Below are 70,552 nucleotides of genomic sequence, written 5' to 3'. Positions count from 1 at the left end.
TCATTGCTAACAGAAACAAAACTTTCTTGCACAGGGACATAATATGACTGTTGTTGAAGCAGATGGGCACTATGTTGAACCATTCGTCGTACAAAACCTGTTCATATACTCTGGCGAGACGTACTCTGTTTTAGTAAAAACAGACCAAAATCCTTCAAGAAATTATTGGATGACAACAAATGTTGTTAGTAGAGAACCCAAAACTCCACTAGGCCTAGGCATCTTCAACTACTACCCAAACCATCCTCGTCGATCTCCAGCAACAACTCCGCCGCCCGGCCCAGTGTGGAACGACACTGAGCCAAGATTCGAGCAAAGTGTAGCCATCAAAGCTCATAAAGATCACATTCACACCCCTCCCAGAATGCCACATAGAACAATCGTAATGTTAAACACACAAAATCTCGTAAATGAGTATTATAGATGGTCAGTAAACAATGTTTCGTTTAACCTGCCGCACACTCCTTACCTTATAGCACTTAAGAAAAACTTAACCCACGTATTTAGCCAGGTTTCGCCTCCTACCGGATATAATTATAGCAGTTATGATATTTATACTGTTCCAGAAAACACAAATGCGACAATTAGTGATGCCGTTTATAGGCTGCAGTTCAACACAACAGTTGATATTATCCTACAAAACGCTATATCTATGAACAACAAGACCAGCGAGACCCATCCATGGCATCTTCATGGACATGATTTTTGGGTTCTAGGGTATGGAAAAGGCAAATTTGACATGTACAATGATCAGAAGAATTTTAATTTGGAAAACCCAATTATGAAAAATACTGTGGCTGTGCATCCTTATGGCTGGACTGCTTTGAGATTTGTCGCGGATAATCCAGGCGCATGGTTATTTCATTGCCATATTGAATCTCATTTTTTCATGGGAATGGGAGTTGTTTTTGAAGAAGGGATTGAAAGAGTTGGGAAATTGCCATCCTCTATTATGGGTTGTGGAGAGACTAAAGGTTTCCATAAGCCATAGATAGTAACTTTGAAATGTATAAATGGGATCTTTTTTTTTTTTTTTTTTTTTTTCTTTTTCTTTGAATAGAATGATTCTTTTTCTTTTAGTTTGATGTACACATGATTCATTTGTATTATATTTGTATCAAATTGAAATAATTGAATTCACTTTCACTCATAATCCCTTTTTTCTTTTTCTTTTTTGCTTTTTTCTTTTAAAAATAAAAAAGAAGAAGAAGAAGACTTAGAAAATCAAAGGTAGAAAAACACCTCAAATTAAGTTTTTGGCACATGCAATGTTTTCTTGCAAGAATTTTGATACAAAATTATCATATTATAGACCTCACATTTGATTTGATTTGATTTGAGTATTTTCATAATTTTATTTTGTTTGGATACTGTACAAATTGTCTTATAAATTTGATTCGAATAAGCTTCAAAACTAAATCAAACTGAATAATAAATCTATCTATAATATACTTAATTATGTACAAAATTTAAAATTTATTAATTTTGGTTGTTTATATTCTTTTTAATTAGATTTAAAGCTTGATTTGCAAAATGATTTTATAAGTTTTTTAGAATTTATTTTAAATATAAATTATAAAATTAAAAGAAATGTACACTAAATGAAGTTTTATATGTGATATAAATTGATAAATTGCATGAAGTTACTTATATATGGGAAAGTTCTAGGTGGAAAACTTTAAAACAATCACATGTGCTTGACTAATTCCTTCATTAGGTGTCTGTTCAACCTCGTTTTTCAAAGTCAACCTTTATTGGTCTAAAATTTTTCATTATGATATATAGGCAAATACTAAATTGTCTGAAATTACACATTTATGATAATCTAAATGATACTCTCTCTTTTTTTTTAAACAGAAACTTTTTTTTTTTTTAGTGTTCTTTTTGTACAAACTTTTTTTATTTCGCAACGGTGGAAAAAAAGTCAATATGAAAATCTCGTATTACCCTTATTTTATTCGTTGTGAAAGTCTTATTATAGGAGAAATGGCAAATAAAAGTATAAATCTGCATTAAATGTAAAGGAAATTTGGTGATAGAATTGTTATTCTTTAAATTTACGTTAGAAAAATAAATATGGTTAATGAAGAAAATTGTGCGCTGATTGAGATGGAATTTGAGTATTAAAATTGCACAAAATTTAGAAATGGAGCATAGTTAAGAGCTGTGATTCTACACTTTGGGCCATTTTTTGTGAAGCTACTCCATATTTAAATTCTTTGACAGTTACTCAAGTCTGTTGGAAGATTATTTGAGCACGAAATAGTGCTTTTTCTAATGCAACTTATACAAAGACAGACTAATAGTAAGTTTCCCTTAAAGGCCAGAGCATAACTAGTTTTTCTTTTTTTTACACTCGTTTGATTTTCGATCTAATTTATGATTTAAATCGAACATTTCATAGGACATACTGTTGTATTTGTCTAAATTTGTGAGCAGTAAGTGTATAAATTGGGTCCAATTTTTTTAAAGCCAATATATTTACCAAAATTTCAACTAAGGATGCAGAGTTGAGTTTCAAAAGTTTAAATTTTTATTCCCTAATTAAATATCTTAATTTTTTTTTTTTGGGAAGACAATGTATTTATTGCATTATTCAACTAAGAAACATTATTAAATTAAAAGCAATTTTACGTTTTAGATGAGGAGTTAATGTGATACTAGGGGTATATTAAAAAAAAGATAAGGAAAAATAGTTAGTTAAACTGATTTCTTAATATTTGTGAAAATATGGTTATACCTATATAAAAAGAACGGAGGGAAAACTATATTATGTTTATTGGAGCAAGGTATTTTCAATAGCTCTTTGGAAAGTATTTTATACGGTACTACTTCTGTTTCATAGTACTTGACACATTTGAAATTTCACATTTTTTAAGAAAATGATTAAATTTTTCTAAGTTATAATAAATTATTGAGTAAATTCACTATATTACCCTTAATGTAATACTGATTCTCTAAAAAAACCATTAAATTGAATTAATAATTATTGGTCATATGCAAAGGGCAACACATGGAAAAAAATATTTATTACTTGTTGAAATCACAAATATGACAAGTATTTTGGAACAAGCTATTTTCTCAAATATGACAAATATTATAAAATAGAGGTTGTATAAAATATGAGACTGAGTACATGTCTACGAATTGCCGCTCCAAGAACAAATGTTTAATTTGTAAATAAAATACTTACACAGACAAATAATTTTAAATTCTGAGAGAAGCAATTATGAATTTTGAAATGAGACGAGATTAGTCTCATCTGCAATGGAGATATTGGTTAAAGAATCCAAAAGATGAGAGCAAAGAAGAGATGAACGATGCCTAAATAAACTATTCTTGCAGTATCTTTATTAATAAAAGATTCAATTCCAGCAGAAAAAGCATCTTCTTCACCTGAAAAACAGGAAAGCATTCAATGGACGTAGGATCAAGGAAATTTCAATCTAACGTGAGCATATTACCTAATATTGACGCAGGAAAGCAATTTGTTTGTCCTATTCATTTTTTCTAATCCTGCCATTGATCTTCTTTCTTTGACTGTCAAGGTAAGGGTTAAATTGCATAGAAAAGTTCAACCACTTTCACCAAATTAATTTATTATTATCACATGCATATATATTTTCGTCCGAGACTCCTTCATGGAATATCATTTCCTATTATATATTCCATTCTTGTTTATCATTTAAAGTTTACGCATTGTGATTAATGAAGTAATTAAATCGTTTAATTAAATTATAATACAATATTTTTTGATTTGATTAAATTATTTTTTTCCTGACCTAATTACTCCGATCTCAATAATTCTTTTCTATTAATTTACTATTAAAATTAAGAGAGAAAGAGAAAGAGATAAGATAATTAAGGAAGTGGGACATAATGAATTAATTTAGTTTATTTTATTGAATATAGACGACAAGGGTGTCTATTTTATATATTTTTTGTCCGTTTCTAATCCTAACATAGAGTTTAAATTGCACAAAGACGACATTGTTTGCTTAGCTAAGAAAGCTTTGCTTTAAATCTTTTATATGCTACCTGTAACCGTAAGCATATGTCTAAAGAAGTGGAGTGGAAGGAAGTTTCTTCTATCAATATAATATTATTGTATATCTGTTAAGCAATATTAGTTATTTTAGCAATTGTTACCTATTTCGTTTTATTAGTGTTTAGCTATTTTATTATTTATTTTAGCAATTGTTAACTGTTTTAGTAGTGTTTAGTTGTTAAATTTTTATTTTAAAGTTAAACATTATATGAATTAACTTTTTATAAAACGCTATTTTAATCTTTATGTAACGTTTAACTTTTAACTTTTTACAATGAAAAATATTTTTCTACAAATTATTTTATAAAAATAAATAAAATATAAAAAACAGTTAAAACACTACATCACTAAACACTGTAAAAGATAATGTTTAGCATTTGACCCGTTCAGATACTAAAAATTATTTAAAAAATTAGGGTGGAACACGGCCTATATTGGTTGGAGTAATTATGAGCATATGTGATGTGGATTCGAGTTCCACCCAACTTTTCAAAGTCAACTCATTCATCTTGTTTGACTGTTTGTAAGGTGCAAATTGCACACAATAAATTGATCAATTTTGACCAAATAGTTTTCTAGCAGTATGTTGTATATGTGTATTCGTTTATATACTTCTATAAAAATATTTGATTTTTTCTCAATCAGGTTTTTAATATAAAATATTTTAACAATATTAACCTTCATTACTAATTCTGTTTTATTCTATTTTTAAATGGAAAAAGTAAAAATAAAAATAAAATAATTTGAGAGTAAGCGTTCTTTGCACAAATTATGTCACCACATAATCGGTATGTTTATCACATCAAATAAACTAACAATACGAAGATAAGATGAATTGATTTTATTATTTGCAATTAAAAATTTACTTGAGAACACTCTGTTTATTTATTATAAAAAATAGATTTTTGTATGAATCGTGATTTTTTTTTTTTTGAATACGTGCTTTGAAAAATTTATACATTATAATTTTTAATAGATTCTATGATTAAATTATGATAATAATTTATATATTGTTTTCATAACAAAGAAGATATAGACTATAATCAAGATAGTAACATATTAACTAATAAAATTGAAATTAATCATGTTTAAATTGAATTTTATTTGACCGAGTTTTTTTCTAATTAAAATTTATTATTTTTTATTTTTCGATCTTTCAAGTTATTTCATATTGTTATTTATAAAATTGTTATGGTTTTGTGAAGGAGTGTTTCTTATCTAACTAGTGTATGTGCATAATGTATTTTCTATTTAATTAATAAAAGTTTTTTCTTACTTTCAAAAAATATATAAAAAAATTTCTTTGCTGAAAAAACAAAAATAAATATGTAATTTATGATTTTGGCAAAACAATTGTCATTAAACTGTGGATAAAATAGATTTGGGTTTGACCCATATTTTAATATGAGTGGAGTTGATCCAAAAGAAGAAACGAAAAATTTTATCTAAACTAGGTCTACGGCTCCACTCATGAATCAAACCAATGAGAACGATGTTTTTTTATTGAAATGAGAATATTTTTTATTATACATAGGGAAAAAAAAGAATAAAGTCAAAAAACTTTTAAAAAATTCTTATTGTTATTGGTTTAGTACATAAAGTATAGCTATGGATCAGATCTAGATAAGTAATTTCCGATATAGAATACAATATTTTGACCCTCATTTTACATCCCTTGAGCAACAGTCACACCTAAATACAAGTGGGCATTGTTTAGCCCAACTACTTGAGGTAACACCGCTCCGTCGCATCTGTGCCCTAACCTTAGAAGGACAGAAAGTCGAGTAGGCCGGTTACTAAAACAGTAGTTACACGGGCTTATTCCACAGCTAAAGCTCATATCTACACCTCCAAAGCTGTCATCTAATGGTCGTAAAATATTATATCACATCCCAATCCAATCCTGGGCTTTTTTTTTTTTTTTTTCCTTTTCTTTTTTCCCTTTCAATTTCCTGAATTATTTTTTTTTCAAAATTTTAAGAATCGACTGTTTTCAGTAAAGTTATCAAAATCAAATGATCCTATATAATATACCTAGGGAAAAAAATAATAGAAGTAGCAAAATAATTGAAAGTATTAAAATGCATTTATATTATCTTGGAAAATTAAAAAATAAAAGCGAAATGATCCTATGAGAATGAAAACGATTACCATTATTATTGTATTGAAAATTCAAAACAGATGGAAATTTTTGTAGCATGCACAGTACATGCGTCTTACTTGGATGACCTCTACAAATCTTGTACTGGCAACTTAAAACAAACTTTGACTCGACTCAGACTAACAGCAGCCTGAAACCGTTACTCAAGAATATTCACATGACACGTCATCACCAACAAAAGAAAATGAATGACACATCAGTCTTCACCTACAGGCCATTATGATCTTCAATCTCCGCCGTTGGGTTCACCTGAGGCATAGGGACCGCAACGCAACTTCCTCCGTCCTCCATACCAGCCGCACAGGCTTCTTCCTCGGCTGCATGATCTCCACTGTCCAATTCAGTTCCCATTATTCCATCAAAGCTGGCAGCAGCGAGATCAATCCTTGGGAACGGCAGGTGAAGGCTGTGCACAACAATCTTCAGATTACGTATCACGTCAGGCACTTTAAGTCTCACATAGTTAATCCTCATGGGATACGCCCCTGGACCACCTCCACCAGCAGTAGTAACCACCAGAGACTGGCCTCTTTCGAGCGAAGGGAGTGTGGCCCCCACCGGAAGCTTCTCCAGGTCAGCAGCAGTCAAAAAATGGTTAGGCACGATGTGAAATCTTATGATACTGATGTATGAGTGAGATCCACTGAAGATTGAAGCGTCGTCGAGAGCAAACACTGTCATGTTGCTTAAGCTCACAAGCTCAGCGTATTTCACTCTCATCGCAAGAGAAAGGATGCTAAAGCCATTGTTGCGGAGTCTGAGCATCGCGTCACGAAGCATCAACCGCATGATAGCAGGCTGCGCCAGTGGCTGGTGTTGTGTATGGCGAGAAGCACGATCTGGCGTGTATGGAATCATAAGAGAACTCAATCTCTCAACATCGCAAGAGAACTGCGAGAGAGGAGCAACATAGCCTTGGAGTCCATGAACTATAATGAGGCCATTATTGAACAGATCTGGATGCGTGATCTCCACGCCACCAATGAAAACTTTGACTGCGGAGGATGGTGCGGTGGTGCTTTTGAACGAAGTAGAGGTGACGGTGAGACAACGACCAGGACTTAGGGTTTCTATTTTAGTGCCGAAAACAAGTTTTCTGAGATAATCGATGGTGTAAAGACCAGGAATCATGTGTTCACGAAGGATATTTGGAATAGAGCAAGATAAGCAAGTATGGAGAGAGGAATCAGAGGGAGCAAAAAGTGTAGAGGGACCTGACCAAGCGGTGGCGGAAGAGTCGGAGGAGAGAGAAGGAGCCGCCATCGACAGCTCGTTGAAGCCGAGATGAGAAAGTATCGGAGCAAGGAGAGCTGTATGAGAGAAGAAGGCGTTTTCATGGATATCGTGAGAGATTGTAGGCGGAGCAGAAACCGGAGGCGAAGACAGTAGCGGCGGGGAGAATGTGCTAGCGGCGGCGGAGGTTGAGTTAAGAATTTCAGTGGCATTTGCTTGGGAGACGAGGAGATAGAGGATCAAGATCGCAAAAGGAAGCCAAAATGGCAGAGAAGTCGCCATTGGAGAACGAGAGAACTGTGAAATGTAATGAGAGAGAGACATTTTTCGGAAGTATTTATAGCCGAATCTGGGCTTGAGATGAACGTTTACACGTGGCTCACTATTAGCTATGGAGGTTTGATTGCGTGAGATAAGAAGGCGCGTGGCATCGGAAAATGAGAGTTGAGAAACCATGGCGGTTACTTGGGTTTGTTACAGACGGGGGAGCATGTTCTCTGTATATTAGTTTCTGTTAGTTTTGGCGGGAAAGTTGAAAAAAAATTGGGCCCTATTGGGTCTTCCTTTTGATCAGCGTCGGGTGGCAATCATATTATCCTATTTAGTATTGACGGTATCAAGTGCTGTGGATGGATTCAATTATTCAGATGGCAGTAGGTGTACAAGACTTGCTTGGACTCTAACTCACATTAACATTCTCTCTAATGGAAGATTAAAAATGTATATGGAGGGGCATAATCTAGAGATAATAATTTAACAATGTAACAATAAAAGAAGCTTGTGATCTACGGATTGTGGCTCAGTTGATAATGCAGATTAAGTATGTGAAAAGAACTTTCGTATTCAATCTTCATTAAACGCACCTATAAGGAGGGGCGAAGAGCCTTAATTATAACTAAACCCTGAATTGGATTAGGCGGTCCTGGTAATGGGTCCGGATACTGGTGATTTACACGATATATATATATATATATAATACAATTTCCATTGCATAAATGTATTATAAATATTTCAACCATACATGAATAGAAAATTTATAATTAGTTATTAATATTTTGAATAATTTATTTTTGAATTTTATAGTTGTAAAATTATTTATTGGAATACATAAAAAGTCACTTTTTCACAATACTTGCAGTTGTTACAGAATACAAGCTACCAAATCAGTTAAGTTGTAACTACATTTACTCGTAGCCTGTTATACAAAGTTTGTTGTTAAAAGATGACGAGTTACACTATTCTTGTAGCTAGACCTATTAAGTTGTAACCGGTAAACTTACTATACAAAAAGCCACTTGTTACACAATATTTATACGTCTATTACACCGTATAGGGAGAAAAACTTTTTAATATACATTTCAGAAAAAAAAAAATTAAGATGTAAATGGTCATCTTTTACACAATAAATAAAATTATTACACAAATTGCAACTAGAATTGTTAAAATGCAATTAGTCAATTTTTTTTAGGCAACTCTCATTTTATTAGGGACTTTAGTAAAGCTGGAAGTGGGTTTCTACTGATATATTAGGAATTTGATTATTCGTTTTTAAAGAATTGGAGGATATGTAGAAACAAGAATGGTTCGATGCATGATTCTAAAAGTGTCTGGCATGGCATTTCTGTCGGTGCTGACTCTGCACGGGACTCACTAATGGCACATCAGTAGAGACTTCTATTGGTTCTAAATAACTATAATTGCAGTAAAAAAAGATGGAATTGACTGCCTAAATGGCGTACATGGCCCCTCCCATAGAACACAAGTTCTCTCCCCGGAGACACCTTACCGGGTCGTAGAGCTCTTTCCTTTTTTCTCTTCGTTAGAGAATGGTATGACTAGCCCAAACCTAAAATTCGTGTGAGGGAGAAATTTAGTTTTATATATGTAGCTAGTCTGAGAATAAACCTAACTGCAATTAAATAAAAATTTACTTTTTTCCTTTGAAAAAAATAATTAATTAGAAATTCAACAAGTTCCAAATTATACAATAATAAATAGAGCTCTCCACAGTAATTGAAAAGGGGAAAAATCTCTGCAGCCCCTTCCCCTGTTCTTTCACAGTCAACTTGTATTGCTTTTTTTTTTTTTTCAGATAATTTACAGGCCATTAATTTCAGATTAGCAATAGCACTGAATCTTGACAAAAATTCTATAATTAACTATTAATTAAGCAAAGAAAGTAATTAAGGTCTTCAACAGTCATTATGTAAATGTCTTTCAACATCAAACTGCTGTAGCTTGCTTTCATAACTCTCATAGTTTGAATCTTCAACACTACAAGGCATTTGTGTGCAGTTTTGTGTGGTTTCTGCTGGCTGCTGTTGCAACATTGAAGTGAAGCTTGGACCTTCAATCTCATGCTGATAATAAAAAATTAATTTATTACTAGCACAAAACAGTATTAATTGCTTAATAGACTATAAAAATTGCTTAATCAAATAGAACAGGCGAAACACAAGAGGAGAACCTTCATCATAGAGAATGAACTAGGAGGCATAAAAGCAGCAAAAAACTCAGTTGAAGACAATGAAGAGAAAGCTTGATGCCAAGCTGTTATGTTCTGATCACTATTTGAGTTGTTCATTTGGTTTACTCCAATGTTGCAATTAGCAGCATCCACATTTACATTTGTTCCATGAGACGACATCGCATCAAACATTGCTGTTGAAGATTGTTTACTGAAAGTATATACAGATGCAATTAAATCCGTATATATGTGCATAATTTCTCTTTTTTTTTTTTTTTTTAGAAAAAAAAAATAATTCTATTAATTATAAATTTGGTCGATTTCTATACCTTGCAGGAATACAAGAAGACTCAGATTTTAGGGCTACAGAATTTGGGTTTTGTCCATTGTCTGCTGCTGGCAACCAATTTGCAATCTCATTTTGGAAACTTGGTAGCCCTTCTTGTGTATCTAAATACATCTGCAGTATCTAAATAACATAATAAGCACATTTTCTACTTTACTGGTATGTTTTATTTATTTTGGAGAGAGATTACGATTTCATTTAGTAAAATTAACTATTTTAATATTTGGTAGCTATTGTAATAGCCGTTAACAATTCACTTTCTCAAACTTTAGACACTAATATAAATCCTACACCACCGAACACTATAAATAAATAATAGAAACAGCGGTTTGATTAAAAAGCTATACATACATGCATATGCATATATATATATAGTTGATTACCTGTACGGTTGATGGGTCATAGGTAGATGCATGGTTACTCAAAAGATATTTCTGCAACAAAATATAATATAAGAGAAACATATAATTAGTTTGATTAATTTAAATTTTGAATTAATAAATGCTTATAATTAAATGTACATAAAGCAATATAGTGGAGAGCTATGTACCTTTCTATCTTCAAGACGTGCCATGATCTCCAAAAGGCTTTTTTCACAAGATTCAAGTTCTCCCATGGAATTGAATTTTAGAGGGTCAGGTTCATATATCCTTTTTAAATTAAGTTATCCAGAACACCAATATGTATAATGTTAGACAAATTGACCAAACCATCAAATTAAATCTCTTTCATTTCACGCAAAACAAATAAATAAAAATTGACCTTATTTGATTCTACGATAAAATTAAATCATAATTAAATCGGTAAAAATAAAAAACAAATCATAATCAATAATTTTTAGTACTAAATTGGAACTGAAACCGTGTGCCTTTGGTTGAATTTCAGTTCCTCATTTTCTCGAACCACGACTAACAGTTTACAATCAGTAATTTTAATTTGAGACTATAAAAAAAATATTATGAAATTAAGGACTATAAAAAATCTCAATTTATTTTTGTTTTATAATTTTTCAAATGTTTTATCGAACTCTTTTAGTCTTTTTCTATACTACTACTTATTTTTGTTGTTGTTGTTATTTATTTATTCATACTACAAAATAAAAGAAAAATTTTTTGGTATAAAAATAAATAAAAGAAATTTTAAAATTAAAAAGAAGAAAGTTGTCTAATTTCTATTTTAAATTAAAATTGAACTAAAATGGATGATTCGGAACTGCTTTAGAAACGGCCTAAGGGTGATTAGATTCCTTTCCACTTATAGAACCCAAACAACAATTTCAAAATCATTATTGTACGTACCTTAATTAATAATTTATTGTTAAAAATAATTTTCTAACCTTAACTGATCCTCGGCTCTCTGAACCTGGTGTTGTAAATTGCAAACTTCTTGCTGGAGTTCCTATATGAACAGATAATTAAAATAAATAAAATTCCAAATATAGAGAATATAGGACTAAAAATAAATTGCTAATTAGTTTCTAACATCTTTAAAAAGGTAGGGATGAGTCTGAGCTTGATTATGTTAAATTGAGCCTTGAAAGCAATTAATCAAGTTCATTACAATTTCATTTCAGTAATTTTAATAATTTTTTTACCTCTGCATTTGATCTTGCAGCCTCAGGGCTGTAGGAAAAAGGAGAAAATGCTATTAACAAACAAACATATAAATAAATAAAAAATAAAAGAAAGAGAGGGAAGTATATATATATATGTACTTGGCAGCTTGAAGGGCCATATCATTTTCAGACTTGAGTTTCTTAAGGGTGCTGTGCAGATACTGCAATGGATATGAGGATTATAAGAAGGCACATAACCTGAAAATTATGTCCTCTTATTTTCTTACAATGACATTAATAATATTGCTTGTGCTGTAAGGTATATATGAACGTTCATAAATATTTTATGTCATTACCTCTCGATTTTGAATGTCACTGCAAGACAATGCAAAAGTAAATTCCTATTCAAAATGAAATTAATTATAAAGAAAAAAAAATAAATTATTGAATATGTACCATCCTCGATCATGATCAGGCAAATTTATGTAACGCGCAATCACATCTTCGATCCTGCAATTTAAGAACTCAAAGAAATTATATTCAAATATAATGTATTTTGATCTATAATTACAAATTAAATGTGAAAGTCAGAATTTAAACGAAATTCACAAATGAGAAAAAAGGAGAAAAAAAAGAGATAGAGAGAGAGAGAGAGAGACGGAGAGAAATTATTACCTTCTCTTGCCGGAAAAGTGACTGACACGGCCGGAAGGAGAAAACATGATGAGTGCAATATCAATATCGCAAAGAACAGCAAGCTCATAAGCCTTTTTAATAAGTCCATTTCTGCGTTTAGAGAATGTAACTTGTCGATTTGTGGTGTTTTCTATTCTTTTAATCGGGAGTTTTACCCTACCCATTTATTTATTTTTATCAAATAAAATGCTCCCTTCTCTTTGGAAGCAAAGCCAATGTCTTTTCTTTTTTCTTTTTCTTTTTCTTTTTTTGTTCTCAGAAACAAGAAAACAAAAACAATTTTAGGCTAATAATCCACTATATTAGAGAGAGATGGAAAGAAAAAGTCATACTACCGACTTAATCTCACCTTAAAGAGTGGAAGAGTTTGTTTTAGAAAAAATGCCAATGGAGGAAATTGAATCTCTCGTAACATCTTACAATTTTACAACTATTATATATCTTTTTTTCTTTCCCCTTTTATTCATAAAAAAAGAAATAATTTCATGTTTTTTTAATTTAATTACTTTTATCTTCTCAACCATATAATATATAAGATTGCATATATTTATATCTATATCTATGTTTATATAGAGTCTACATATATTTCCTATTGAAAAAAAAAAATAAAGCAAAATTTTCTATCCGTCTATCTATTTTTATATCTATTTTATATATCTATACTATATAAAAAAATGGGAATAAGAGGAATAATGAAATTACTTAAATAATAATTTTAGTGAAATTTTAAAATTTTTAAAATATTCTTTTGAATAATTGATAATAATTTGAGTTTATTAAATAATTTGAGTTTTTAATAATTGATAAATTAGGATATTAAAAATAAAAGGGAGAAGCTGAAGGAGAGAAATAAGAAGAGTACAATTAGCACGAGATTATTTCTGTATGATTTCAAAAAGTGAACTCACTTTTCTTTGCAATTCCTTTACAATAAGAAGCCAATGGCTAATTATTATTTTAACACATTATCCTAATCAAATTTTTCAATGATTGATTAATTAGGATATTAATTTTTCAAAAAACAGATTATTATCCAAATTTTAAATAAACTTTAAAATAAAAGAAAATTAAAAAAACATCTAAAAAAAATATCATTTCAATATATATAAAAAGATGGTCTCTTAATGATTGAACATTTTTAATTTTTTAATATTTTTTTCTCTTATATCCTAAATTTGTTTGACTCGAAGGAAAATAGTATTTAGAAAATTAGGAAAAAAAATAGAATTATATATTTTTATTTTTAGTCCATTTTTTATGCTTCAAGGATCCGTACATTTAAATATGTTCATTTTTCTAATGTACTAAGTAAATAATACTGTCATTATAGCCAAAATGATTTCAACTATTGTTCTGGCTCATGTTATTTTTAAACAATTCAAATAAGTTCTTCATTTATTTTCTTTACCTTGCAGTAAGAAATATTTTTTATGTTCATTTTACTTTTTCATTATAAATATATATAGATATTGATTTAGGGTTAGGGAATAAGCGTTGAGGATTGAGTGATGACTTGATTCACTTTTTGAACACTTATTAGGGTTTCAAGAATCTGTATAAATTAAGAGCTGAATTTAGGTTTAGGATTTTGGTTTAACTTTATTTTGAGATCAGTTCATTATATAAAATAGAAATAGCATTATAAGTAGTTTTTAGGGCAAAGTATAATGTAAATAAATATTTTATTTATTTTAATCTAAATAAAAAGTTATGCTTTAATATCATGTAAATAAAAAAATTAAACGAGTATAAAGAACGAGTATAATAAACGTGCAACGTACATCATAAAAAAGACCAGTCTATATTAAAAGTGAAATAAAGAGAGTTTTAAAATTAGACCCTCTCTTTATTTTATAAAACTAGTTATGTACCCATGCGATGCGTAAAATTGTATATTTTTTTTAAATTAAATTGAATGTAAAATTTTCAAGAAAATTATTTTAATTTATATTTCGTTGCTTTAATTTAAATAATTTACTTATGTACTTTTAATTAAATGATTAAGGTAAAATTATAGGTTCTTTTTTAAATTCTTAAATATTAAACTGAAATATTAATTATCACAATTAATTATTGTAAGCAAATTATTGTTATTCATTGATATTATTATTTTTTTTTTCTCTTTGAAATTCTCATATATATTCAACTTAAACGAACTACAAGATATTTAATTTTAATGAAATAAATTTTAGTGAATTGAAATTGATATTTTAATTTTATTTGTTAATCTAATTATATTATTTAATTAATTTTTGACTCCATTAATTTTTTTTATAGAATAAAAACTATTTAATAAAAAAATTTATATTTATTATGTATTAATTATAATGAAATCTTATTAGTTTAATTGTAACTTCATTATGTAATAAAAAATATTTAATTTTTATTTAAATATAAAAGATATTAATTATAATGAAAAAATAAAATATCATGTCATCATTTTCATATTCTAACATATTACCACATAAGCATTAAGCCTTAGAAATTATATATTTATATAGATATAGATATATTGAGATTTTTGAAATTTTTCTTTTTATATATTATATTTTGATTGGAAAATTATATGAGCTAGACTAAGAGTCTGTTCAGCAATAGCGTTTCACGGAACTGTTAGTGTTTTGACTAGAGTCGACACACTAGCGTTTCATTAAACGTTAAATCTCTTAACATTTAGCGTTTTAAATTTTAAATTTTATTTTTTTACACTCTTATCCTTATCCATTTGCTTTTTTTTTTCCCCCTATTTGTGAGGTTTACAATTCTAATTCTTATAACACTCCTTTGAATTTGGTGCTCTTGTTATTTATTTAATTTTTTTTTCTCAAATGAATATATGTCATTTTAATTATTTAATTATTTTGTTTCTATTGTCTTAAAAAAGGATAAAATCATGCTGTCAAAATTAAATAAAAATTAAAAAAAAATTTCTCTTGTCTTTTCATTTTAATTTTATAAGAAATAATCTTTTGTTATAGAAAAAAATTTGAAATAAAAAATAAAAAATATGATAATAATTTACTAATTTAGAAAAGAAAAAAAAAAAGACACTTGTTATATATATATATTATTTTTTATCAATTAATCCATTTGAGTTCTATGACCATAATTTAAAATTTTAAGTCAACATTCTAATGTCCTTTTTTATCATTTTAATTTTAACAACTAATCCATCCTCTATTTTTGCCAAACATTTTTACTTCAAACCAATACATAAACCCCTAAAAGTTAATAATTAACAACTAACAATTAACATTTAACAAGTAATAGCTACTAAAACAGTTAAAAGCTATTAAAACAGTTACTTACTAGTATTGTTGACCATACCCTAACATTATAACTTGAATAAGCATGAGATTTTCAAAACTCATAGTAAACCTAACATGCAAAACATCCTCCAATGACATACAATGAGCAATAAAAAATATATGTATATATATAATCAAGTCCAATAATTAAAATTCACTTTCTTCTCAAATCTACTTTAATTGCAAAATCTAAAATATAAATAAAATATAGATAAGCAAAAATATTACATAAAATATATTTTGAGTATTTTAACGAGTAATAAATAATTTATTAATTTTATCATTATTTATATTAAATATAATAACTAACTTGATACTTAGTTTTGGGTCTAAGATAAAAGATAATATAATTTAATAAAAATATATTTTTTTAATGTCACTTTTATTTATATTAAATATAATAACTATCTTGATATTTAATTTTGATTTAAAAATAAAAAATAATTTAATCAAATTATCATTGATTTTATTATAATTTAAAAAAATTATTTATTCTTTAATTTCGGATAAAACTATTTATACTTTTATACGGACAGAATATATTATTACAAGTTTATTAACTTAAGGTTTATTACAGATATCGACGGCCTTGTATTTGCCAAAGTCCGCTAATGTATAAAAGCCTCTTAACGGAGGCCGTCCGCTTCCCAAAACCCAACAAGTCTTATCCGTATCCAACGATCAGAAATTCTCTGAAGGCGAGTCCCTCCATTAAATCCATCATCTTCCTTGTATATCCACTTTTAAAAACCACTTACTCTCTACTCTCCAGATAACAAAGCAAAGCTGGTACGACAATGGCACTTTCTGCTTCAGCCATCACATCCCCTAAAAATCGTTTCACCATTCATAAACCCCTTTTACCCTCTAGACGCATTTCTCATTTATCACCATTTTCTTGTTTTTCTTGTTTATCAAATAATAAAGAATTAAATTTCTCATCGAATTCAGTTTCCACAAGAAAGAAATGCATATTTGATATGGGTATTGGACTTCTAGCTGCTTCAATTCTTGCTTTTACTCCAATGGATGCCAATGCTACTCGTATTGAGTACTATGCTACTGTAGGAGACCCTTTATGTGACTTCAATTTTGTTCGCTCTGGTCTTGGTTATTGTGATATTTCTGTTGGGTCTGGTCAGGAAGCTCCATATGGTCAGCTTGTTAATGTGAGTGAAAAAACTTTAGCTATTGCATTCATTAATTTTAGTTTTTTTTAATACTCTAATATCTGTCTAGTCTCATTTCTCTCCCGTTTGGTTCAATCTGTAATTTTTCTTTTATGTTTTGTTTGGTTCACAAGTAATCCAAAATTTTCTTTTAACATTTTGATATTTAAAATTTTGAAAATCTATGTTGAAATGGTATCTTGTTAGTATAATTCTTAATAGGATAAGTTGCATGTAGACATTCATTTCTTCCTTTCTGATTTCAAGATGAATCAAACATGCCCTTAATTCATGTCTTTGAATCTTTTTCCCTCTGTTTTAATCCTGATGTCTGATTCCTCAATAGAGATATTGGTAGTTGCTAATGAGTACTTTTTATTTATTATGCTGCTTTGAAAATATAACCTGCGGTTTTCCTCTTTTCTTTTCTGTAATTAGGTTCATTATACCGCAAGATTTGCTGATGGGATAGTTTTTGACAGTAGTTACAAACGGGGTAGACCTCTCACCATGCGCATTGGTGTTGGTAAGGTATATGAATTATGAAACTCATTAGCTTACATTTTAGTTCAGTTCAATTATTTTCTCAATTACAAGAAGTGGCAAGGTAACCTGTTGATCTACTAGCATACAACAATCAATTATAAGAATTTTTTTTTTGTGTATGTTACCTCACTTAACTGTTAAAATCAATATAATAGTACTTATAACAAGTAAAAAAGTGTCTTAAGTATAAACGTACAAGCAACCAACTACAACAAGGAGCTTAATAGGCCATTTTTTTTTAAGTCCACTCCAGTAGGGTATTTGGATTTGTTGGCTAATGGAGATGTTTCAAATCATCTAAGAGCTGATTAAGACTGTGGCTACTTGGATTTTTTACCAATGGGAAATGTGATCTGACATACAAGCGCATTAGATATCTGATTGCAGGGTAAAATCTGAAATGCATTAGAGCCTTCCAACTTATCTTACCAATCTCAAGCTTATATTTCTGGACAACATTGGTTAGGCTCACTCAATCTAGTAGTGCTGCTGAAGTAACAAGTGGCCCAGAGTATGACATATTCACTTTTGTTTATGCTTGCTTTATCTCTTTGTTCTTACTCTTTAAGGACAACTAAGAAATGTAATCTTTCATGAGCAACCAATAGTTATGAGAAGCTAGCAACAGTATTAGTGATGATAATTGTAATGAAAAGGAATTGGAAGCTGAACTGAAACTTTTCAATATGAGTGCAATTACACCATGATTCCTCCCCTGCCCACCCACTGTGTAGTTCCTAATAAACAGGGAGAACAAGCATGGATAGAATGCAGTTCTTCCCATTCTTTACCTTGATTTATCTTTCAGTAATTATCTTTTACATGCTATCTAGGTCATTAAGGGGTTGGATCAGGGAATTCTTGGTGGTGAAGGAGTACCACCAATGCAGATAGGTATGGTTTTGAAGACAATAGATGGATTTCAGGTTTTTCCTGTTTTTTGTGAGTGGTCACCCATCCAATATTTTGCAGGTGGGAAACGTAAGCTCCAGATTCCTCCACACTTAGCATATGGGCCCGAACCTGCAGGATGCTTTTCAGGTGAACTTCCAATGTGACTGATATTCTGGAAGCTGATTATCTATATTCCAAATTTGAAAATTTCATAGTATTAAAATGCAACAGATTTAGCTTTGCAGTAAGCATTTGGGAAAATGCGTCCAAACTGGAAATTCTATCCTTTTATCTTTCTTTTTACCTCTATGCATGCTTTTTCTATCATGTGCACTATGGCTTTCCAGCCATTTTATTTAGTTTTTGAGTGCTGGCTTTTGCTGTCAAACAGCCATTATATCGGAGATTTTATCACTTTGCTCTTAGGTTTTACCAAGTTTCTATTGGATGAAATGGAATGTCTTAATTTTACTGCTACATGATGGAAAAATTCTAAGTTTGCTCTATTGTACTATGTGAATGAGAAAGAAGTAACATCACCCCTACATTCAATTGTTATTACAGAATGACTTTGTCTTAACATCTATGACATTGTTTATCCAGGTGACTGCAATATCCCTGGAAATGCAACTCTTGTGTATGATATCAATCTTCTTGGTATCTACTCCGGAAATAGAAAATGAAGTCCTTGTTCATATGGTGACAAATAGATGAAATTCTTGTGAATAATGAGTAAGTACCTTGATGTGTTGGAAATGATTTCATTGCACATCATTGGATAGAAGTTTGAACTTTAGATGGGAATCATAAAACTACTTTGTTGTGTGACTGGTTAAAAAGACTACATTAATTTTGATTTCAAGTATCTATAAACATTGAGATGTGGGATGGCGGTCAATTCTGAATGTAAAATAAGTGACTGATTTTTCTAATATTTCACAGAAAATGGAGGTTGATTACCGTTTCAACTTTTTATCAAAAACTTAAAAAGTTCTCTAAAATTTTAAAACAAGGTCAATGATGGTATCAGAAGGGCCATGGTGCTATAAAAAGGCAAGCTTTAGTCCTGTGGGCAGACTGAGGTCACTACTATTAGTAGCTCAGGTTAGATACACATTCAGACTCACTGGTTATGCTTTGAATGTGTCAACTATTTAGCTGAGCAATTATGCATTAATCTTACTTGAGAGTGAGAGGCCACCAAGTTTTTAATGTTATGTATATGATAAGCATGATTCATGAACTTTTTTCTTTCAATTCTCATGATAATTTTTTTCCACTTTACCTGCAAGCCTTGTTTTTCAAACAGTTCTGCAAATTATCTGATTAAAATGCTAGATAATGCAGCTTAAAACATTTTATAGGTACATGCTGCTTATCATAAAGATATCTGGGCTGCAGTGTAATCTTTTGCCGTCACTGTACTAATATGCTTCCTTTTCTTTTGTACTTCGAATTTTCTTGCAATGCTTCTGTTACACTTTGAATTTACTCGGAATTGGTTATTTCTCATAGTTTAGAGAAAATGGAAACTTCTTATTCGGCTCGGATCAAATTTTACTTCCAAGTTTGATGGTTCACATTATTTGCCCTTACTAAGAAGATGAGCATATCATACTGTTTCTCTCGCAGAGGTTGGAATTCTCTATCTTCCTTTGTACATAGTATGAGACATGAACTTTGTATCTAGCTATCTTTTAAATTTGAATTATTTAGTTGATTTTTCAAGCTTCCACTTTTTTTTTTCCTGAATTATGCAAGTGGTGAGCCTTTGTACCGTGCTAGAGAGCTTTATCTATTCATTTCACGGCCTGCAGTATGGAAAAAGACCAAAATATGCCGATACCTTAGTTTTAGAATTTGTAATCTGCCTTTAAAAGAGCCCATATGAATTCATTAAAATGCATGATTTTGTGCTATTAATGGAACATAGCAGAGTGGAAATGTACATAAGAAAAAATATATCCGTTTCCCCTTGCTTCTTTTTTCTGTTGTTAGAGTGGCATTGAGTGTAGATATGCTTTTTGGGTTCTGGGTTTGCAAATGAATGTCTTTACGCTTCCTATGGATCAGTGAAAAGGTTGAAGAAAAGAGAAAAGAAAGATTCTTTGTACATTTGGTTATTGTTGGCAAAAAGAAAGCTTTGCTTTTGTTGGGCATTTCTTTTCTTTACAGTTGCTCCTATATTGGAATCAAATGCATTTCAAATTCTATGACCTCAAATATTACTATTAGAACCAACACAGTATACAGTTTACCAACCATGAGAATAATAGGCATCTGGAGAGTTCAGTCAATTGCTAGCATAGGTCTTAGTTCTCTGATTCTAGTTAAGACCCAGAATCCGAGCATATACACTTGTTTAAGCACTGGATAAACTAATCAGCAGGTGAATAAGCAAGACTTAAAAGAGAAAATCATGTAAAAATTCTTTCAAATAAAATTTAGGGCTTAGTTTTTAATGAGTCCTCCACATTTTTCTCTTACATGAATGAACTTTTTAAATATTAAACATGGTATTATGTTACATCTTTATTACTTTTTTAATAATTGAATTGAGTTACATAAAAAAACTGTCGGTAATTCATAAATTTGCGGAAGGTGGCATCTTCAAATTTGCAGAGATCTATTATAACTTACACTTTCACATTTTAGTAATAATTATGTCCCTTGTCAAAATAAAATTTGAAAGCACAGAATAATGATTGAACTTTTGCAAAGTTATTTCACTTTGACCAGAAATATAGTTATCACTGTAATAAAAATATAGGTCATAATAAATCACGCGAAAACTTGAAAGTGTCACGAGACCCATAAACTTCAAGCGCAAATCTATGCATTTAGCCAAAAACTATCTCTAATACAAATTCCCACCCATAGTTTCATGTCTGTTAGTTTCACATTGCCATCAATTTTATATCTACCCATGAATAGCCACCTCATTAGAAATAGGGACATAGCTCTTATCACCTAAACTTGTAGCATATTGCTATTATATATATATATATATATGGGGATACAGCTGTTACCAAGCCAAACCCAGCTACAGAAGAGAAAAAAGTGACACAACAAAGACAATGAAACAAACTGAGCTGCTATATGTAGTTGCATCATAACAACCAACAGGTTTTAAATTTCCCTATCAAATTCCTAAACCTGTTCAAAAGTATCAGGACCACTGCAACCACTCCCCCACAAAATTACTGATTGGGACAATTTAAAGAGACTCAAATGGATAAAAAACAATGTGGAATAAAAAAAAGAAAATTTAACGATTTTGGCTAATCGTTTTTTATTTTATTAATTGATATTTTATATTTTATTTCACATAACAAGACATCTGTTAAATGGTTGGACATGTAAATTTACTTCTCAACTTTATTACTGTAATTTTATGGCATATTTAATTTTTTATTTTGACTCATCAAACACTTCAATTTATAAAATTACTCGTATTAAACATTTCAATTTGAAATCATTTTATTAAGCACTTCAACATATAAAATTAGTCTATTAAAGACTCATTAAATAATTGAAAAAAAGTGAAATTATTATTTAAAAAGTTATACTAACCATGTATCAAATAGCCCAATACATAATTAAACTCCTAAAATTTAACAAGAGAACCTTGTGGCACCACGAACTCCAAAATCAACCTTATAGCACCCGGAACTTCACTTTTTATTATAATCTAACACCTCCTTACAATAAAATTTTTAAGATTTTCAGTTTTTATATGCAAAATATTAATTTATTACGTGGTTATTACAACTTTTAAAAAAAATAATTTTTTACATTTTTTATTTATCCATTAAATGTTTAATCAATTAAATAGAGATGTTTAATATGTCAAATAAAGTATTTAACATGTTTAATTTTATAAGTTAAATTATTTAATGGATTAAAATAAAAGTTAAAGATGCCACCAAGTTTTTTAATAAAAATACAAAGGTAAATTTATGTATTAAGCCCGAATTAAATCAATATCTTATATATAAAAGCTAAAAATCGTAAAATTATTATTATTAGTATGAAAAATATTTAATGTTATCAAAATTTACAAATTTAAATATATGATACGTGATATGTAAAATTTAGAGTATCATGACAATAAATAAGTTGATGAGTATATTTATGTTATTGGATCATGATATATCAATAGTATGGTCCTCATAAATGATAGAAATATACTTCTCAGAGAAAAAAAATGATATAAATATAAAGTATTAATTGATAAAATTAAAATAGAAGTTGATGAAAGTAAATATTAATGAACTGATTTGGTAAAAAAGACAAAACTAAACAAAATAAAATAGGTCAGGAGAGCTAAGCAAGAAAATATCAATGAACTTATTCACCGTTTTCTACTCAAAAGTTGCAGTCACAACTCACACCTCATCACCTCATATATATATGATAAGAAAATTACAAAAGAAAATGTAAACAAAAAACCTAAATAGGAATTTTACAGTAGTGCCCTGGTAGAGTACAAAGAAGGGTAAGCAGGTAGATGGGATACAAAAGGGGTACTATTGTCTCCTTGGGTATATTACATTATAGAACAAGCATTTGGGTTGTCATCACTAAACATGGAGGTATAAGGGTCTTCATATCTGGTAATAGTGCCACTAGCTACAGAGCTTTCTACCTTCCTGACATAACCAGGAGGTGCTTTCTTGTCATAAGCTTGAGCAATGTAAGGCTGAGCCACTAAATTGTAAGGTACATAAGGCCAAATCTCAGCCTTCTTTCCTGTTGACTTGGCCTTCTTCAATACTTTGTTTGAATCAACATAACCTGTTACTGTCACCTTCTGCTGTTTTCTGTTTATCTCCACTTTTTTAACTCCTACAATAATTTCAAAAACCAATTTCAGAAAAAGAAAGAGAGATGATCAAACAAAAACAAACAGAAGAGGCATAGAACATTAACTTACCACTTAATGAAGAAAGGGCATTCTTAACCTTAAGCTCACAGCCATCACAGTCCATTCTGACCTTAAGCTCTACAGTCTGTAATTGTTTCTTCTTCTTGTGTTTATAGCCACCACTTCCCATTAAATCAGACAAATACCCCATTTTTGAAAACCAACTATTATGATATCACAAAACAAAAAATGGTTCTAAAAGAAAATTCTCAAAAGAAGCACGCAATCAGCAAGTTTCAAGCAAAGAAATTTTTAGAAGGTGATTTTATAGCATCTAGAAAAGAACCAAACAAGAAGCTACTAAGGAACTTCCCTTCAAACAGCAATTGATTCTTTTCTTGCCTTCAAACCAACAAAGAGAAAGAAAAGATTTTTTGTTTTTTTTTTTGTTTTTTTCAAGTTTTTTTATAAGGCTGCTCTTCTTCTTCTTTTCTTGCTTTGATGTGCTTCTTTTACATATGTTTGCTTCTTATATAGACATTTTTTTATCTGATTTAAAAAAGGAAAAAGGTTGTGGGCCCCTTAAATAAAAGCTTTTAAGAAGACATGATGTTTTTGTCGGTCTCTGCTTGCTTAATGACATTTCCCCCAATATTGGGATATTTTTATGTTTCTTAATACTAAAATCTTTGTGCTTAAGGGTTCAAGTAAGAAAATGTTAACGGAGGTTTTTTGCTGTTATGCCCCTGCATTCTTAAGTATATACATAAATTGCCCATGTCTTGTGCTTTACATTTTCCATTATATACTCCATAATTTTTGTGATGATTTCACTTACGTACATATTAAGAAAATTTAAGTAATATAATTTAAATTACAATTTTTATTTTATTTTTTTCTAACATATTATTATGTGAATATTCCGTTAAAATTAAATGAGTCATATTAAATTGTTCTTGAAATTAATCAAATATTTTATATCAAAATTTAATTAATGATAATGTAATAATTTAACTATTATATTTACTACAAATAAATACATTAAATAAGAGTAAAATAGTAAAATATTATGATTATGGAAGAGAGTTTTTTTTTTTTTTTAAAGCAGTTGACTAATTCATGTACAGAAATTTGATGAATTATTGGTGCACTTTCTTTTTTAAATTTGAAATGAAGAACTGTAGATTCTGCCAGGCATAGATGGGATGTCTTATATGCTTCTTTTTTTTATTTATATAAAGCTTTTTTCTTTGGACATTTCTATGAATGATAAAGCTTTTTTCTTTCATTTTCTACAGCCACCTGCACATTTCTTTTGAATGAGATCAATTTCGTTGGAGTTTATAATTATCTTTCTCGATAAGTGTTTTTTTCACAAATTAATTTTTTTTTAAAAAAAATATATCAACTGAATTCAAACGTATCTTACTATTTGAACCACTTTTAAGAATAATAAAATTTTTATTTAATATATTATCTAAGCATAAATTTTGTTTCATAAATTATTTATCATAATTTCATTTTTAAAAGTAAATTTGAATGTAAATATTAAGCATAGAAAATAATCTTTTAAATTTACTTAGAAGAAAATATAATTTCAATAGATATTCAAAATGACCAATATACTCCTAAAAGTTTTAAATAAAAAAATAGGAATAAAAATTAAATTACATTCAAAAACCATACAATTACTTGAAATGTTTAATACACATTATATGATATATATAAACACTAAAATGGAAATCAAATTCACCGTTCCATTTTGGCTTCCTTAAACAATTTTACCCTTTTATTATTGCTAAGGACAAATTTACCCCTTAGCCGTTAAAGTTTAGCAAATCATTGAAAGCTGTGATCACTAATTATTGCCACGTGTCACTACTGTAAACAGATAACAAGTCTGCAGCCACGCGCGGGGAAATGTTGTTAGTGAGTTGTGACATACTAAATACTCATTTCATACATAAATATAAAATCATTTACTAACTCCCGAACATAATATTTGTGATATTTAGATTTTAATATTTTTTAAAAAATTATTAAATTATATTAAATTATTGATTCAATTGACTATATTACTCTTAATTTAATACTAATTCTTTAAAAATCATGAAATTTAAATAATAATTATTGATCATATATAAAAGATAAATATGGAAAAAAATATTTATTACTCATTGAAACCACAAATATGACAAGTGTTTTGGAACAAACTATTTTTTAAAATGTGACAAATATTACAGAACAAAGGTAATAAGATTTTTTATCAATGATGAAGAAAGTAATTAATTCTTAAATAGTAATATAACAAAAAGTTCATTAATTTGACCACATCTCATATTGTTGATAATCAAAGTGTTTAATATATACTTCCTTCGATAACTAATTTTTCACCAAGATTAAGAAAGTAGTTTAATTAATTTTTTTTGTCATTTTTTTCATAATTTACCCCTAATATCTCATTCATTCCCCCCTCTAATATCAAATATGCCTCAAAATATGTTTCAATCGCCAATGATACTTTAAATGCTTTGTTGGAATGAAAAGAATAAAGATAGTTACAAAAAATAAAGTTTATGCTTTGACCTGTAGAGAAAAAATTCATTTTTTGGTCCTTTATTCAGGAAAGTTGTGTGAAAATTTTTAATTTGTGCTCATTTAACCATTCAATTGTCTTTGATTATTGAAATTGTAATTTAAATATCCCATAGTTTTTCAAATATTCGAGCGAAATCCGTAAAGATTCCTTTCATTATAGTCAATCTAAAAATTTTGTGGCCGTTTTCTATACAAACTCCATTTTGATCGGTAATCAAATCACCTATATGAGCAGTTTTATTTTTCAATAAAAATTAATATAAAAAATCAATTCTCCAAAATTTTTTTCATATTAAAAGTTTCATAAAGGACTAAAATAAGAGTAACGTAGACTTTTTGCATTGACATGGGTCTCAAAGTTACTAAATTAGGCAAAATTTTCTATATAAAAAGAACACAAAAAATATAAACTTTTCTTATATAAAAAAAAAACGGAGTGAGTATAAGGTAACATTGAAAAGAGTTCATTAATTATTTCTTAATATTTTTAAAACAACTTATATCTATCGACAGAGAGAATAAAATGCTATAAAAAGAAATTTTAATAATTTATTTATTTGTTTACATACTTTTAAAGATACACTGCATTTTTAATCGAATTTTACCTATAATGTTAGAAGTTACAAATTTAAAAAGCTTTACTTGAACATTACCTTCATAAAGTTAGAGATTTGAATTCATTTGAATATCACCGTGACAAAATGTGAAAAATGTACATGAACTAAAATACGCGCTACTTTGTTCTTTCAAATTTTTGAAGATGCTAAAAAAAACTAACTATAAAGAGAAAAAAAAAAAAAACTCTTAAAACGTGCCGTTGACATGTTATGAGAATCAAGCTCTAGAAAATCCATTATATTTTTAAATTAAATGCACCAGTAATGCTTTCTTAAAAGAAGTTTGACTATGCTTTCTATATTAATCATGCATGAAGAATAATAAATTGAACAATCACATAATAAGGCAAAGCAACTGCCACGTTTTAACTTTCAACGATGATCACAGCACACGGTTCACAAAAGGGCAAAATCGGAGGGTTTAAAGTTGACGCGTGGCAGTAATTAATGGCGGCGATGGTAAGAGGAGCTGGCTTCCTCTAAAGGTAGGGCTGTCTATTTGTTGGTTGGTTGTATCCTTATGAGTTGTTTTGGGAATTGGTTGGATTTGATTCGTCAGAAGGCGCGTGACGAAAACCCCTGAATTATATAAATTTTAGCTATCGTGCCCCTCAATCTTTTTTTATTTACATGAACTCCTAATCATTATTTTCAATTACATTCAGGATTAGGTACATATTTTTAGCTATTCAACCCTCAAAAATCATTTTGTTTACATTGATTCTTAAACTATCGTTTACAATAATATTTGATGACTTATTTAACTCTCAAGTTCTATCAAGATCGAGTTTAGCTCCATAAAAGATATATTCGAACTCAATTGTGAGCTCAATTTATTTTATAAGTATAGTTTAAAAAGTTTTGCTCCTTTGTAAGTTCAAATTCAAACTTACTTATTAGACGAGTTTGAATCTATAATTCTAATTTTAACAATTTAGCCATGAAGATTTATTTTGTTTATATTGGTTCTTGTATTATTATTTTCAATACTATTAATAACTAATTTAACACTTTGTTTTTTTAAAGAATTAATTAAACTTCTCAAATACTCAATTTACCGTTAAATTTTTACCATATCAGATCATAAAATAATTAATAATTATTTGAATTTTTTATATAGAATTGTAAACATTAATAATTTACAGGTATGTAAAATTAAAGTTAAATTAATCAAAAAAGTTTTTTTACCTGATCTCTCACGTTGCTTTTGGACTAATGGCTTAGGCTCTTTAACTGGAGTAATGGAGCGTAAATTGGAACCTTTTGACGATTGAAAGTTGCAAAGCCACCGACTGCTTTTGGCCAGCTGTCGTAACGGTAATTAGTTTAGCTGCATATAAATCAAATTTAACGTTAAAAATTTCAAATTTGAAGCTTCCTTGCGGTGCTCTGTGTATTGAAAGTTCAAAAGAAGAACACCAAAATGCTGCCTATTCCTATAATATTAATAATATAATAAGCATCTAATCTAACTTGTTGTTTCCCAACAGCAAGAATTGTTTTGGAGTTTTGTGGTTTAGATTTCATACATAATCAATCATATGGAATGTTTCTTAATTATAATTTCTTATAAAAATTTTGATTAATTAATCAACATAATGTACAGTTAAATAAGTAAAAGTAAATTATATTTTTGTGTGATTTTTATCTGCAAAGATTTAATAATAAATAAATATATTTTTTCAGAAAAAATGTTCTATATAATTTTCATTTAACTATTATTCAAAAATTATTTTTACTATGGTATTAATTACTCTTTTATGCGCTAACAAAACTATTTTTATGGAATTTCTATTTGAATATAGAAAAATATTTACAACTCAATTAATATCATGCAACCATTGATTTTCTGTAAGCATACTTAATTATGTAATTAATTGTGCCAAACCAAATTGAATAAGCTCGATTTTTTAACCAAATGTATTTTATTATTTTGAATTAAACAAGTTTCTTTGGGCGTATAACTAAATGCATTCTATTTTTCCGAATTAAACAAGTTATTTTGGATATAAAAATAGTTAAATATAGTAAGCGAACTAAAAATAATAAAAAAAAGTTAACTATAGCAATCGAATTCGATCGAAATGGATCAATTCGTCGATTTCCTAATTTTTTTATTTACATTACAGTAATTTTTTAAAATAAGATTGCTTTTAATATATCTGACTTTCTAACTCATTAGAAGAGGATTCAACTCAATTGAAAGCAATAACAATAAATTCAATTAAAGCTAATTATTTTTACTGTAATAAATTTAAAGAATTAATTTGGTCTCTCAACTTATTTTGTGGGATCAAAAAGGTCAAATCTGACATTCTTAATCCCTTTAATCAAGTTCAAGTACTGTATTGACCTTTATTCCTAAATTTAACATTATATGAGTCTGAATTTTTATCATTAAAATTAAAAATTATATTGAGATACATGAACAATTATTGTAATGATCTCAATGTAATTTTAAATAAGTCGTTTTCATATAACATCTAGCACTATATATAGAAAAGAAATAGGTGGCAGTGTCAATGTCCTTGTCTTGGGCTACCCACTGCACATACTTTATGCAACTTTCATTTTATATATGCAGTGGTTGGATAATGGAAGGATTTGAAAATGTTTTTACATATATGTGTAGGATTAGGACCTTCTTCTGATCTGGATACAATCATTCCTCACATATTAATTATTATTAGTTTTTGATATTTTTAATAGTCATATATATTAAAACTTCACATTTTGTTATCCATCTTTTCTCATTATAGGAGTTTCAACTAGGGTAGTCAGTGGGTCTTGGATCATATACTTGCTTAAAATACAATATTCGAATCTAAATCCGTTTAAAAATTTTATAGGATGGTGGTGAGATCAATAATGCTATATAAGAGTGAATAGTGAACACCTAAACGTGCATGTTCACAGGATGAATAGTACGAAGATTTAAATGCTGAGACGGATGTATAATCGCATTAAGTTAGACAAGATTATAAATGATCATACTTGGCAAAAGATATAAGCAGCGGAAGTTAGAGATAAAATAAGTGGATGTTTGAAATTTTATGGTCATGTATTATGTAGATTTTCACAGTGGAGGGTGAAAAAAAAAAAAAAAAGAAAAGGTCGATCCAGAATACTTTCTTTTGCATTGATATTAATTTGATCAGAGGGAATATTTTAAAAAAATAATTCATATAGCCAACTCCAACAAATTTAAGATAAAGTTTGATTATTTGTTGTTATTGTATTTTTGAAAATAAAATATAAGTGAAAATTATAAAATTTTATTTTAACTTATTAAAAAATATCATATAATATTAACTATAATTATAATTAGAAAGGTAGAAATATATATTTCAGGAAAATAATTATTTCCAATTTTTAGAATTTTACGTAAGAGTAATAAATAGTAGGTATCCGAGTGCTTGAATTTACATTCAATCTGAATTCGATACCAGTAAAAGTACCATTCAAATCCGTTCATTTACTATCCGAACCTACCAAAATTGGGTTAGATAGGATCGAATATCTAATGGGACAGGTAAATTGTCATCTCTAATTTCAACCTCCTTTTTTTTGTATGAATAAGAAAGATCGGATTACTACCTAAAAAAGTTTTGATTTAGTAAATGGTACTAATAGATCCCTTATTTAATCGCAAGATCGAGTCGGATAGTCAGTATTTTGAGGAGAAATTTAATATAATTGCTTTTCAGCTTCAAAAAGATTTGTAAAATGAAGGATAATAAAATAGTCTAGTCTTAGTAAATACTAAATAGCATAAATGAAGGACTAGATAACTCTTCAGTTTAATATTAGAAATTGCCATCGATTTAGAGCCTAATGAAAATTTTTATTAGAAATCACTAAAGCATTCGATAATGAATGAAGACGTATCAGGTCTGAACTGGCGGAGTTTTCTTCTTTTAGAAAGTTAATTATAAATTAAAATATATCATTCGCGTGGATCTTCCAATTCAATTTATTTAAAAAGATATCATGCATTAAAATTTAATTTGGATCAATAGCTCAATGAGTCTTATGTATAAAATATTAAAAATAAAATTTAAATACTAGAAATAACCTCTTTTAATGGTTGTTTAAATTGATGGGATGTGAAATTAACGGAATTTTGCGTTCATTGTTTGGTTGAAAAATGAAATCCACAGATTTAAAGATATTTTTAGAATAAAATTAAGTATTTTAAATAAAATTATTAATAAAAAATTATAAAATTAAGGAAATTTTATTTTTGACGCGGGATTTCTCTCTTTAATTAAAATAGGGGAATTGAGACAGTTATAAAATTTATTAATTTCAAGAGATATTTTCTCAATCAAATGAAGAAATTTAACAAATCCATAAAGCGATTAAATTGCAGCACTCAAATTTCATTGATTCATACGATTTAAAGATATTTTATTGTTACAACTACATGATATTATGGACGTACAATTTAAAGAGATCAATGCTTTTCGTCCCATCCTTGTATTTATTAATTTTTTTTAAAAAAAGAGACAAGACTTTTGGAAAAAGAAGGTAAGTGCTGTCAACACTCACGAGCCTTTACTCTATTATTGTTGGTTTGTAGAAGTTAATAATTGGTGTATAGAATCCAAAAGCTTCTTAACGTTAATGATATAATGCAAGTCCAAAAGGTTCCTAATTGTACACTAAACTAAAAAGTGATGAAAAGCTTCTTTTCTCCAAAGGAAAATTTTAAAACCCAAGAGGCTTCGATTCGATTCCATAGATTTGGTCGCGGCGGAAAGCAATACGACACAGCAGCATGCCCACGTGCTTTGTATTAACAATAAATAAATTATACATTGTGCTGTTTCCTTTTGAATTTTTTATATTAATTATTTGTATTTAATTTGAATAATATGATGTAAGTGTAATTTGCAATAGCCTTGAGTGGGGAAAAGATAAAAAGATTCATCCAACTTTTAGCTCAACCCACCCTATTCTGAAAAAGCTGAGAATTTAAACATACATTTCGCGTTTTACAATTATGTCTTATTTCAAAATTTTAATTTCAGAATTCCAGAGCTAAATTGAATAAAACCAATCTCTCTCCTAATTGGCATTTAACATGCAATAATAAAAAACAAATAAATAAATAAATAAAAGGGAATCATCATGGGAATAACTTAATAATAAAAAACAGAGACAGAGAGCAAGAACAAAGAAAGGAAAGACAGGGAGTTGTTGCAATTCCTGTTAGGATTAACAATTTATATTATATACACCTAATGGTGAGTGATGGAGTTTTATCTTTGGAATTCAATCGCAAATTAGCTTTCAAAATCAAAATTCTAAAACGCAAAAACAAATAGTTTGATGGATCCATCAATTCAATCCTACATTAATTATTAACTTATCAACATCCCAGAAATTCAAATTCTATATGTAGTCAGAGATATTTATCATACGACCTAGATATGAATATCATTAGGAAAAAAAAAAAAAAAACAAAACAGAAATAATTTCATTCATGATTCATAGCATATGGTATGGGCATTCCTATAACTTCTGTAAGGAAGATCTGCAAGTGTATATTTGTTATCTTATGCTTCTCAAAACAAATAAACTGATTGTGATCTCAGTGCGAACGGCAAATTTAGTGAAAAATAGTAGAATTACTAAACTAAAATGACAATGTAACTAAAAATTCGTAACTCAAAACAGTAGAAAATGTAAAATTTCTGAATCATATAATCAACAATGAATAACAATTTCAAGTAAAGCTCTGAAAAGCATCGATTGATACATAATCCAGAAAATAATATTAACTGACAGGAATACAGTATTGCCCTACAACAAGTCCCAATCAACCAACTGCCAGTGGACAGGGGAAAAAACTGACGGCATTGGATGCAGGTCTACAAATACTTTGTATACATATATATATATATATATATATATATATATATATTATGACAAAAAAAAAAAAAAAAAATGGAGAGGACAAACTTAATTTACGTGTAGAGGACTCTATAAAGAATAGAACTTACTCGTGGAAGACAGCCAGAATTTACTCACAAAACGTGAATGAGCGTGTGCAGCAGAAGCATCATCATTAACAACTTCAACAAACAAAACCGGGATGATATTAGCTGGGTCGAGGCAGCTGATGGTTTAGATGGAGCTCTTCCGGCAACGGCAGGTGAAACTGCATGTCCTCCTGGAGCACTCTGCTGCTCATTCGTCGGTAATGGGTTGAGAGGTGTAAGAGGCATCCTCTTACCATCATCTCGAAATTCACCTGCATATGCAGAAGCCACGAATTGGTAAAGTCAAAGAAACTGAGCTTTTTAGTCTATGATTATGACAGAACTGTTGGATCTGCCCAAATAAATTGGACTAGTTAATTTCATGTGCAACAAGAGCATTAGTAGAAACATAGCAAAGGCCAGAAAACTCACAACTAGAGCGTGACCAGCCCAACTTCAAATTTTCCCTATCAAATACCACTCGATATCCCATCATGAAATTCTCTGCACAATATTTTTCATTTTTAAACATTAAGAAGAATTATAAAGGCGAGAAAGAGAGACAGAGAGATCACAGAAGAACTAATGAAATTAACTTTTCCTACAGAAAGCATGGCAGTGGCACACTTACGTCCAAGGGTTCCAATATCTTCATCAGTTGGCTGAACAGCTAAACAAAATCCACTAATTCCCTAAACCACCAAATTCACCACATTTACATTTCAATGGTTTGGAGACTGAACAATGCAAACATAATAAAAGCAGATTACAAAAACTTTAGAAAATATATATGATGTCTAATATTAATCAGCATCGAAAGCAAATGTTCATCAACGCCCAAACTAACACAAAATATACAATCTAGTCTGCTGAGCCCTCTGCACCATGGCATGGGAGCAAACAAAGACCCATATCATAACATAAATGAAAACCACCAAGTCATTCTAATCTCATTATAAGGATAGCTCAAATTAGTGATGCAATAATATCGTTACTCGATTATCTCATATATATATTTTTTAAAAACTACTTCCAAAATTGCCCAGAGTTTTCCTAATGCCACTACTTTGCATTTGGCTCATCCAAAGTTTGAACAAACCTGCATGTCATAAATCATAAAAACAGGATTATGGATCACAAAGCTGTTGTTTAGTGGGAAAGTGAGCTGCAGAGATGGAACCTTGGGCATGTTTGAGCTGTTTAGAAAACCCATTCAAGTATTAGCAACAGATCTCATGCATGCTTGCAAATGTATGGAATCACACACAAATGTAAAAGGTATTAAAGCTATATCTCATGCAAATTCACCTGGATTTATAGCAATACTTCCAAGGATAACCTTCAAAACTAGAGATCGTAGCATTCACTTGTCGGTCAAACTATTAAGCACAGCAAAACAGGAATCATATTAGGAAGTTTGTTAGTTACTTCATATGATGGATTTGAATGTTAGATAACTACCTCCTTAGTAATTCTTTCATAAATATCAACAGGAAGAAATGTGAATGATGTGCCAGTATCAACTAGTGCTCTGAAGCTTGTCTGCTTAAGACAAGAACTGCCAACGCAAAAAGCATCCACTCCAACAATATATGTTGTACTGGATAAAATCACAAGTTTACAATTTTAAACATCGGGGATTTAACATCCATTGAGAAAAAGAAAAAAAAAAAGAAAAAGAAAAACAGGAGGAGGTTTGGGTAGGAGATGCAGAAGCAAAAATAAGCAGAAAAATATATGCAAACCATATACAGATGCACATACTAATTCCCATTTAAAGTCAGAAAAGGAGTAGATTGCTGGGTACTTGGGCCCTGATCACCAAAAAATATTCTCCCAGAATCATCCTCATCAAAGCACATTGAAAAAGAGTTTCGGATCAATCCAGCTTTGGCGAGAATACTTGGAACGGAAATTTCGGCCACTCCTAAACCCATCAGACCGTCAGGTGCAACTCCATCCAAGTAACCACCACTTTGTTTCATGCCACACCTATGTTTAAGAAAATAAAACAATAAAATAATTAGGTAAATGAACAAATGAGAAAGAAAGAAAACAAAATTAACTAATAATTGAAGATTAATAAGCTTAGTAAAGATAGGTGCCTAGCAAATATAAGTTAAAGAAATCAAACATGGAATGATGAATAGAACACACCCTATGACCACTGGAGCCTGAACAGAAGTATTTAAAGCATCATCACCATCTGATGCAAAATGTAATATGTCCTCAACCAGCAATCCAGAACTTGATGTGTTTTCTGTGTAATAATCAATAGCATAAGGGCATTGCTGCTTCGGGCTTTTGCAGTTTGGACCCAATTCACATAGCCTATGGCTGCAAGATAGATGCTTGCTGGTACTAGAACGAGATGGACTATATTCATTCAGATCTCTGTCCTGCATAATAGATGCCCCAAATATGAGGGAGCACCTGCCAATCAATTATTGGAAATAAGTGCTAAACCTGTTTCCATATTTAGCAGAAAAAGCAACATCATCTGGATAAATTCAGGCATTGTACATTAGACCTCACAATAAACTAATCTATATTTGCACTACACATATGGTTAAAAAGGTTTTGCCACAATGATACAAAGATGAAACTTTAGCAAAGATCAGTCAGTCACAGTAACAGTCTTGGACAGATGAAAAGATAATTATCAGGAAGCCATTTGCTGCGAAAGACACTTCTAAACTATGGCTATGAATGATGGCAGCTTTCTCAAGGTGTTGCACAAACAATTAAACATCAGAATACAAGCAGTCTTAAAGCACATGTTTTCCAAACTTTTGAGAGCTTGTTCTTTGAAGTGACTTTTGGGTGGTATTTAGTTAATTATGGTAACCAAGCTACTAGAAGGCTGAAAGTCACTGCCTAATCATGGTAAGCCACTGAAGTTAAAAAGCACGCATATCAGTATAGCACCATCAACCTTAGTTTATAAAAGATAAATTACATGTTCAGCTGCTAAAGTTCTCCTTTACCATTCATATATCATCTAAACACCAATGGCTTCAAGACATACCTTGCCCATCCTCAATTGTAAAATGAATTGCCACTACATCACTTTCCTAGTGGCAATCCACCACGATGCTCTGATGAAAGCAGCAAAACATCCAGGCACCATTATCCAGCCTCATTGACTCTACTAAGGAGCTTCTATAGTCAATCCCACTAATCTCTTCCCCCCACACCCCCCCCCCCCCCCTCTCTCTTCATTAAACATGATAATAAAAGTAATTGAAGGACATGGACAGAAATGAAGGGGGAGTCCTTTTTGAGAATTGAGTGACTCCATGGACAACCTGGAAGAGATGAAGGCTTGTCCATGACGAGATTATGATCTAAGATATAATCACAAAAGCACAACTATTTGCACCATGATAAGCTTACAGTCAACAAATAATAGAGACAAAGCACTGCTATGAGAAACAACATATTATCATATGGAAAAGGCTGACCTACCAGACTGTTGTAGTAGCTTGCAGATAAGGGGGCACATTGCATGCAATCACAAGGCACCCAAAGTAGATCACTCCCAGCATCCAGTGCAACAAGAAATGAAACATGAGGTGTCCCCATATCAATCCAAGTGTAGTGCAACCTGAAAATTGGAAAAATGGAGAAATCAAAGGCTAAGAGAACAAACAGACATTATATGATGATAATAGATTGGAAATTTATTAATTAAATTCACAAAATCACGAGAATGCTTTCATTCTAAGGTCAAATAATCCAAATTACTAAAGTAGAGAAAAATTAATAAATAAAGCTGAATGTAGAAGTTCATTAGTTTTTAAGTCCATGCTTCCAGGAACTTTAGGTCAAATCAAACCTCTAGTCCTTCTGCTCACTTTTGATGTGGGTTGCATCCTTTTTCTCTTGTAATAATGGCAAGAAAACTAAACTTAAGTTATTAAATCATTTTTTCATCTAGTCAACAAATAACATTTCCACATAGGAAAAAAAAATCTTATTCATGTTAAGTTAATGGAGCCATTATTTCATTACCTAGTTAAGTCATTAGCCAGTGGCAACATGAACATTCTGATGACCTGTTGATATGGCTAGCTCTTAGGCATTCCAATTAGGGACTCCATTATCTAAAACTATCCCCCATGTGTTCAAACTGGAAGGAAGCATTTTCTATGTCAAAAGATTTGGTTGTTTCTTGGGTAGTGTATTCTGTGTACAGAACTCATCGACAATCAGAAAGTGGCTACAAATTAAAGTGAATACGGCAGCAGTAGCACCCATACGCCCTGCCGCAAGATAGATAAATATTACCTTACATATGATTTTAAAAAATCTAAGAAAAAATAATATAAAAACATAGTAAACATAGTGAAAATCATTATTGACAATTCTTTTATGATCAAAGGCATCTTGGAACAATTCAACAAAATAAATATATCTGAAATGTGAGCATTTGAATAAGCGAGTAGGCTGCATATCTTGGGAAGTTTGAGTAAACCAGTGCGCCCAGTAAATATCTTGCAAGCGAACAAAATAAGAACTCGTTCATATTTGCTTGAGAAGTGAATTAGTTTGAAAATTTCAAATAAAAAACTCAACGGGAATACATGGGAACTCAACTCAATCATGTTTGTAAACAATTTTACTTTAGACTTGCCTAAATTTTTTCGGATAAGCTTTGAGAAATTGACAGTAGTTGATCAGTAACCAACTTTACACTATCAAAGTTTGGTCCTAGTAATAGATTTAACAAAACTTTGACTTCAAGAGTTCTTGTGCTATCTCTAATCACTAACGTAGACGCTATTTGCTTTGGAATAAAGTTATATGAGCAAGAAAAGAAAGGAGGAAAGAACAAAGGTGTTATTGCTGCAGATTGACACCATGTAACACAAGGAGGAAGATACCACCTCTTTTTCATTTGAAATTCTAAGGCCATGTGGCCTGTGGGAAACCACTTGTAGTTGTGTCTGTTTGAATTTAAATTATTGTTTAATATAAAATTGTAATAAATTTAAATTGTTTAAAAATCGTTAAACTTCTATTCTGGTCTCCAGCTTGTTGAAGCTAAACCAAACTAACACCATAACACCCAGCATAACTTAGCTTGGATAATCGTAGCTACAACCCTCGTTATCCTCTTTTATCTTTTTCAAAAATCAATTACTTCTTAGAATAAGAATACGATCAAGCACTAACCGCACAAAAAATAGATGATGAAAACCATTAGTTAACGAGTAAAAAAAAGCCAGCAAATTCAGATGCAAGCTACACTGCACCTTGCTATGTTCGCTATGGATTTAGAATTTCAATTGCACAATAAAATTAGAGAAATATTCTATGGGTAAGGACAATTGAGAAATTTCCATATTCTGGTGCTCCATAATATCACTTATCAAAATCCCATATAGTATGGTACCACAGAAATATGTTTTCACTAGTGATTTAGAAACATTCGGCCTTTTCTGGTCATAAATCCTGAAATCCAATTCCCACTGCATTAGATATTTTTAGTAAATTAACCTAAATAGTAGTTTGTTGTTGGAAGAACCCAATAAATTACAACATCGAAAAGTTGGTCATTTTCTAATGTTTCATGTGCTTTCCTTAAGTAAAACTTGCAAATATTTTTAGTTGATAAATAATGGTTTGACCAAATAATAGTCGTAAAATTTAGAGTCAAAAGGAATATTTTTAAAAAGAAGATTGTAAAAGACAAAGAGATCAATCAGCAACCAAAACGTGTGACAATACACCAAAGTCAAAATCAGAAATTAAATTAAGAGAAAAATACAAGAAAGGAAGAAACAGCAAGCCAACTTTAGTACTCTACTGTGACTGAATGTGAATCTTATTTCAATTCAAAAGAAAGCAATTAATCACCAAATTAGTTAATTTTAGGCGTCAATACACAGTCCAAAAGTATGACTATATACAGAACTGAAGGAAACAAAAACGCAAAAGACCTTACGAAATTATCTAAAATGAATATTTAAAGACTAAAGTTGTACCATCCAAAGTCATTTCCAAGCGACATCGTTTTGCTTCCTTCAGAAGGGAAGAGAAAATGATACTGAGGTCCAAGCTTCATCTTCTGCCTCTGGACGTCACTGTTCATGAGTTTCTGGTAATACTGCAAGCTCTTCTTCTCCGGCCAAACCTCGCTCACCTTCTCGTTCTTCGAAACCCTAAGCAACTTCACTTCTTCAGAGAATCGGTGAATCAGCTTCGAAGAGAATGAAATTTCAACGGTCTCCTCCACGAGAACACTTGCCATCATTACTAAGATAAGCAGAGAATGAGATCGAGATCGAGCCGCCATTGCGACTCGAAATGTGGACCGAGCAAGGGCGGTGGCTGTGGTGGTATTTGCAGCGTAACGAACAGCAACAAAATCAAAGCATAAAATAGCCAAATGTAGGGTATTGTTGTACTGAAATCGAGATATAGGGTTTTTGAGGCTTGTATAGAAAATCTATGTAGTTCTGATTGTAAGAGAGATGAGCCGGTCTGGGTTTTTGCGGGTCGGCAAAGAAGTGCGGCAAGTGGTTGGTAAGTGTTTATAATTTGCAATTTCACTTCACACTGTCTTGTAGCAAAATCATTCGACAGAGCACTCTACATCTATTCACAGGCCCACCCTCCAAAAATGGTAATTACAACTTAACCCTTTAAAGCTAAATATACTGGATAAAATTTTTAATTTTGGAATAAATAATGATTTCTATATTTAATTCAGTCAGACAAAATATTCTGCTAAGAAGTGTAACAAGTCTTTTATATTTATAACGATATATTTTTATTTCTAAATTATGCTCTCAAGTGAAATTAATTCATTTGATGAACTAGTAATGTAATATTTTTTGCGAATATTTCCACTTTTTTTTAATATATGATTAATCTCATTAGTTCTGTGTAAACAAGGTTCGGAGCGAGCCGAACGCAAAAACTAAAAACCGAAATTAGCTTTTTCTTTTTTTTTTTTTGGTTAAAATTGAACCACTGAGATAAGTTTGAAAATTGAACTGAATCGATGGATTCGATCAAACAATTCAAAAATAATTGTTAAATAATTGTTTTGCGACATCAGATCCAAAGACAGAAGTTATACCTATCCAAAGAAAGTTGAGCTAAATATGTTTAAATCAGAACCAGTACCATTAGTTTTCTTTTCTCTCGGATTATAACAAAGCACACGATTTTTGTCACAGAAAGTACAAATAAGGGATTGAACTGTCTGTCCATTTGGTTCCAGAAATTATAACATCAACTTACAAAAGAATACATTGAACAAATTACAACTTTTATGACTTAAGGCAAGCACCTACAAAAATCAAAATCTTTTGCAAACTATTTACACCAAAATGATTAAATAACTCATGAATTGTGAAATGGAAAATTTTGAAAATAAAATCTATACTGGAACATATCATTTTCTCTCTAAAATTTCAATAATTGTTATACTTCAATGACGGTTGTTACTTGTTAGACCACTGGAATTCTATTTCCAAATTCCTTGAAGGTCCACTTTTGCTTTCTGGCAACAGAGTATATTCTCCAGCAACTGCTCCCAGCATTACAACCCGATCAATCTGGATTGTTACTTTTCCGAAAGAACTCTGTTGTCAAATCAAAAGAGATAATGTCAAGCAGCAATAATGAACATCGCAAAGTGCAAGTTAAAGAACATATTTCTATTTTCTTCTTTCCTCTTTCTAAAAAATTAAAAAAAAAAAAAGAAAAGAAAAGAAAAAGAAAAGAAAAGAAAATTGGGTACCTTCCCCATTTTGCTCTTGTTTTTACATGAGATGTGAAGCTTTTGGCCTTTTGGAGGACTCTCAAAGGACCATGCAAAGCTCTCGTCCCAGTCTGGATTGGGTCCAGTTGATACCACCTGACCAAGTATTAATTCATTAGTGAGAAGCAAAAATGGCAAATTCTAGAATGAAGCATAATAATGCAAGGTTGGAACAAAAAAACAAGGTAACTTTATGGAGTTTTACCATAAAAAGATGTTGGCATTTTTTTTTATCCAAATTAGATGTAAAATGAGACTTAAAATGGCTCAATAGAAAACTACATAGAAATAATTTATTCATGGATGACATGTGTATTCATTTAAAAGATGCTGAAAACTTAAAGCTTGCCATTGAGCTATGGATTAGAAGTCCACCTTCTCAACTGTCACAAAAAGGAGTTGGTCGGTAACAGGTATGGTGAATAATGTGTGGTTTAAATGACAACCAATCCTTGTTGGGTAACTATAAAGATCTCCAATAATTCTTCTACAACAGGGTCTATATGCTAATTACCTGCCTACTATATATGTTCCATTGAATGGCGTTTTCCTAGGCAGTCCCAAGTCAGGAAAATAAAATACAAGCATGATATGCCCACTATATCCATTATCAGTTGAAGCTAAATTTTCTTCGAACCATTTTGATAGGCATGCAACTAAAGTGGAATTAGATTTAAATTTTTGTTGTGAGTGAAAATCATAAATAGCAGCACGCAAAACTTCTTTACACTGAAAGAAAAGGGAAGAGAAGTTTAGGTTGCATTTTTGAAGTATATACTACCAGAGGCACAGTTGAACAAGTTCCCAAGTGAATACATTTTGCAGTCTGGTAAAACCAAGCTATCATCAGCTCTCTAGCTTAATGAATTGACTGATTGACGAAAAGGCTTGAATTTGTTATGTTTGGCTTTCAGTAATGAAGTTTTAACTTTTCTAAACTATATAAATAATGAAATCAAAACTCTTATTCTTAAAAAAAAAAAAACACCTTACCTTTGTTTGTCTTGGTGGAGTGTTGCCGAGTGTAAGTTTGCAATAAACACTTGGATTTCCTACTGACTGCTTCATGTTGTTTCCCCGTTTGATAATTACCACCAATGTCCCGGGCAAACACTGAAGCAGGAATTCTGCTTTCTCCTGAAATCGAGGTGGGCCAGACTGAATCAAGTATTGCAACAAGGGGATAGCATCTGCAGCAGCAATAGATTGAGCTCTTGAAACTTCAGCTGGACATGCTGACCAAGCTTGCCTGAGAAGGACAAGTGCATCCAAGGCAGCTTCTTGAGTTGCTTCTGAGCCTGTCTTGAGGGATGTAACCAAATGAGGTATACTGAGTGTTGCTGGCTCAGTAGCTCTCAGGCGTGGGAAGTTGCTGAAGAGAGCATTTAAAGCTTTGAGATACTCCTCATTCACAGTTCCAGTGGCCCATAAGTCTTTTTCAATAGCAGCTGCAATACCAAAACAGTAAGTTTCTCAACAGTTGAAAAAAGGGAAGAAACAATATCCTTGAACTGAAAATTCATCCAAGAAACAATTGATGCTAAAGCATTGTTCTCCTAACCAAAACTGAAAAGGTGAAGTAATTTCTGAGCACCAATTAACCTAAGCAGCCCAGCAATACTCTTCCACTGTTTCCTACATCTTTCAATTACTTCAACAACATACCTTAGATTAAATTACCAATGCTATGCAGAGAATATAGCTCTATTCAAAAATAAAAGAACAAGAACACATCTGCTTGCAAATGAAAAGGAAATGTTGCTTGCTAAAGGAAATATTTCAATAACACACAAGCTGCAATTCAACTCCTCTAGTTCAAAGTACCTGGTCTTACAGCAATAGTTTTTTAGGGTGATTCACCAGCTTTAAATTTTGGGAATTTCTGTAATCTGAACTTATAAGCAACTTAATTAAATAAATTACCCAACCACACCACTGATTTCTATATAAATTCTCCTAATTTCTTAATATTTCTTTTATTTTCATAAAGTAAAATCTGAATTTAGATTAAAAAAAAAAAATCATAAAACAGCTTCCTCATTACAGAGTAAAAGTTTAAGAACTGACACTAAAACAACAAGAATTGAAATGTATCCACAGTATGACGCATCCACAGTTGAAATTTACATTACTCGATTCAAACCGTCAAAACCAAATCACACAAAACTGATTACACTTGACCTTTTAACTTAAGTTCAAAGAAAAATGGTTACATCTGTACCGTGTCATTTATGTCAGCAGCTGGACATGTATCAAGTAGTATATTAAGGAATTGTATTATTTGATATGAGCACATATTAACTATTTTACTTGACCAGCTGACCATGTATGGTGTAACTATATGACAAATGTATGAAACACGTGTGTTTATTTCACAAACTGTTCTAAAAACTGGGGTAAAGTGCAGCTTGGATAGAAATTTTAAGAACTAGAATTTTTCAATTTCATTGAGAAATTTTTCAAAACCTTGGCAAATTATGCATACAAATACAGAGAACTTACCAGTTATAGCTCTAACTGTTTCACTGGAAGCATACTCTTGAATGGTGTGATTGGAGAAGAGAAGTTTAACAAACATTGCAGCCTGGACAGACGTATCTGGATCACTTGAACCAATCAGATCCAATACAACCTGAACACCACCAGCCTCTGCAACTGCTCTTTTGTTAGACCTGCTGTACATAACAAGGTTCTGCAAAGCACATATAGCCACAACTTTCATTTCTTCTGTAGGCTGCTCTTCAAGCACATTTACCAGAGCACGACAAGCTGAAACTGCATCAGTGCTTCGAGCCAAGCCCTCATTTTGGAATAAATCTCCAAGAGCCAAAGTTGCCAGTAGCCTTGCCTGCTGTGTTTGAGTTTGTGGATCCAAGAGGTACTGGGATAAGGGCAAAATTGCAGATTTAGTAGCTTTTGATTCTCTGATTTTCACATTGTTGAGTAATACTTCCAATAGCCTTGCAGCTGTTTCCTCACACTGATGACCTCTGAGAAGTTCCAAAAGAGCTTCTATAGCACCACTTTCAGCCATTGCTTCAGCACTAGTTCCATCATCACTTTCTAACACCAAAAGGGCATTCAGTGCACCAACCACTGTGCTTTCTGAGCCAGATCGGAGCAACCTTACCAACACAGCAACAGGCACTTCCAAATAAAATTCAGAACTAAATTGCAGAATGCTAGCTAATGCAGAAGCAGCAGATTCCCACAACACATGAGGAAGAGAAGGATCAGCCTGCAATATCACTTTGGATAGCTCATTCACACCTCCTTCTTTTGCTATTTCGTTTGGCCATGTTAGTGAAATGCTAACAAGGGCCTTAACAGCTCTCTGCTGTAAGATGTGTATGCCGGAACCAAGAACTCGTATCAAGGGACCAATTACTTGCTGTGTCAATGGATCCTTCTGAAGATGTTCTTCCAGGAGAAGATGTGACAGAAGCTCAGCTGCCAACTGCTGGACTGCTGGGGCTGGAGAATCTAGCAAAGGGATAAGAGGTTCAATAGCTTGGTGAGAGGTGAGACTATAGTCAGCCCGACATTGCGGATGCTCCAGAATGTTAACTAGAACCTGTAACGCACTATGTTGTCCATCAGGTCCAAATTCTGGTCTTCTTAGCAGCAGGAACAGGGGCTCAACAACTTTTGCAGCAGATGGTCCCTTGGCAATGCTAGCATTGTTAGTCAAAATTCTAAGCAACTCTGCAAATGAAGCACAGAGAAAATCTGGTGCTTCATGGAGAATATCAAGTATGCTTTCAATTACTCCAGCTTTTACCATTTCCATTTTACAAGCAGGCCTGTCCTTCCCCAGCTTCACTAGGGCCCTGGAAATAGCCTCATGAAGCATGTAATTCCTACCATAGAGAAGGCCAACAAGAGGAATAACAGCACCATGCGCAGCAACCAGTTCTGCCAATTGCTCATCATCAACAAGTTTGTCCAGAGCACGGACAACAGAATGCTGAGCAGGACTGAACTCAGTAACAAGGAGAGAAACCAGGGGCTCAACACAGCGTGCCGCAGCCATAGTGGACCTGATTCGTGTATTTCCAAAGAGAACACCACATAACTCTGCAGCATCCCCTTTCAGCTCCATCGAACAAGTTGAGGATAGGATCCTGCAAAGAACATCAACTGCATTCATCTCAACATCTGCAACTGCAAGTGCTCGTGATGGGTTTTCACTTAATAACCTAACCAATGCAGCAATAGCAGCATGCTGTTCTTTCTCTACTCCAGTATTAAGTATCTCCACTAGAGGTTGGACAGCTTGTCTTGCAGTGTCTGCATTCCTGATATGGTCAGCAGAAAATAGACTTTCCAATGCCTTAGCAGCACTATACCTTGCACCTCTTCCCCCCAAACGTAAAACTGCTACAAGTTGACTTACAGCACCAAATGCAGATTCATGTCTCCGAATTTCGGCACTGCCAAATAGGATACCCAACAGATCCGTTGCAGCTTCTTCGGTTGCATCTTGCGGACCAAGTGAAAGATACTTAGTCAGGGCTTCCAAAGCCCCTGATTCTACCATTACAATCTTATTGGATGGACAGTCTTTTGCAAGCTGAGTCAGAAGTCCTAATGCTAGAAAAGGTGCCCCAGGACGATCTGGAATTGGTTTGAGTAGATCAACAAGAGCAGGTATAGCTTTTCGAGAAGTAGCTCCAACCCTTATGTCTTCAACTCTGAACAATCTCTCAAGAGCAACTTGGTCTGGATAACGCACCAAAGCAAATTCTTCTGATAATTCCAGAAGGTCAGCTATATCAGCATCAGCACAGCCAAGTAAAGAGATAAGCCCACCTGCTGCCCCAGAATTGGCAACAGAGAGAAGAGTTCCCCTGCTACCATTACAAACTAGACTTGCAATTGCTTGAGCAGCAAAATATCTGTTTGCAGACTCCTCTGACTTCAACAAGTTCGCAAGCGCTGGTATAGATTTCATGGTTGCATTTGCCCTAATTATATCTCTATCTTGAAACAGAATTGCTAGCAATAAAGCACAAATCCATATGCTGCTATCTTCACTTAAATCACTCTGCATAAACCATAGAGAAGCATTCAAAGGTTAATGAAGATACATGTTGACTACATTTTAGTGAACATCTAAATAATGTTAGACCATGTAATAATATTAGCCCATTATGTGTGCAGATCTGAGAATGTTGAAGATCTAGATATAGAAAGATTCGCCCACAATTATTTCCCCTCTGGAAAATGATACATAACAAGAAGGTGAAATTATTTTAAAAAGAGGGGAAAAAAAAAGTAAGTCTGGTACCTGACTATATTGCAAAAAACAATTTGCGATTCTATCGGTAAGGACTTCAACTGCTCCAGCCTCCATTATCACAGTTTTACTTTTCTCATCATGACAGGCAAGAACAGAGAGTAGCCAAATAGCCAAATTATAACCATAAATCAGTACTGTCCCAGTACTTGAGTCACCATTCCCAGCTTCTTCTTTAGTATTCCGGCAGATACTAATGATCTCCTTGTTATCATCACCTGGAGTTCCCAAATTAGAGGTCTCTGCAGAATTAAGCATAGCGACAAGTGATTGAATAAGATAGATGCATGAATTTGATTGATTAAGATCTTCCACCACCCTCTGGTGACTAACTTTCGCAGCACAAATAAGAAGCGCAGCTCCCCCAATTTTGACCTTTGGGTTTTTGGAGTTGATCACCCTTCTAGCAAGTAATGATATACAGCCAGACGCGGTAGCAACTGTATCTCCTAAAACAACAGGCTGATCCCTGCAAAGTCGCGACAAGATTTCAATAGCTTTATCCTGCAACAAAGGTGTTGCATCTGCAATAGATGAAACTATTGGGGTTATACTTTTGGGGAATTCCGCTAAAACTGCCCATGCAGGCTTAATGCTCCCACTGTCCCCTTCTGACCTCGACAGAACAGCAAGCGCATCTAGTGCTTCTGCTATGGCAAGAGATCCACCATTGGCAGATTCTAAAAATGAAACTAATGCAAGGACTGTTCCAGCACGATTAACACAATCAGTTACAGCGTAATCAATTCTGCGAGAATGAAGCAGACGAGAAATTGCTGCTGCTGCATGGGTCTTCCCGGAAACTGTGCCCTCACGTAAAACCCTAGTTGCAGGCAGAATAATTTCTTCAGGAATCGTTTTCTCTGAAGCTTCACCATCCAAAATAAGATTTGCCAGAGCACATGTTGCCTGCTCTGCAACTTCCAAAGCTGAGGAAGAGTTAGCAAGCGTAACTAAGGGAGCCAATGCATCTCGAGCAACAGCAGCCACATCCTTGTTCTCTTTAATTGAAAGAAATATGGCAGCAAGGCAATGAGATGACTCTATTAAGATGCTTTCAGATTCAACATTTAACAATTTCATCATGGACCAAAGAGTTTTGACAGCAATACTACTCTCACGCAAGTCCTTCCGGACTTCAAAAATTCCAGCCAAAGCAGATGCAGACTTGGCTTGCGTCTCTTCTTTAGTAGAGCTCAATATCTTAATCATTGTCTCAATTGCATCATTTGCAGCACTCCCTTCCCGTAATATATCATTTAAGGGGACAACAGAAAGCATACTTCTTAAAGCATCCAGAACATACATTTTTGATTCAGGTAGATCACTGGTTAAAAGTGCAGTAAGCTGGCTAATGGTTGCTGTATCAGATTTATGGATTAAATGATTTAAAGTCTTTGCTGCAATTTCTTTCCCATTGGGGCTCCCGTTCTTAAGCAGCCAGAGTAATGCAGGAACAGCGTCAGCGCTTTCAACGCAAGCACGTATATCTTCACTGTGATTGCATAGGTTCCTAAGTATTGTTGCAGAATCTTCCTTGGCTTTAGCTGATCCTGTCTCTAGAATTTGAACAAGTGGGGGAATACCACCAGCTGCTGTGATAGCCCACTTGCTTTCATCATTTTCATTAGATAGGAGGCAAAGCAATGCAACTGCACATTCTTGCTGTTGTTCTGATGAAAGCCCAAGAAGAGATATTAATAGCTGAACCCCTTCACGGCCTTGGAGTGCACGCCACAGGCTTCCCTCATTGTTGCAAAGTGTGAGCAGAGCTCTTATAAGCTCATCCTGAACTTCATTGGTTGCCATTGTGATCAAACCAACAAGCAATCGTTTTGCTTCAGAACTTGGGAGTTTGATTGAAAGCATGGCATTCCCATACAAGCTAGCTAATGCTTCAATGATACGCTCCTGCACAAGAAATGGTAAGCGAGGCTTGAACTGGTTAACCAAAGTCTGCTCAATAACCACAGGATCTGATTCCCTTGTTGATTCAGCTTTGCTGTCATAAATCATCAGAGCTGAAGCTAAAGCCCCTAAAGTGTCAGCAGTCTGGGCAGGTGAAGAGCATGAATCAAGGCTTTGACCAAGGCTTGAGATTACGTACGATAGACCACCAGAAATATTTGCAAGAGCACACATGGCATTCTCCTGTAATGCTTGAGCATACTCGCCTTGCATAAATTCTTTTGAAGGAGCTATCGTAGCATTTATCAAGGCAGGAATACCATTAGAATTGGCTATCTCTCGTCTTGCTTCTTTACATTGTGCAGATAGAGACTTGAGAGCACCAGCAGCTTCTGCTCTAACAGGGGCTTCATTACCAGGCCCCAATAGCTTAAGCAGTTGCTTAGTAGCCTCTGCTGCCAATACTTTAGAACAGATAGATTCATCCTCCATCATCATACATGCAAGAAGAAAACAGACATTAGCTTGAGTGCCAGACTGTCCCGTTTTGAGCAACTTCACTAGTATATCTACTCCTCCAGCTTGTACTGTTGCAGACCAAAATCCCTCGGTACTGCTAGAGAGGTTTTTTAGTGCTCCAGTCAACAAATTATCAACCAAGTTGCCACTCTTGAGCCCATTCCGAAGTAGCTCCCACAGCACTGGCACAACTCCTTCAGTTGAAAAAATCTTTGATCCAACGTGATCTCTAGCACCACCCTGAGAAACAGCATATATTGTCTCTGCTGCTGCAATTTGACCCTCTGTAGAGCTAGACTTGAGAAGCCCAAGTAATGGTGGAATGCATCCTCCAAGCAAGACTTTTACCCTGAGCTCATTCTCCTTACATAGAGAGCCTAAAACAGTAGCAGCCTGTATCTTTACTCCAAGTGATCCTGATCGGAGAAGAGAAACAAGCACTGGAACTGCTTGAGAGTGAGATCCAACAGCACTGAAAGCATTTTCCCGTGTTTCAATAAGTTCTAACAACTGCCTCAAGGAATACTCTCTCTCTTGTACAGATGAGGAACTCTGCCGCAACTGTTCAATGCATTGTGCAACACTTGCTAATGTCCCATCTGGATCCTCCATGCTACTACTACGGTCTCTGTGCATGATTTAAAAGCAGAAGAGAACTCAGCAAAAATTGTCATTCCTATCATCCCATACAAGTAACTTCTCCTATTCAATATTGTAATTAGAAAACAACTATTATACACTAATAATGCAAAGTTAACACCACTTCTTGTTTAAAAAAGCAAATGAAAACACACAAGTGCAAATGCTAATAACTGCACAAAAAAGAATTCAATGGTTCAGCTTTAAAGAATTACATGTATAACAAGAAAATGTACAATAGTCCATCAACTCTAGAGTCGAGCATTCACAAATAGTTCAACATGCACAAAATTTAAACTAAGACTTCTAGATAAAAACAAAGAACTTATCATTATTTAGAATTTAGCAAGCGTCTTATTAGCCATATCAACATTTTCAGGGCTCAAAACAGAGTATGGGCTAATAATCAACCAGTATAGAGTGATATTAATCATAGACATACTCATCAACAGTGAAAATGAACTCAGATAGAAAAGCCAGACGCTCTTAAGCTTAACATATGGTCTGCAATATACATTGGCAAAACAGAATAAGCATTCAACAACGAGGGAAGATAAAAGCAATCAGCCGATCTCAAAACCCTCTTATGCAAAAATGTTTTGGAAACATATTGCCTTGAATCCTTGAACTACAATACATTTAATAATTAAAAAAAGAGAAAAAAAGAAAAGGAGAGGGGTGACATGGAGGACCTCCTTAAAGAAAGGCACCTATTTCCGCTAATCAATCTGGCCTAAAATGCAGATATAAAAAGAACAGCAAGTGCCCATTTTAATCATTATAGCACACCTAGATAAGCTGCTACATTGCATGAGCAAAATCTTAACTTACCTCAAACCCATTTTCATAACTGAATGTGGAGTTGGGGGCTCTGAATCTTGAAGTTTTCCATCGACATTTTTTTCCTGCAATCATGAAAGAAAAGAATGTCAGTTGTGTAAGTCAAAGCATCATACATTTAATGTCAAACGAACATAGATATCATTTACAAGAAGCAACTGGAAAATTCATTTTCACTCTAGTTTTCTCAACCACAAAACTTAGAAAATGCTTGAGATCTGGATACGTGTGAGTGTGTGTGTGTGAGTGTGTGTGTGTGTGTGTGTGTGAGAGAGAGAGAGAGAGAGAGAGAGAGAGAGAGAGGGTCTATGGAAGAACAATTGATGTTAACTCATCAAAAATAGTAGAATACAATGTAAACATGTAGTAGAAATATCAATACAGCTTGCAAAAGCACTACAGATCAACTGAAATACAAATAGTCATAGAGAAGTGCACAGGCAACACAATGTTCATAATTCACATATTGTGTTTTCAGTGATAACTCTATCAATAGAAGATGAAGAAGAAGAAGAAGAAGAAGAAGAAGAAAGAAAGAAAATGGCCACCATAAGGACCATAGATTTGAAGATTGTACAAATAACATCAGCAGTATCCAACGTTACCAAACATATTAATCAGCAAAAATGGGATCTACCCTATTCCATTCATGTTCAGCAATGGGCACATAAAAAATCAATGAATCTACTTAATTCTTGATGTAGAAATGAATTCGGATTTCCCTATTGAGCCAGGTCATTTCAAGAGAAGCGGATCATTTATCTTACTTCAAAGGAAATGGGCAGAAGAAGAATCAATTACCATGTCATTAGTAGCAAGGCTGCTGCCATTGTTGGCAGCAAACCTCCAAGCCAGTGTAGCCGCCAGCTTTACTTCACTTCAAGATTCCCAACAAAGAAAACAAATCAATCGAAAACCGTGCCCCTCTCCAGATCTACCTTGTATACAGGGTCAAAACATCAAATTTCCCCTGCAAAAAACAGTGGAAATCCTAAAATTGAAAAAAATTGAACACATAAAAATTCCAGATCAGATTATTAACCACTGTAATTCAACTCAAATTGAATAAAAAAAAATGTGTAACTCTTTTGTAAATAATGCCATCCACAAAAGCTGAATCTAAATTATCATTTCACAATTAAAGAGAGTAGCGCATCACTGGGTTGTTCAAGTTCAATTCCACTGTCCCACTAGAAGAACACAGATCAATCACTCTGATATAGCTTACATTTAGTAAACAGCGCCGGTTTTTGAGAATCAAATACTAATTTGAGTTTACTTTTCCAACAAATATTTTAAAAATAAAAAAATAAAACAAAGAAGAAGGAAATTCCACGGCTTCCTCAGCAACCAAACAGAGAGTGATACTAAATCAAATCGGAGAGGAGAGAACCGACATTTTCCGGCAACAGATTCAAGAACTTGCAAAAGAATTAAGTGAAACAAATAACAGATCAAATCCACAAATCTAAAGCACAGCTTTCACTGTCACTGTTCATTGAAAATGAGCTTACCAAATAAACAAAATGAAATAAAGAAAGAGAAGGGAAGGAATCTAACAAGATATTTAGAAAAATCCAACAACTAAACTAATCGCCATCTCTACTTTCCCAGAAACGACAAATCCTCATCAATGCCAACTATACCACACAAAGCACAACCGAGGGAGGGAGAGGGAGGAATTTGGTTATTAGTTACCTGTATGGAGAGAGAAATGTAAAGAAAAAATGGCGCATCTAAAGATATCGTAGAATGTAAGGGAAGATGAAGAAGAAGATAATAAAAGGCAATTGAGAGAGAGAGAGCTTTAGGATTTTTTATTTTTCTTTTTTGATTTTTATTATCTTTTTGATTCTTAAATGAGTATTACGTTTTTCATAGATACTGATAGAGAGAAGAAGAAGTCAAGCTTTGCTCTGCTATGAGTTAGCTTGCACGAGGACCACCGACAGCTTCAAGCTGCCCAGGTTTCGCGGCTCAGCTTAGCTTACTCAGCTTTGACTTGGCTATTTTAACGTTCAAAAAATTGTCTGCTTATTTTTTTATAAAAAAAATTGGGTCAAGCAAGAGATAAAATAAAATAAAAGTAATTACTGATTTAGTTACTGAATTTTGGTCAAAATTTCTATAAACTTCCCATTTTTTAACAAAATTACTTGTAAGTTTAGATCTTTTAAATTATTTACTCTCTATTTGGAGCAAATAAATTTAAAATATGAAATTTATTTATAAATGAATTTTACTGTGAATGAATTTTCATATTTAGTATGATTAATTTAAAATATGTAATTTAATTGAATTCTACGTAATCATGTATCAAACAAATTCATAATTAAAAATTTGTTTACTTTTGTTTCCAAAATATCCTTGAAATAGTAAATACCAATTATATTTATGTTATACTATATAATTTTTTATATTTTTATTAAAATAAATATATAAAAAATAATACTAATAAAATTATTGCATTTAATTTAGTGATATTTAACTTGAAAAATACTCAAACTATTAAAATAAAAGATGAAAAATATTAAAATAAAAAACATAATAATAGAAAAATATTTTTCTAAAAATAATAAATTTTGTAAATAATTTTGATCAAGTTTGATAAATAAATAAATTAATTAAATAAGTCAAAAATTGAAAAGTTGACTTTGTAGAAGAGAAGGGTAATTTTTTTTGTCATAAAAAGTTGGATGACTTTAGTTTTTTGGAATTCATTTAAAAATTCCATCTATTTTTGTAGAATTTAGTATAGTTATATTCAATTGCATAAAATTGAATTCTAATAAATGAAATCTATATTTATATTTTTTTGAAAATTCTAATGGTTATATATTTAAATCAAACTGAATAACATCATCAACTAGCAATGGATGGACATCACCCCATTCCACCGAATCAGTCATAAAAACAGAAGCCCGTACCGACATGTGAGTTATCTGATTCGTTGATTGTTTGACAAAATAAATTTCCGTAGAGGCCATACCTAAAAGGAGTACACTACAATCTACATCTATTTTCATTTCAAATACAAAAATATGGATTTCTAAATGAATTTCACAAAATTTTGTTGAATTCATTTGTTTCCAAACAAGTGTTTAATCTTATCTTTCAAAAAATTTTATTTTGCAAATGGATAATATTTGACTATTTAGTCATTTGAATCTAAAAGAGCAAATTTAGTCCTTACTTACCAACAAAATTAGTTTTTTTTTTCTATAATTTATAATATATATGGAAAAGTATGAATGAGAAAATGAATATTAGAGTTACCTAAAATGTTTCTACAGTTAACAAAAATATCGTTAAGAATTTTAATTTTATTTGTTGAAAAATAATGGTAATCTAATTCTGACTGATATTATTAATTTTCTTTTTAAAAAAATAAATTATATTTGATAAATTAAAAAATATATATACAGTATAAGGTATATATTAAATATGGTAAGAATATAATATATTTTAATTTTATTGGTTAAACATATACAAAACGGTGGGAGAAAAGGGGCTTCAACGGGACAAAGGAATCGACTTCCATCATCCTTCCTAAATTGCCTTTTTATCATATGAGAAACACATTCAATACATAGGATAAAACAAGTGAGGGGGAGATAGCATCACCATATCGAGCCCCTCTCATCGACTTGAAAGATTCAAATTTTTTATTGTTTCACAATACGGACATAGAAGAAGATTAGATGCATTTCATGATATTAGAAATCCAAGTGGAAGAAAAACCAATATCATTGAGAAGCCACTAAATTAAGTCCTAATTTTTCCGATCATAGGCCTTCTTTAAGTCGATTTTAGTGGCAATATCTCCCTTTAAACCTTTATTAAGGCTTATACAATGAATAGTCTTCTGAAATAAAATAATGTTATCCACAATTTGTCGGTCATGAACGAAACTACTCTGCGTAGAGCTAATTAAAGAATGGAGAATATCCTTCAATCTGTTTACCATGTCTTAGTAATCAGCTTATATAACATATTACATTAGCTGATATAATCTATGGATAAGAACTCTTGAACCCCTGATTTTTTTTTCTTCCTAGAATTGTATTGATTTTTTGTACTAAAATGATTTTTATTGATTTGTTGTGAACTTTTGAATATACAAATAATCATATAATGTTTCTTAGTTTATTTTCTTACCATATCGGAATTGAAATATTATGAATGTTAGGTTATAATACTAAATATTACTCTTTGAATAGGTTTTCCATTGAGGTTGGGTTGGTGGTGTAATGAGAGAAGGGAAGTGGATTAACTATGTTGGCGGAACGATGATGGAGGAGTGGGGAATTCAAACAGGAATAGATATGGCATATGAAGACATAATGAAGAATGTGAGAGGTATGGTTATGGTGAAGCACAAAAACTTGGTTACTTTGTACCAAGAGGAGATTTGAAATTTTTAGGAATTGTAAGAACAGATGAAGATGTGAAGTTAATGTTAAGTAGAGGGATGGAATTCAATTGGCTTAAGATATACACTGAGACAGACATGAGGGTAGAAGAAAATAATACAAGAGAACATAAGAATCACATATCTGATGATGACAATGAGGGATGTTACTGATGGTGGACGACTAAGCAATATTAATACATTGATATGTTTATGGAAGCCATGAAAAGGATAGGGTTACTTTTTGATGAGCCGTCAACTAATGATGAAATAGAGCATTTAGAGATCCCTCAAAATGAACTTAGTGATGGAGATAATCCTCATATGCCTGACACAGGTCACAATGAGAATCATGTAGGAGATGATTGTATTCATGTTGACATTGAATATGAAAACACAAATGAGGAATGTGACAGTGATGTGGCCTTGTTAGCTGAAGAAGATATGTATGATGAGGAATGTATTCAAGCTAGGGAGAACCCCTTAAGTTATGAAAAATATATTAGTGAATAATAGGGTTGGGCTAGGATTGAATGATGCATTTCTTGCAAAGCAAATTCATAATGCTGAACTTGTAGAAGGTCATGATGGTGTAGAAGGGATTGATGTGTGGAAACAACCTGAGGTCTATTTTAAGTCAAATGCAGAATATTCAAGTAGAAATAGTAGTGTTGAAGGAGATATGAATATCAAGGAGAGAAAGAAGAAGATAAAAAATGTATATGATGCAGCATGTGACCACAAGAATATTCAATTTACTGCTGGTATGATTTTTGCTTCAAAGTATGAACTAATGTATGGAGTGAAAAAAATTTGCTTTGCACAATAGTTTCAATGTAAGATGGAGGAAAAGTGAGATTACCAAGGTTGATTGTAGATGTCAAATGGACTGTCCTTGGAGATTGTATGCTAGCACCAGAGGAAGGGACAAGTCATGGGTGATCAAAACCATAAAATGAGAACATAAATGCTTCAGATCACTTACTAATAGATAAGCCACTTCAGACTTTATAGCAAGAGAATTCTTAGGACAAATCAGGAAATATCCAAATTATGGTGTAGATAAGATGGTACATGACATGAATGATAAATATGATGTGACAGTCAATAGGCAAACTTGTTATAGAGCAAGGGTTAAGGCAGTGGCAAGGTTAATTGTATCTTTGGAGTCTCATTATGATAAATTGAGGTCTTACATTACAAAGTTAAGAAGAGTTAATCCCGAAGGTACATCTGTGCTCCAGTGTGAGAACAGTTCAAGGGGGCCAAATGTGTTTAAAAGGTTATATATTGGTTCTCTTCTTTGATTAATGGGTTTAAGGAGGGTTGTAGACCATGTCTGTTTTTGGATGGGTGTTTTTTTGAAAATAATGCTAGGGGGAGTTCTATTGAGTGTCGTAGCTAAAGACAGAAATAATCAAATGTTTCCGGTTGCCTAGGCTGTTGTGGAAAGAGAAAAGGAGGATAGTTGACTCTAAAATTGCTATTCTAGGACATTAGTGTCATTTGTGGAGTTGGACTTACCATTATTAGTGATCAGGTGATATCTATATTTTATGCTAATTAATTAATAATGAACTAGTGTTTAATCTTTTAATTGTCTTTTCAGTGTGTACTTGCAGGGATTGGAGAATGCAATTAGTGACCCTGTACCCAATGTTGAGCACAGAAACTGTACTGTCCACATACATGTTAATTGGAAGAAAAAGCATAGAGGAGAAGGCTACAAGCAAGTATTCTGGGCTATAGTTTACTCCAGCTATGAGGCAGCCTTCAACAAAAAATTAAAAGAATTGGAGACCCTAAATGCACAGGCAGCAGCTGATTTTTTATAGGGTGCCTGAGGGGTTAAGGTTATTTTAGGGTAGAATTGTTACAATTCGTAAAGTTTATGATTTAACTGATGATTTAACCCATTCAGTCACTCAAACCACCGTTAGTTTTTAATTTTTTTTCATAACTCTCATTGGTATTTGATCTTTTATTTTATTTTTATCTAAAGGTATACTTATTATATATAAATGTAAATAAATTTTAATTCAAATAGTGCAAGATATAAATAGAAAGTTTATAAATATTTATTTTATGGATCAAACGTGAATATTTCTAATATTTTAAATATCAATATTTTATAATTTAGATGATTTGTAATACTTATAACAAAATATATTTCTAAAATCATTATAGAACAAAATTTCTATTATATTTTCAAAATAATATTTCTAGCATAATTATGCTGTGTCTACACTTCATTCTAGATACTCTTTTAATAGTTCCTTCGACACGATAATGACATCTAATCAACAGGCTCATATGACATTTTTCAGCTCAAAATAAACATATATGAATGTAATTCAAGCTCTTTACATAAGTAAAGATATAAATGTTGAGCCTTAAGGAAAATATCAAAGTATTAGGAAAATGTATTGCCCTGAAATCTACATTTTAATAGGAGACCTTTATCACGCAGTATGAGAGGATACATGGATAGACATTTATGTGATTAGTGTTATGTGTTAATTAGTAAATTCATTTTTACATAATAATTCATATATTCACTTTAATATTTTTTTTAAATAACATTCACTTAAATATTTGTATATTAGTATTTAGGTTTTTTTTTTGAATAAAGTTTTTAGGTTTTTTTATTCATCTTGAAGCACTTTATTATTCTTGATAATTTATAAGTGATTAAGAGAGTTTATAGCATATGTTGTTTAACTTGAAGAATTTATACACTAAAATTACCATATGATTTGTGTTTTCGGATTGAAAAATTATTTTGATTATTTAAACAATTTTACTAAAATGATTATCATTTTATGAATTCTTAATAAAATATTATTCTTTTGTGTACTTTTTTTATATTTAAATCCAAACTGCTAAATGAATTATGTCTCATTAAAGAAAGCATTTGACAATGTAAATATTTTTTTATTGAAATTATTATCTCATTTTGTGAATTTTTCATAAAATAAAAATTATATATTTTTTCACATTAAGACATAAACTAATGGTAAGTGTATATACAATTTGATAATAAATCTAAGTTCAAATCCCGATATTCAAAAAGAATTATTTTTTTTTTAAATTACTTTTCATTGACTATTAGATAGGAGCATCTTATTTTGAACTGAAACCAACTGAGACTGTGAAATTAGCGTTAAATTTTCTTTTTATAATAATGCAAACATTAAATGGTTTAATTTCACATCATATTGAAAAATAGTTTTTAAAAGAATATTCTTATTTGTTCCGAAATGTTAGTGCTTTGGTTTATTAATTTTAAAATGAGAAAATAATAAGAAATGATGTACAATAAATAAACAAAAAAGACAAGCCGAGCCAAACTTGAAAACGCAAGATCTAATCCCAACATGCCACCACTATTAGTATTATCTCTCTCTCTTAGTTGGCAGAAAATAATACACTTTTTTTTTTTAATTTAATTTTTGTTACAGGCAATTAGTATTATGGACCAGAAAGATACACCTCATGAGGATAATTATTTAATTTTAATAATTACTTAACAATCATTTTTATTCTTCTAACTAAACTGTGACATACTGACATTACATTAGCTGAAATGACATAACTACCCTAATGTCAATTATGATTAAATCCAGATCTTCAGGGTTTTGCTCTGTTTTTTTTTCTCCTTCAAATTAACAGAGAACAACTGTAGAATGTCGTCCATTTTATTTTATGGCATATACAATTATAAGACTAATGATTAATTTGTCTCCACACTTTTTCACATGTAGAATAATTTACTTTTTAGATCCATTTTAGTAGAAATTTTAAATTTATAAAATCGATTTGATCCATTTTTTAGTTATTCAACTCGTGTGAAAAATAAATAAAAAGAAAACCTAATAATCTGGTTTTCTTTCAGCTTAAACACATTATTTATTTTTACTTAATAACTTTATTATTTAGATAAAAAAAGGATCGTATTAGTCTTTTAATTAAAAATTTCCGAAAATAAACTGAGCATTATTTGTGTAACAAAGAGTCGCAATAGCGTAAAAGCAAAGATAAAGAAAGGAGGCTAGCAATTTAAATGAAGGAAGGAAGAAAGTCTGCAAGTATTTGAGAGAATGATAGGGACAGAACAACAGCATTTAAAATGTTGATTTGGTTGCCACATGACAATCAAAGGTGGAGTTTAATCTGTATTTGTGTTAGGAACAGAGTGGATCCCACAAATACGTTTCTTCAAATTTTTTTTTTCCAAAAATGATGATTTGATTACAACTTTGTGATTGAAGTTGATCTCTCACCAGTTTATGATTGGTACCAAAAACTCATTCCAATCAGAAAAATGAAGAGAATGAGAAAAATAAAGACTGCAACTGATAAATCACATCATGTATTCTTATCAAAAATTATTTTATTTCCTATAATAATAATAATAAAAATAATAAGTGTTTTTGCAATATAGATTTTAAGCAAGCAGCAGCTGTTCATAATTTCTTTTCTCATCCAGTTGTCAATAATATGTTGTATAGGTTGAATAATGAATAATAAATGGTGAGAAAGCTATGCTGTAACTTACTTTCTGATTTTTTTTTTTATTAATATTAGAGAGGTCAAGAGGGAAAATTGTTAATTTAAATATTATTTTGTTGGTAAGACCAAAAGTTGAATTTGAGTAACAATTATAGATATTAACAATTAATTATACAGTCTTTTTTTATATTTAAAAATTTTGAAATATCACAAATATGGAAAATAATAAATAATAAATTATGTTAGTTATATTTATGAGTGCCAATAATAAATAGTTAAAAATATGTTAGTTATAATCAGTTATTCTTCATTTCAATTTTAATTAAGTGAATATAATTACAATAAATTTTCAAAATTAGAACAAAATGGTTTATCTTAGACTATGTTCAGCTTATTTTTTGTTGGTTGTTAAGCTAAATATACATATATATTAGTAGTATATTTATATAAATAAATATGCATCTTGGGCTATGTATATATTTATTGGTAAGAAATCACTATTCCTTCTTATGGAAAAGTTAATTAGCCGTGGCTAGGTGCAGCCACACTGTTATTGTCACGCAAAAGAACTGTGTTTTGTACACAAAATATAATTATAGAATAATATGTATATAAAATTATCAAAGTGAATCAAATAGAAAAGCAAATTACAAAATGTGCATATAAAATTAAAAAAAAAAAAAGAATGAATATATACAGAAAGCAAATTTATAAAAAAAAAAATAAATTGCAGAAAAGAAAAGAAAATACAAACACTGCCTTAATAACATTTCATATTCAACCGTTAAAATTTATGGCAAGGGATTTCAATTCCACGAATTATATAGGCATAAATCCAAAGGCAAGAAATTTCATCACATAGTGATTAGTCCAAAAAGAAATTCTACGTTTTGAAAATGCATGGTACAAAAGAAGAAGAAGAAGAAGAAGATGATGATGATAGTTCAACCATCTCCATCTCATCAATTTGAACAAAATATAAAAATGACATGCCATTATTGTATTCTAGAGGGAGATCAAGGTGCAGTTACCTCTTGTTGGGGTTTTTCTAACTCTATTAAATGATTCCCTTCAATTTCCTTTACTTTCTCTGTTGCTCGTTTATAAACTCTAATGTCTTCAATTACCGATTTCAAGTTGTTGTAAGATGACCCACCTTCTTCAACTGCAATTTTAGCCCGTTCTTGTAATTGTCTTGCTCTTTTTCTCATCTGCATTGCTTTATCTCCATCACCCATCACCAATCTCACTACTCTTTCAATATTATTTCTCCTTATTAATGGCGATTCCTCATTTGCCCATACTTTCCATATCTCATTCCCAATAGGCACTCCAAATTTTAACACTTGGGTTACCAATTTCTCATTGTAAAATTGCTCTGCAAAAATTGGCCATGTAACCAAAGGCACACCTGCACATAAACCTTCAAGAATAGAATTCCAACCGCAATGTGTTAAAAATCCTCCGATTGAAGCATGTTCTAGTATTAGAACTTGCGGTGCCCATCCTTTTATTACAATTCCTTTACCACTTTCTTTCAATCTATCCTCAAACCCTCCAGGCAACCAACATTCTTCCTCATCTTCTTCATTGTTCTTGCATTTAACAATCTTACCTACAACCCAAGCAAATGGAAATCCTGAATTTTCTAGTGCATTAGCAATTTCAACTGTTTGATCCTTAGTAAATCTAGTAAGGCTTCCAAAACAAGCGTAAAGTACAGAATTGGGTTTCTTCGAGTCAAGCCAATTCAAGCAACTACGCTCACACACATTAGTGTTATCTCCTCTTTGCACTTTATCATCATCATCTCTATTGAAAAGAGAAACAGGCCCTAAATGCCAAGCTTTTATTCCTGTAACTTTAGTGAAGTGATCTGCATAAGCTGGCTCCAACTCATAGAAGCTATTCATCAAAACTCCAAAGCTTTTTCTCTCCGCTTCTTTCAATTTATCGAACAAATCAGAAAATTCCGTTTTGCTTTTTACAATATCAGGAAGCTGCGATTTTGTTAATTTCACTTGGTCGGGCAATCCAGGAACAATAAATGATTCCGTCTCCGATTTAATGAGATCATGAGGCCGATTACACTCAATACTATTGGCTACACAAAGATTGAAGAAACTGCTACCGCTAAAAGCAATTCTTGGAATTCCAAGCTCCGCCGCAACATCAACCGTCCAAGGAAAGAGATAATCGGAAATAATACAATCAGGGCGGTGTTGTTGGAAAACGATTTTAATTTGCGGTTCCAGTAATCCAATGCCGTGGAATAATTTAATAGTCATTTCAGGCGTGGTTGTAGAAGACAAATTTTCACAGCCTTGAGGTAATCCGGCTTGTAATGAAGGGAAAGAAAGAATTTCCAATGAAATGTTTCGACCAGATCTGAAATCTTTGTCAATAGAGTTCTTGAAACGAATTGCATTCATTTTTGTAGTGACTATTGTTACTCGTACTCCATTTGCAGCAAATAGCCTGGCCATATCTACCATGGGCATCATATGACCTGGTGCCATGTATGGAAGAAACATGACATGAATCTGTTCTTCTCTCAAACTCATTTTTCCAAAAGAGAGAGATCTTTTGCAAATGGAGATGGAGGTGAAAGGAAACCTCAGAAGTGGTTTCCAAGAAGGGAAAGAAAGAGAGAAACGAGGGTTTTGACAATGCTTAAAAACGGAGGATTTTTTGATTGCCAGTGGTCAATCGATTTTATCGGAAGATAAATCATGTGATTGATACTATTTTTATCAGTTCAAGATTTTCTCCTGTTTAGATTGAAAAATCCACTATAAATTCTTATATCTTCTATTCAAATACAGGAAATCAGTTTGGATATTCTGATGGTTCAGAAGGATTTTACTGAATTGAGAAGGGAATATTTATTTATCAAACTTATCCATTTGTCAGTAAAAAAATAATGGACATAAAATTTTTTGGAGTCTCAATAGCCAAAATTTGTAGGATTTAGAGGTTTGGGTTTGGATGTATTTAGGCTTTTGTAATAGACAAAACGGCTTGTAGTTCCCCAACCATGTAAAATACTGACAATGTTTGACAACAAACGGTTTGTTGTTAAATCACATATTCCATGCCTGAAAACATTAATGGTTTCTTCTTATTACTTGTTAAATGTGCTTGATTGCGTATCTATGCACATCTTACAAGTATACATTTAATCTGACATCAGCAATATCTAATACTGCTGAAAAGCCTTTTAAGGATATTATAGTCTTTTCACTCATATTGGATCTCACACAAATTATGCTAAAAATGTTTTCCATGTATATATTTATTCAGGATCGCATCCATTTAACAGTGCACATAGCAAAGAAAATAATTATTTTAACACCTTGCTTAAATTTGTAGTAACAGTCAAACAAGTTTTTAAACAGTTAGAATGTGAAACAGGCGAAGTAGAACTTAAGAAAAAATTAGTGAAAGTTAAAAAATGAATCCAGGCTAGAGCAATCTGGATTTGGAAGGTTCAGTTCAGATTTTCGTAAGGCATTTTTTTTTTTTAGAAAAATAACTAAATTGAATTAAGTTTATGAAAAATATATTAAATTAAGTGAAATAATTAAGATCTTAACGCTTACTTTTGATTGGTCTTCTTTGGGAGGTCTCGTCTCGAGTTTGAGTTCTTCCCATCACAAGATTTTTCATCAATTCAGTGAGTTAAGAGGGACTACCCTGTTATTCAGTTTAGCACTTCAATCTTTTTTGGTAAAAATGAACTAAACTAGATAATCAAATTATTTAAAAATGAACTTTTAAAGTTTTAATCAATTTACAGTTGTGGCTTGACTTCTTTTGGCATAAAAGAATGTTTGAAGTGATGAAAACATTCACTGGGTTTGAACTCCATATTAACTTAAATTTCTTTTCTTTTCTTTTCTTTTCTTTTTTTTTTCTTTTTTAAATAACCAAATCACATGAGAACTTGAGCCATGAGATGCAATTAGAACCATAGACTAGGACACTAGGTCATGAAAAATAAATTTTAATCCAACATTTAAATTAAATTAATCCCTCGCATATATGGTCGTTCTTATAACAGTACAACCCTTCAACGAAAATTTACGTAAATCAGTTTTCGACTTGATCATTATTTAATAAATTCTTCATTGTTGATGCCTTTCAACCACCTCTAAATAAATAGAAAAGAAGGTTAATACCAAAGCCAGAGAGTTACAAAAGTTAGCATGCAACAACTCTACTCCCTTCCATGAGTAAAGCATTGTAGCAGAAAAGCGATTAACAAACAGAAGCAATAATCATGTCTTTTGATATTGTTGTTTGAGCTGTTATTAAGAAAAAAGGTATTTTATTAAAAATATTTGTGGGATATATATATATATATATATACGCGCACATTTGGAACCTCTCAACTTGTATACACTCGACATAAATAAGATTTGGGTTTTGGGTAGTTTTGATTAGCATTTAACTAAGCCATGACTTCCATTGGAGCTGCCTGTGCAGGAGTTTATTTGATAAGAGAGAGGCAAAAGGAGAAACTCAAGAAAGCAGAAGAGGAAAGAATTGGAGGAAATAATGTTTCCACCGAAGAAAGGAAAGTCTCTACTTCTTCATCTTCTTCTTCAAGTAAAGTAAGCAGCAAAAAGGTCCATCCTGGGTATAATTTTCCAGGAAATTAAAAGATAAAAGGAGAATGATTTGTGTGCTTCAAATCTTACATTTTCTAGTCTTGGCCTTATTGTTTGAGCTATGTAATCATTCTGTTTGTTGTTAATAATTGGGTGATTGATGTTTGCATTAATTTCTAATTTTGTGTATGCTTTTTAATTTTTTTTTTTTTTTTAAGTAGTGTTAAAGTCACGTCCATGAACTTCAGATTCTTTCTTTAATAATACATAAACAAAGAACTTTCTAAAGATAAAAGATTAAACAACTTTCGAAATTCTTGATTCACTTGTTTCGAAAGGAAAAAATTTTCTTGATTCACTTAATTTTGTAAATCTTTTTTTTCTCTTTCAAAATCTTCAATGAGTGTGATTTACTACTTTTTGGCTTTGTGGCAATGCTAATTGGGTATTTTTGACTCTATTTCTTATTTTGTACACTAAAAAATGCTGAATATATATATATATATATATATATATTGCGTTGTCGCGAGGCAACAAAATATCGGTAAAGCCGTAAAAAGTGGTTCTGAGGTACTGCAGGTTGTCACGATCTTGGTGTATGGGCGTTGTCCTGGTGTATGGGCGCCGCGACAGGGACTTCGTACCGCATTCTTGATCCTGCGGATATTATAGTAAATGGCGTTTTTATTAAGTAAATCTGAGTCTTTTTATTACCCTTTTGTTGGTAGATCTAAATCCATAGAATACTAAAACGAAGTCTTTATATGTATACATATATATATAGGTTCACCTTCATCATCATTCAAATAGATGATGAAGGTGAACCTATATATGATGAAAATGGTGAAGTAATTCAAGATGCAGTGTCATCTTTAATTCTCACTATTTCACTTCATTTTATAGGAGATCCATCTCACTTAAAAGATAAAAATGCAGAGTTACTTAGTAATTTAAAATGTAGAAACTTAGGTGATTTTCAAAATTATAAAACGACTTTTCTCACTCGATTAATGTTAAGGGAAGACTCTAATCAAAGCTTTTGGAAAAAAAAGTTTTTAGCTGGGTTACCTTATTTCTTGGGAGAAAAGGTTAGAAATCATATTAAACAACAACATGGTCAACCTATACCTTATAGTAAGTTAACCTATGGACAATTAATTAGTATAATTCAAAAGGAAGGATTACAAATATGTCATGATCTAAAACTTCAAAGAACAATAAAATATGAAATGCAGAAAACTAAAAAAGAATTAGGATCTTTTTGTAAACAATTTGACTATAGTATAACTTCTCCACAGAAATGTGATGGCCAATGTTCTAAAACAAATAAACCTAAAAAATATTATAGAAATAAATACTCTAAAAAACAATATAGGTCTACACCTAGTCAAGATAAATTTTATAGTAAAAAGAGAACAAAATCTTCTTATAAACACAAAAATAAACAACCTTCTAAATCTACAACTAAAACTTCTTATAAAAATTTGACTTGTTACAATTGTGGTAAAAAAAGGCATACATCTAAATTTTGTAAATTTAATAAAAGATTACATGAATTAAATTTAGAAGATAATGTTTTAAATAAAATTTATGAATTATATATTGATTCGGATTCTTCGGAATCGGAGATTAATGAAAGTGAAAATCAAATTGATGAATTAGGAACTACTACAAGTTCTTCCAGTTCATCAAAATATTCTTTAAACATGTTATCTAAAGATCAAAGTAATTTATTAACAGTAGTTAATGGTATTGAAGATCAAGAAACTAAAGCTAAACTTCTTAAAAAACTAATAAAAAGTTTTGAAGAAGAAAATGAAGTAAAAAATATTACTCTTAAAATTCAGTCTAATACTTATGATTTAACTACCATTTTAAATAAAAATAAACCTAAAAAGTTAGATGCGGATGAATCTACTAAGGAATTATATAAAGAAATTAAGACGCTAAAACATGAAGTAAAAGAATTAAAAACCCAACTTCAACAAAATTCTAAAAAAATAAAAATACTAGAATCCCAACTTATTTCCAGTTCTTCTTCAGAAGAAGACGAACCAGATAATAATTTAAAAATAAATGAATTAGATGAAGATGTAGATTGTAATTTTCTCAATTTATTACAAGAAATTACTTCACGAAAATATTTAGTAAAAATAAACATTCAAATAAATGATTTTGTGATAGATGCAATTGCACTTTTTGACACAGGTGCAGATTTAAACTGTATAAAATCTGATCTAGTTCCTAAAAGATATTAGTTAAAAACTAGTGAAAAATTAAGTACAGCCAACAAATCTAAACTTGAAATTATAGGAAAAACAGATGCAATAATCATAAATCAAGAATTAGAAATAAACACAGTATTTTTACTATCACCTCAGATAAATTATATGGTAATATTAGGCACTCCATTTATACATCTCATAACACCATATTCAGTTAAAGAGGATTGTATTAAATTTAAAATAAAAAATTATAAAGCTAAATTAGAATTTACAGAAAAACCTAAAAAGAAACAATTAAATTTGTTAAAAGCTCATTCTATTAAAATGTTAGAAATAAATTCTTTGATTAAATCTAAAGAAGAAAACTTAAAAGATTTGAAAAATAATGCATGTTTAAATAGAATTAAAAACCAATTAAATACTGAAGACATCCAAAATAAAATTTCAACTCTAAAAGATTTTATGGAAAACAGATTATGTGCTGATCATCCAAATGCTTTCTGGGATCGTAAACAACACATAGTGGACTTACCATATGAAAAAGATTTTGATGAAAAAACCATTAAAACTAAAGCTAGACCAATTCAGATGAGTCCTGAATTGATTGACCATTGTAAAAATGAAATTCAAGATTTAATTAATAAAAAATTAATTTCTAAATCTAGAAGCCCATGGTCTTGTGCAGCTTTTTATGTGAATAAAAACGCTGAAATAGAACGTGGTGCTCCCAGATTAGTAATAAATTATAAACCATTAAATACAGCTTTAAAATGGATTAGGTATCCTATTCCAAATAAAAAAGATCTTTTAAAGCAACTCTATAATTCAAATATTTTTAGTAAATTTGATATGAAATCGGGCTATTGGCAGATCCAAATTGACCCTAAAGACAGATGTAAAACAGCATTTACAGTTCCATTTGGTCAATACGAATGGAATGTAATGCCTTTTGGATTAAAAAATGCTCCTTATGAATTTCAGAGGATCATGAATGATATTTTTAACCCTCATTCTAAATTTTGTATTGTTTATATTGATGATGTGCTTATATTTAGTACAACTCTTGAAGATCATTTTAAACATTTAAAAACATTTTGTATGGTCATCGAGAAAAATGGTTTAGCATTAAGTAAAGCTAAAATGGATTTGTTTAAAACTAAAATAAGATTTTTAGGTCATTATATAGAACAAGGTAAGATTCAACCTATAGAAAGAGCACTTGTTTTTGGTGAAAAATTTCCTGATGAAATTTCTAATAAACCCCAATTACAACGTTTTCTTGGTTGTTTAAATTATGTAATTGATTTTTATCCAAATTTAAATTGCATGATAAAACCTTTACATAATAGACTTTGTAAAAATGCTGGTCCTTGGACAACTCAGCATACTCTACTTGTAAAAAAGATAAAATCATTAGTAAAAGAAATCCCTTACTTAGATATTCCTGATCCTAATGCTTTTAAAATTGTTGAAACTGATGCTTCTAATATTGGTTATGGAGACATTTTAAAACAAAAAATTAATGGTACAGAAAGAATAATCCAATATACTTCAGGTCATTGGACTTCAACTCAATTAAATTATTCTACCATTAAAAAAGAAATTTTAAGTATTGTTATTTGTATAAATAAATTTCAATCTGATCTTTTAAATCAAAAATTTTTACTTCGTATTGATTGTAAATCTGCAAAAGACGTTTTGCAGAAAGATGTCCAAAACCTTGCCTCTAAACAAATTTTTGCTAGATGGCAAGCGCTTTTAAGTATTTTTGAATTTGACATAGAGTATATTAAAGGTAATGATAATAATATTCCAGACTTTCTAACTAGAGAATTCTTACAGAACAATGGGAAGAAAGAAGGATAAAGGGAAAGAAATTAAACAAGATTCCGGCTCCCCAACTAAAGCTCTTTCTGAGCAGTCTGAAGATCTTAGTAAAACCTTAAACACTAAAACCACTTCTCCTAAAGACCTTAAAAAATGGATTAAGGAACTTTTTCAATCTCCTGAAGTAATTAAAGCACTGCAGGGTATGGCATCCTCTTCCACAGAGGACCCAGGTATGTCTTCTAAATCTAAAGCGATCGTATCCGCCCATGATACGGCTACTCTGTCTCAAACGGTAGACAGTAAAGAGTTATCAAATCCGTTGATAGCTGTGGATTTGCCAAAAATCCAATTTACTAAAACTAGTAATATACATAAATGGTTTGATAAAAATTTATTTGATTTTGAAATCGAAGTTGAGGATGGGTATAATCATACCAATCCTTGGCAAATTATAAAAAATTATTATCCTGAGAATTGGTATTTTGTTCCAACTATGTTGTCAAAACCTCAGGCATATTATCATAATATATTAATAGATACAGGATCTGTAAAAATAAAACATACTTTTGATAAAAATAAAATTATCTCCTACTCTTCTATACAAATAAAACGCGTCATCCATCCTAAGGATTGGCCCGTATCTTCTCTTTATACTCCTATACAATTTAAACTATTACATCAGCATTATGTTACGTATAATTATTTTGATTATAAAGCAGCGTGGGATAAAGTTTTTTGTCTTCAAAACCCCACAGCTACACATTCATGGTTAATATATTTTGATCAAAATATACGCACTGATTTAAAATTCCCAAATTGGTTTAAACGATGGTGGCAATTTAAAGGAATTTCCGAGGAAATCATTCCTCCTGATATCCATTCTTTGTACCAGTTCTTTAAAACCCATTATAAATCTAAACCTGAAGAAGTTCATATTCCTTCTTTGATGTATTATTGTATGACCTTCTTCACTCCATGGGTATATCAATGGTATTTTGATTATCAGTATGTTCCGAGAAGCCAAATTCCCATGATAATAAAAAGACATAAAATAAAATGGTGGGGATCATTCAAGAATTCCACCACTGAACATAAAATTAGTCAATGGATCCGCAATAAATTATCCAGCCCATCTAAACCAGCTTTAACCTATGCCCATACATTAGCTATTCAGGATAACCCCCAGTTTGGTATCCAAAAAGCCCAATGTCAGGCCCGGTTAGCTGCAGCCAAAACACCAGAAGAATATAAATTGATCTGTCAAGAGATGTTTGAACAACTCTCAACCAGTTCAAAACAGCCCATAAATCCATCCACCAGTAAAGCCCAAAGTGCATCCTCCAGTAAATCTTCAAACACTACACACCATAAACACAAGGGTAAAATTGTTTTACCATCATCCTCATCATCTAGTTCATCTAGTGACGAAAGTGATGACAGCGATATCATAAAAATCCAAAGTAAAGCAGGTAAAAAAGAAAAAGAAAGAAAAAAGAAGTTAAAACAGAAAGAAAAAATAAAAAGAAAAGAAAAGCTAAAAAAGAAAAAGAAGGACACATCATCGTCTTCATCTTGTTCTGAATCATTATAAACAGGCAGAAGGAACCTTATTCCTTCAATCTTTGTAAAAACGCCAGAATTCAAGTACAGTAAAAGTCCACTCAGCAACAGTAAAGATCCACTCAGCAGCAGTAAAGGTCCACTCGCCAACAGTAAAGGTCAACTTGGCACAGTAAGCAAACAGTAGAGATTCTCCGACAGAGACTACTGTTCCAACAGTAAAAGCAAACAGTAGAGATTCTCCGACAGAGACTACTGTTCCAACAGTAAAAGCAAACAGTAGAGATTCTTCGACAGAGACTACTGTTCACCAACAGTAAAAGTAAATAGTAAAGATTCCAAAAAATTTTATTTAAGGGAGCCTTTTCCCCTTGTGAAGGCATAACATATAATCGCATAAAATTCAATATAAGCTTTATCTATAGGCGTAGATATTCTCTCCCAAAAACTTCTCCCTCCTTTCCCAGTTCAATTGTAAAGGATTCAAGTTGAAAGTCTTAAAACTCTTGTAAGTTTAAATTTCAATATTATAAATTTTATTGTATTTTGTAATTTATTTTTAGTAAATATAAATTGTTACTTCTTAAAGCCCTGTTAAAGGCTTCATTCTCTTCTCCCTCCACACTCTGACTTAGTTCTGGGATCCCAGGCTAAGGTTGCAGGAACCCTAAACCTTAATTAAAATAAAATCAATTAAAATTGGTTGAGTTGATTGATAAATATTAAATTTATCTGTGATTTGTATGTTGTATAAGTATGCTTTGTGGATGCAGCTTAGTCTGATCTTCCACATCAGAAATTAGTATTGCTTGTGTATCATACTTAATGCATTATATAAGTATTCATATAAATCCATTAAATCATAGTATTTTAATTCACAATTATGATTTATCTTTAAATGTTTGTATCTGTATTTATTTAAATCCCATTAATAATCTTAGCTCTCTACACATATATGACTTTGTTTAAAATCAAGCTTTAAAGTATATCAGAGTAAACGGTCCTTTTCTCTTTTGTTGGTATCAGAGCCACTAGGGCAACACCGAGCCCGCTCCATGGAGGGTTCTCACAGTGTGACACTGTGACGAAGCACTGGCTCTTACCTCCAGGTTATCCTATTCGACGCTCTGAAGCCTGGCGGTTAAATTCCCCAGATCCTTCATCGTCAGCCCTTTAATGGGGTAGGTTGGCGTTGTCGCGAGGCAACAAAATATCGGTAAAGCCGTAAAAAGTGGTTCTGAGGTACTGCAGGTGACAGCGTTTTTCGCAAGTGTACGAAATCGCAACAAGTAGTATAGAGTAAGAAAGTATCGTATCCACAGGGATTGTTTATCAATTACCAAAATTATGTTAACCTATTATTATTTAGACGATGATAAAAGGAGTTCGCTGTAAAGTAAATAAAATTCAAAGTAAAAGAGATCAAACACAAAATTTAGGTGAAAAGAAATCAGGGGATTAAGCTACTAGGGAATTTGATTTCATTTAATTCTATCCAGCTTGTTCTATTAGTTCATTAATCAAGTTTAATTGTTCAAGTAGGAGAAAACAACCCTAAGGTTACTAACAAGCTCTCCCGATTTATTGTTAGCTATTCTAATCCAATTTAATCACCTATATTAATAGTGAAATTAAACATGAATCAGATCATTAGGTTTTATGGTTGTTTTATGAATTCACAACTTAATACTTTATTAACTTATGAAAGCCCCCCTTGAGTCAAACCATATAGTTTCCACATCAAGTTATTATTCTCAAGTAAATTATTACCTTATTCATATCAATAACCCTTCTCCCGAATGATGTTATTGAAATAATTCAATCCAGGGGAATTTTTCTGCCTGGAAGCCTTAAGCACAATAATAAGTTATAACAAGAACAAAGAAAAATAAATCTAATATTATAAGCTGGAATCGAATTAAATTAC

At 31.4% G+C, this 70,552-nt stretch overlaps 8 protein-coding genes across 19 annotated transcripts in view; 2 read left to right on the top strand and 6 right to left on the bottom strand.

The window, feature by feature from the left end:
- The window catches only part of LOC105650896 (Cupredoxin superfamily protein), a 2,378-nt gene extending 1,243 nt beyond the window's left edge, over positions 1-1,135 (top strand). Inside the window, exon 5 of the mRNA XM_012237858.4 lies at positions 35-1,135. Within this exon, the coding sequence (XP_012093248.1) occupies positions 35-991 (957 nt within the window). The 3' untranslated portion in view covers positions 992-1,135. The remainder of the gene's footprint in view (positions 1-34) is intronic.
- Positions 1,136-6,180: 5,045 nt separating this feature from the next.
- On the bottom strand, positions 6,181-7,882 carry LOC105650904 (fasciclin-like arabinogalactan protein 21). The gene has a single exon (XM_012237868.4). The coding sequence runs from the start codon at positions 7,764-7,766 to the stop codon at positions 6,417-6,419; it is 1,350 nt and encodes a 449-aa protein (XP_012093258.2). The 5' UTR covers positions 7,767-7,882; the 3' UTR covers positions 6,181-6,416.
- A 1,517-nt stretch (positions 7,883-9,399) lies between these two features.
- Positions 9,400-12,783, bottom strand: LOC105628208 (agamous-like MADS-box protein AGL104). Of its 2 annotated transcripts, none has more exons than XM_089718780.1 (11): positions 12,486-12,783; positions 12,267-12,320; positions 12,167-12,185; positions 11,970-12,031; positions 11,850-11,877; positions 11,592-11,653; positions 10,806-10,905; positions 10,639-10,689; positions 10,239-10,378; positions 9,910-10,120; positions 9,400-9,802 (listed from the first exon to the last, which is right to left on the bottom strand). In XM_089718780.1, exons 1-11 carry the CDS (start codon positions 12,668-12,670, stop codon positions 9,635-9,637), a joined length of 1,080 nt encoding a protein of 359 aa, XP_089574906.1. In that variant the 5' UTR covers positions 12,671-12,783; the 3' UTR covers positions 9,400-9,634. The 2 variants fall into 2 exon arrangements, with proteins under 2 accessions (XP_089574906.1, XP_089574907.1); XM_089718781.1 differs by having other exon boundaries at positions 10,239-10,369; positions 12,486-12,782.
- A 3,679-nt stretch (positions 12,784-16,462) lies between these two features.
- On the top strand, positions 16,463-20,151 carry PNSL4 (FK506-binding protein 16-2). 8 transcript variants are annotated; one of them, XR_005178801.2, is made up of 8 exons: positions 16,463-16,983; positions 17,422-17,514; positions 18,363-18,423; positions 18,502-18,570; positions 19,027-19,155; positions 19,366-19,527; positions 19,788-19,844; positions 19,939-20,151. XR_005178801.2 is itself a non-coding variant. In XM_012237895.4 (6 exons), exons 1-5 carry the CDS (start codon positions 16,612-16,614, stop codon positions 19,104-19,106), a joined length of 675 nt encoding a protein of 224 aa, XP_012093285.1. In that variant the 5' UTR covers positions 16,463-16,611; the 3' UTR covers positions 19,107-19,155; positions 19,939-20,151. The 8 variants fall into 8 exon arrangements, 3 of the variants coding, with proteins under 3 accessions (XP_012093285.1, XP_012093270.1, XP_020532498.1); XR_001047708.4 differs by lacking the exon at positions 19,366-19,527; XR_005178802.2 differs by lacking the exon at positions 19,788-19,844.
- A 2,647-nt stretch (positions 20,152-22,798) lies between these two features.
- Positions 22,799-23,795, bottom strand: LOC105650938 (Heavy metal transport/detoxification superfamily protein). The gene is made up of 2 exons (XM_012237908.4): positions 23,360-23,795; positions 22,799-23,271 (listed from the first exon to the last, which is right to left on the bottom strand). The coding sequence occupies exons 1-2, from the start codon at positions 23,499-23,501 to the stop codon at positions 22,973-22,975; spliced, it is 441 nt and encodes a 146-aa protein (XP_012093298.1). The 5' UTR covers positions 23,502-23,795; the 3' UTR covers positions 22,799-22,972.
- Positions 23,796-32,187: 8,392 nt separating this feature from the next.
- On the bottom strand, positions 32,188-39,079 carry LOC105650946 (Eukaryotic aspartyl protease family protein). 3 transcript variants are annotated; one of them, XM_020676784.3, is made up of 11 exons: positions 38,483-38,623; positions 36,507-36,757; positions 35,961-36,099; positions 34,650-34,891; positions 34,257-34,484; positions 33,954-34,092; positions 33,801-33,871; positions 33,592-33,688; positions 33,124-33,184; positions 32,925-32,996; positions 32,188-32,764 (listed from the first exon to the last, which is right to left on the bottom strand). In XM_020676784.3, the coding sequence occupies exons 2-11, from the start codon at positions 36,539-36,541 to the stop codon at positions 32,538-32,540; spliced, it is 1,311 nt and encodes a 436-aa protein (XP_020532443.1). In that variant the 5' UTR covers positions 36,542-36,757; positions 38,483-38,623; the 3' UTR covers positions 32,188-32,537. The 3 variants fall into 3 exon arrangements, with proteins under 3 accessions (XP_020532443.1, XP_012093305.1, XP_012093314.1); XM_012237915.4 differs by lacking the exon at positions 36,507-36,757 and having other exon boundaries at positions 38,483-39,079; XM_012237924.4 differs by lacking the exon at positions 36,507-36,757 and having other exon boundaries at positions 34,650-34,925; positions 38,483-38,640.
- A 529-nt stretch (positions 39,080-39,608) lies between these two features.
- Positions 39,609-51,333, bottom strand: CSI1 (binding protein). 2 transcript variants are annotated; one of them, XM_012237935.4, is made up of 8 exons: positions 51,173-51,333; positions 50,276-50,444; positions 49,466-49,539; positions 45,560-48,623; positions 42,772-45,316; positions 41,263-41,717; positions 40,249-40,365; positions 39,609-40,090 (listed from the first exon to the last, which is right to left on the bottom strand). In XM_012237935.4, exons 2-8 carry the CDS (start codon positions 50,276-50,278, stop codon positions 39,950-39,952), a joined length of 6,399 nt encoding a protein of 2,132 aa, XP_012093325.1. In that variant the 5' UTR covers positions 50,279-50,444; positions 51,173-51,333; the 3' UTR covers positions 39,609-39,949. The 2 variants fall into 2 exon arrangements, with proteins under 2 accessions (XP_012093325.1, XP_020541307.1); XM_020685648.3 differs by having other exon boundaries at positions 51,035-51,174.
- Positions 51,334-59,138: 7,805 nt separating this feature from the next.
- Positions 59,139-61,076, bottom strand: LOC105628217 (scopoletin glucosyltransferase). Its single transcript, XM_012209596.3, has one exon. It carries the CDS (start codon positions 60,959-60,961, stop codon positions 59,414-59,416), a length of 1,548 nt encoding a protein of 515 aa, XP_012064986.1. The 5' UTR covers positions 60,962-61,076; the 3' UTR covers positions 59,139-59,413.
- Positions 61,077-70,552: the final 9,476 nt, after the last annotated feature.

Source organism: Jatropha curcas, chromosome 3, assembly GCF_041381405.1.
Source record: "Jatropha curcas cultivar XTBG-Jc1 chromosome 3, XTBG_Jcur_1.0, whole genome shotgun sequence".
NCBI classification, from domain to species: domain Eukaryota; kingdom Viridiplantae; phylum Streptophyta; class Magnoliopsida; order Malpighiales; family Euphorbiaceae; genus Jatropha; species Jatropha curcas.
This window is presented reverse-complemented; position numbering and strand designations above follow the sequence as displayed.

What these genes read in the sequence shown, in the direction of transcription:
- CSI1 (XM_012237935.4), bottom strand. An exon ending in GTTATGAAAATGGGTTTGAG is followed by an intron (nt 48,624 to 49,465) that starts GTAAGTTAAGAT and finishes AATCATGCACAG; the next exon opens with AGACCGTAGTAGTAGCATGG. An exon ending in AACAGTTAGAGCTATAACTG is followed by an intron (nt 41,718 to 42,771) that starts GTAAGTTCTCTG and finishes TTGGTATTGCAG; the next exon opens with CTGCTATTGAAAAAGACTTA.
- LOC105650938 (XM_012237908.4), bottom strand. Translation starts at nt 23,501, where the DNA reads ATGGGGTATTTGTCTGATTTAATGGGAAGTGGTGGCTATAAACACAAG. An exon ending in TGCCCTTTCTTCATTAAGTG is followed by an intron (nt 23,272 to 23,359) that starts GTAAGTTAATGT and finishes AAATTATTGTAG; the next exon opens with GAGTTAAAAAAGTGGAGATA.
- LOC105650904 (XM_012237868.4), bottom strand. Translation starts at nt 7,766, where the DNA reads ATGTCTCTCTCTCATTACATTTCACAGTTCTCTCGTTCTCCAATGGCG.
- LOC105628217 (XM_012209596.3), bottom strand. Translation starts at nt 60,961, where the DNA reads ATGAGTTTGAGAGAAGAACAGATTCATGTCATGTTTCTTCCATACATG.
- LOC105628208 (XM_089718780.1), bottom strand. Translation starts at nt 12,670, where the DNA reads ATGGGTAGGGTAAAACTCCCGATTAAAAGAATAGAAAACACCACAAAT. An exon ending in CACGTCTTGAAGATAGAAAG is followed by an intron (nt 10,690 to 10,805) that starts GTACATAGCTCT and finishes ATTTTGTTGCAG; the next exon opens with AAATATCTTTTGAGTAACCA. An exon ending in TCTTCTTGTATTCCTGCAAG is followed by an intron (nt 10,121 to 10,238) that starts GTATAGAAATCG and finishes ATATACTTTCAG; the next exon opens with TAAACAATCTTCAACAGCAA.
- PNSL4 (XM_012237895.4), top strand. Translation starts at nt 16,612, where the DNA reads ATGGCACTTTCTGCTTCAGCCATCACATCCCCTAAAAATCGTTTCACC. An exon ending in AGTACCACCAATGCAGATAG is followed by an intron (nt 18,424 to 18,501) that starts GTATGGTTTTGA and finishes AATATTTTGCAG; the next exon opens with GTGGGAAACGTAAGCTCCAG. An exon ending in ACCTGCAGGATGCTTTTCAG is followed by an intron (nt 18,571 to 19,026) that starts GTGAACTTCCAA and finishes TTGTTTATCCAG; the next exon opens with GTGACTGCAATATCCCTGGA.
- LOC105650946 (XM_012237915.4), bottom strand. Translation starts at nt 38,793, where the DNA reads ATGGCGGCTCGATCTCGATCTCATTCTCTGCTTATCTTAGTAATGATG. An exon ending in CTGACTTTAAATGGGAATTA is followed by an intron (nt 34,093 to 34,256) that starts GTATGTGCATCT and finishes GATTTTATCCAG; the next exon opens with TACAACATATATTGTTGGAG. An exon ending in ATGAAAGAATTACTAAGGAG is followed by an intron (nt 33,872 to 33,953) that starts GTAGTTATCTAA and finishes TGTGCTTAATAG; the next exon opens with TTTGACCGACAAGTGAATGC.